Raw genomic sequence first — 72,089 nt, forward strand, 5'->3', positions numbered from 1 at the left:
ACCAGGAACCTTTCCACCAGTTTTACGAGCTGATCCGCAGTTTTGGGGTCTCCATGTCCGACCCACCATTGCAGCTCCGCCGAGAGGGCTCTGAAGTAGTGATCAACCACTTGTCACAACCAGACAGTTGAGAAGCTCTGACAGGAGCTTTCCAGATCCTCCTCTTTGAGTTTCTTTGTTTTGGTTAAGTTCCTCATCTCGTTAGTCTATCTCAGCTGTCATGCAGTTGGACTGATTGCTGCCCTTTAAGTTCCTCCCCAGAATGCAGTAGTGTGCGGCTTAAACAACTTCCTGGAGTGTGTGTGCATGCTGTTCCTAGTTCTCAGTCCACAGTCCCCAGTCGTCTGCAAGATAAGTTCTGTTTATGTATTTATGATTTTCTGTTTTCTGGATCCAGGTGACCCTGACTCCCTCCGTGTCTGTGTAGGGAGCCGGTGGTCGTGTCCCCTATTGTAGGGTCATCAGGTGTAAGATAGTCGAGGTACGTGGATATGCGCCCATCCACCTTTGGGGTGGTCGCATAGGCTGAGCAATAAGGGAGAGCGGCAGGTCTCTTGCAGGGGTCTCCCTTTTGTTCCTTAGTTGTGGATCCAGTGAGTCATTGTTCATATTGTATTGTCTTGTTTCCTGTACACATTCCGTGACATTATAAGCCGCCAAAACCGTCTCAAGCATGGATCCGGTTTCACTTTTGGCTGAGCGCTTCCAGGGTCTTTCATTGGAGGTAGCTGATCTCCGTAAGACTTTTTCTCAGTTTCAAGTGACCGGTTCAGCTTGCGTTCATGGAGTTTGTTCTGAGCCTAAGATCTCGCTCCCGGATACGTTCTCCGGGGGTAGTGAGTATTTTGTGCGTTTTAGAGAGGCTTGCAAACTCCATTTTCGCCTTCTTCCCCATTCCTCTGGTGATGAAGAACGGAGGGTGGGGATCATTATATCGCTGCTCAGGGGTAACGCTCAATCCTGGGCCTTTTCGCTGCCGGAGGGGGCACGGCCCCTCCGTTCAGTGGATGAATTCTTTTTAGCCCTGGGTCAGATATATGATGATCCGGATTGTATTGCTCTGGCTGAGTCTAGACTACGTCTGTTATGCCAGGGTAAACAATCCGCAGAGATATACTGCTCAGAATTTCGGAGATGGGCAGCTGATACTGGTTGGAATGATGCTGCACTCCGAAGTCAATTTTGCCATGGTCTTTCAGAGAGATTGAAAGATGCATTTGCCTTTCATGAGAGACCTACCTCCTTGGATTCTGCTATGTCTCAGGCCGTTCGTATTGACAGGCGTCTTAGAGAGAGAGGAGAGATCTCTCCTTCCTGTCATACTCAGTCCGGGGACAGTGCAGCGGTCTCTTTCTGTGTGCAGGGGTCTCAGTCGCTGTCAGTCCCTTCTGAGCAGGAGCCCATGCAGCTGGGGTTGATTGCCTCTGACAATAGAAGATTCAGCCCGCATGGGAGGGTTTGATTTTGTTGTGGAGGTATAAATCATTTGGCAAATGTTTGTCCCTCTAAGAGATTCAGGCAGTTTTCTGGGAGTAATAAAGAAATAAAAAGGAAAAAATCTTTTAAAAATGTTCCGTCTGTTACTATTGGCAGGGTTGAGGCGGAAATTGAAGGTTTTCCGTTTGCTTGTAGTTCCCGTTTTGTCCTGCCTGCTAGGGTGGCGCTAGAGAGCAAAAGCATTTTTTGTGAGATTTTTGTGGATAGTGGAGCAGCTGTCAATCTCATTGATAATCAATTTGCAATAACTCATGGTTTCCAGGTATGCACTTTGAGAAAGAATATTCCTGTTTTTGCTATTGATTCCGCTCCACTTTCTCAGAAATCATTAAAGGGCATAGTTCACAATATCCGTTTAATTGTGAGTGATGCTCATGTTGAGGATGTGTCATGTTTCGTCCTTAGCGGTTTGCCTACTCCTCTAGTGTTGGGGCTACCCTGGCTCACTAAACATAACCCCACCATTGATTGGCAGGCGAGGCAAACAAATGGATGGAGTGACTTTTGCAGAGAGAATAGCCTCATGACATCTGTTTCTGAGGTTTCTACTAAGACTGTACCACCTTTCCTCTCTGAATTTTCGGATGTCTTCTCTGAGAGTGGAGTTCAGGATTTGCCCCCGCACAGGGAGTACGATTGCCCTATTAATCTCATCCCAGGCGCCAAGCTGCCTAAATCTCGTTTATACAATCTTTCCCAACCTGAGAGGGTCGCTATGCGTGCTTATATCTCTGAGAGTCTGAGAAAAGGACACATACGACCCTCGAAGTCACCTGTTGCCGCTGGTTTTTTCTTTGTTAAGAAAAAAGATGGTTCTTTAAGACCTTGTCTGGATTTCAGGGAGCTGAACAGTATCACTATTCGTGACCCTTATCCGCTTCCTCTGATCCCGGACCTGTTTAACCAGGTTGTTGGGGCTAAAGTCTTTTCCAAATTAGACCTAAGAGGGGCATACAACCTGGTCAGGGTCAGAGAAGGAGACGAATGGAAGACGGCTTTCAATACCCCTGAGGGCCATTTTGAGAATTTGGTTATGCCTTTTGGTTTGATGAATGCCCCAGCCGTTTTTCAGCATTTCGTGAACAGCATTTTTTATCATTTAATGGGAAAATTTGTATTAGTGTATTTGGATGACATTTTGATTTTTTTCTCCTGATTTCAAGACTCATAAGGAACATTTACGTCAGGTCTTGCTCATTCTGCGGGAGAATAAATTATACGCGAAACTGGAAAAATGTGTGTTTGCGGTTCCAGAAATTCAATTTCTGGGGTTTCTTCTCTCCGCTTCTGGTTTTCGCATGGACCCGAGAAGGTCCGCGCTGTGCTTGAGTGGGAGCTTCCTGAGAATCAGAAGGCGCTGATGCGTTTTTTGGGCTTTGCCAATTATTACAGGAAATTTATTTTGAATTATTCCTCTGTTGTTAAACCACTCACTGATATGACCAGAAAGGGGGTAGATTTTTCTTCCTGGTCGGTAGAGGCGCGTAAGGCCTTTTCTAATATCAAGGAGAGTTTTGCTTCCGCTCCCATCCTGGTACAACCTGATATTTCGTTACCCTTCATAGTTGAGGTTGATGCTTCTGAGGTAGGGGTGGGTGCGGTCTTGTCTCAGGGTTCCTCTCCTGCCAAATGGCAACCGTATGCCTTTTTCTCAAAGAAACTCTCCTCCGCAGAGAGAAATTATGATGTGGGAGATAGGGAATTGTTGGCCATCAAGTTGGCTTTTGAAGAATGGCGCCATTGGCTAAAGGGAGCCAGACACCCTATTACTGTGTTTACTGACCATAAAAATCTGGCCTACTTGGAGTCAGCCAAGTGTCTGAACCCGAGACAGGCCAGATGGTCTTTGTTCTTTTCAAGGTTTAATTTTGTTGTCACGTTCCGCCCTGGGGTTAAGAATGTGAAGGCAGATGCCCTGTCACGTTGTTTTCCGGGAGGTGGGAATTTTGAAGACCCGGGTCCCATTTTGGCTGAAGGTGTGGTGGTCTCTGCTCTTTTTCCTGAGATGGAGGCAGAGGTGCAGGCAGCCCAGTCAGAGGCTCCTGATCTTTGTCCTCCTGGGAGGTTGTTTGTGCCTCTCGCTTTGAGACACAAGATTTTTAAGGAACACCACGATACGGTCCTTGCTGGGCACCCGGGGGCAAGAGCCACACTGGATCTCATCGCTCGGAGATTCTGGTGGCCTGCACTTCGGAAGTCGGTTGAGGGTTTTGTGGCAGCTTGCGAGACTTGCGCTCGTGCCAAAGTCCCTCATTCACGGCCATCAGGTCCTCTCCTTCCCTTACCCATTCCTTCCCGTCCTTGGACACATCTGTCCATGGACTTCATAACGGACTTGCCTCGTTCCTCGGGGAAGACTGTGATTCTGGTGGTGGTGGACCGTTTTAGCAAAATGGTGCATTTCATCCCTTTTCCTGGTTTTCCCAATGCTAAGACGCTGGCGCAGGCATTTATTGACCACATTGTCAAATTGCATGGTATTCCATCAGACATAGTCTCTGATAGGGGCACGCAGTTTGTTTCCAGATTCTGGAAGGCTTTCTGTTCTCGCTTGGAGGTTCGGTTGTCATTCTCTTCTGCTTTCCACCCGCAGTCGAATGGCCAGACAGAGCGCGTCAATCAGAATCTGGAGACATATCTGCGCTGTTTTGTGGCGGAGAATCAGGAGGATTGGTGTTCTTTTTTGTCCCTTGCTGAGTTTGCTTTAAATAACCGTCGTCAGGAGTCCTCTGATAAGTCACCATTTTTTTGGTGCATATGGGTTTCATCCGCAGTTTGGGACTTTCTCGGGAGAGGGGTCTTCTGGTTTACCTGATGAGGACAGATTCTCCTCGTCTTTGTCATCTATTTGGCAAAAGATTCAGGATAATCTAAAGAGCATGAGTGAGAGATATAAGCGTGTGGCAGATAAGAGACGTGTGCCTGGTCCGGACCTGAATGTTGGTGATCTGGTGTGGTTGTCCACCAAGAATATCAAATTGAAAGTTCCCTCCTGGAAGTTGGGTCCTAGGTTTATTGGGCCTTACAAGATCCTGTCTGTCATCAATCCTGTTGCCTACCGTCTTGATCTTCCTCAGACTTGGAAGATCCATAATGTTTTTCATAAGTCCTTATTGAAACCTTATGTTCAACCTATTGTACCCTCGCCTTTGCCTCCTCCTCCGATTATGGTTGATGGAAATCTTGAATTTCAGGTCTCTAGGATTGTGGATTCTCGTCTTGTCCGCGGTTCCCTCCAGTACCTCGTTCATTGGGAGGGTTATGGTCCTGAGGAGAGGATGTGGGTCCCAGTGACGGACATTAAGGCCACTCGTCTCATCAGGGCTTTCCATAGGTCCCATCCTGAGAAGGTGGGCCCTGAGTGTCCGGAGTCCACTCGTAGAGGGAGGGGTACTGTCACAACCAGACAGTTGAGAAGCTCTGACAGGAGCTTTCCAGATCCTCCTCTTTGAGTTTCTTTGTTTTGGTTAAGTTCCTCATCTCGTTAGTCTATCTCAGCTGTCATGCAGTTGGACTGATTGCTGCCCTTTAAGTTCCTCCCCAGAATGCTGTAGTGTGTGGCTTATACAACTTCCTGGAGTGTGTGTGCATGCTGTTCCTAGTTCTCAGTCCACAGTCCCCAGTCGTCTGCAAGATAAGTTCTGTTTATGTATTTATGATTTTCTGTTTTCTGAGCAATAAGGGAGAGTGGCAGGTCTCTTGCAGGGGGTCTCCCTTTTGTTCCTTAGTTGTGGATCCAGTGAGTCATTGTTCATATTGTATTGTCTTGTTTCCTGTACACCATCCGTGACACCACTACTTTCTCCACGATCTGGTCCGGTGTAGAAGACTCAAGTTCCAGCCACTTCCGTACAAGATGGAGGAGGTCAAACATCTGGGATCGGGCCGGCTTGTCCATGGTGTAGCTCCACGTGTGGACCCTCCGGGCACGAACAGCCGGTGTAAGACCCAAACGAGCCAGGATCTCCATTTTTTATTTGACATAGTCCCGGACATCCTGCTCCCTGAGGTTATAGTAGGCCTTTTGTGGTTACCCGGACAAAAAGGGCGCAAGGACCTCTGCCCACTCAGCTACTGGCAGCCTTTTTCTCTCCGCCACACTCTCAAATACGGTCAGGTAGGCCTCGATATCATCATCAAGTGTCAGTTTTTGCAAGACCCACTGCACAGCCCTCCTCACATTCAAAGTCTCTGGGGGGGGCTTACCTCCACACGCGGGGTTGGAGCTACAACAGTCTCTCTCAATATAGCAATCTGTTCTAGCAGTAAACTATTGGTTTCCTGCTGCTGTGCCATGGCCTGTTGTTGTTGCGCATTAACCTGCAAAAACATCTTCATCATTTCCTCCATGGTATCCGCTGAACTTTGTAATGCTGCAGCAGCTTTCACCCAGGACATTAAATCACCAACTGTCATGCCGTTGCCCATAGCAACTTGATATTGCCCACATTCTCCACCAGTTGTAAGGGGTTACACTCTCCGGCAGGGCGGCGATGACAGATTCTCTTGCAGACCATTGGGTTAAAGTCCAAACGTTGCTTTATTTTTATAATACTCCGGCAATACAGGCAAACCCAGTTATAAATCACTGGGTAAGGTAAGGGTCCAGATGGTGCCGGGGCGGAGGAGGAGGAGAAGCAAGAAGAGCATGCTTTAAACTTTTCTGGGATCCCTGGTGTTGTCCGTGGCTGGGGGAGGAGACCATGGACGACATTTTCCTGGACGATGAGCAGGAGCCAGGCCACTCCACCGCTTCCAGTTTAGTGCAAATGGGGGCCTTCATGCTACAGTGTTTGAAAAGGGACCCCTGTATAAAAAGCATAAAGGGCAAGGACCAGTACTGGGTGGCAACGTACTTAGACCCCCGGTACAAACACAAAATGGCGAACATGTTACCAGCATCAGAGAGCGCTGTCAGAATGCAGCACTTCCAGGCCTTGCTTTGAGAAATGCTGCATTTTGCTTTTGTGGGCGCTGTCAGAGGAATTTCCACTCACAGAGAAACAGTTGCGGGTACCAATCGAACAGAACATGCAAGAAGAGGGCGGTTTGAAGAAGTGTTGGTCACTTCAGATATGAGATCATTCTTGCAGCCAACCCAGCCGCCCTCCGGATCCAGCCTCAGGGAACGCCTAGACCGACGGGTGTCCGACTACATAGGGTTAACGGCCGATGTGGAGGCTCTGAGATGCGAGGATCCCCTGGACTACTGGGTGTGCAGGCTTGACCTGTGGCCAGAGCTGGCACAATTTTCCATGGAACTCTTGGCTTGCCCCTCGTCCACTGTCCTGTCCGAAAGGAAGTTCAGCGCAGCAGGGGGGATTGTGACCGATAAGCGCACTCCCCTAGCTCACGACATTGTGGACTACCTTACATTTCTAAAAATGAATAAGGCATGGATCTCGGAAGAATTCAACACCTGTCACGACCACGTTTAATTGAATTTCCTCATGCCAGCCCACACATATCCTACAACACCAAGAACAAAGAATAGTCCTTGTCTTATGTAAATATTGAGGCATAAAAGGGCTTTTCTGTGACGACCACGTGTTTCAACTATTATCATTGTGGGTTTTTTTTCAAGAGGGAGGATTTTGTTAGCCATGTTTTTAATCAAATTTAATATTTTTAGTTCTATTAAATTTATGTATTTGACCTGTATTTGTACTGGCCATTAGTACAATTGATATCCATTGACCGTCTAATATTCCTCCAGCCACATAATCACTTGATCTTTTCTGTACGGTGAATGTATAATTTTTGGAGCCTGTAATACACTGGCCTGCAGTAAAATTGATATCCAATGACTGTTTAATCTACCTACAGCCACATGCTTACTTGTTCTTTTCTGTCCACTGAATGCATAATTTTTAGGACCTGTAGTACACTGGCCTGCTGTAAAATTGATATCCAATGGCCGTGTAATCTACCTCCAGCCACATACATACTTGTTCTTTTCTGTCTACTGAATGCATAATTTTTGGGGCCTTTAATACACTGGCCTGCTGTAAAATTGATATCCAATGACTGTGTAATCTACCTCCAGCCACATACTTACCTGTTCTTTTCTTTCTGCTAAATGCATAATTTTTGGGGCCTGTAATACACTGGCCTGCTGTAAAATTGATATCCAATGATCGTGTAATCTACCTCCAGCCACATACTTACTTGTTCTTTTCTGTATGGTGAATGCATAATTTTTGTGGCCTGTAGTCCACTGGGCTCCTGTAAAATTGATATCCAATGACCGTGTAATCTACCTCCAGCCACATACTTACTTGTTCTTTTCTGTATGGTGAATGAATAATTGTTGGGGCCTCAGAGGAATTCAACACCAGTGACGACCACGTGTTATCGAATTTCAACTATTATCATTAGGGTTTTTCTCAAGAGGGGGGGATTTTGTTAGCCATGTTTTTAATCCAATTAAATATTTTTAGTTATTTTAAACATATGTATTTGACCTGTATTTGTACTGGCATGCAGTAAAATTGATATCCATTGACAATGTAATATACTTCCGGCCACATAATCATTAGATTTTTTCTGTCCATATTTTTTGTTGTAATTTTTGTCATTGATCCCCCTCTAGTATGTCACTGTCCATGTTGTGGGACTATTTGTGCACTTCTACTAAGTATTTGGTGGATGCAAATATGAACTGAAGGTTTTTCAGGTTCGCCTGCCATTAAAGTGAATGGGGCCTGCTGCGAACTTGCGGTTCGCAAACATTTGATCGCGTTCGCGAACCGTCCTGGCTGATGTTCGTCCATCACTAATTACCAGTATGAACAGACCCCAGAGGTAGGTGTGTTCAAACACAGGAATACCTAGAGTCCTATCTAGCTCTATAGGACCCTGGTACTAATGGCAGGGACGAGACTACCTGTTCCTCCAAAAGAAAGGACGAATAGGAGTCTCCTTCAAGCCTAATACAAACAATTGGGAAATGCAACACACAGAACCTCAAACAAAATACAATAGGGAAAGGAAAGATGTAACTTCAAAGGGGCTATGGAAGCACCAGGAACTCCGCCGAGATCCACACACCAGCAATCAACAACTTAAACTGAAGTTATAAACCGCACAGCATTGTGGGAGAAGCAACAATAAATAAGGAAGGTTATATGACCACATTAGCAACACTTGAGGGAGGGGGTGTGGCCATTACTAGAAACAACACAGACACCTATTGATCCACAAGGAAAACCTGTCAGATTAAACCACGTATTGCCATTCTCACCGATCTCCTGCCACCTGTCGCAGGAACATCCGTGACAACGCCATTCTGTGCTGGGCTGTGAATGAAGGTGGTTGGGTGTTACAGTGTCTGCCTGGAAAACTATCTGGGGTGTAAGGGAGAGTCAGAAATCAATCAGGGACAGTCAGAAATTAATCAAGCTTATTGCCAGGGAGAGTGAAGGGAAGGGCTAGGATTCCAAAGAAGAATTGTCTGTATGTGTTGTGTAGAATAGGGACAAGCAGGGCAGCTGACAAACTAGGAAAGAGAAGCTCATCCCGCAAAAAATTTATTTCAAAAATGCTATTATTGTGTAAAACTTAAATTAATAAAAAAAGTATAAATATTAGGTATCGTCGCGTCCATAAGAACCTGCAGTATAAAAATATCACATGAACTAACCCCTCAGGTGAACACTGTAAAAAAAAAAAAAAAAACTGTGTAACCTTACATCACAAAAAGTGTAATATCAAGCGAAAAGTAATATGCACCCCAAAACAATACAAATCAAACTGTCATCTCATCCCACAAAAAATTAGACCCTACCTAAGACAATCGCCAAAATAAAAAAGCAAACTATGGCTCTCAGAATATGTTTCAAAAATGCTGTTATTGTGTAAAACTTAAATGAAAAAAATATACATATTAGGTATCGCCGCATCTGTAAGAACCTGCTATATAAAAATATCCCATGACCTAACCCCTCAGGTAGACACCGTAAAAAATAAATATAAAAGCAGTGTCAAAAGCCATTTTTTGTCACCTAACATCACAAAAATTGCAACACCAAGCGATCAAAAAGGTGTATGCCCCCCAAAATAGTACAAATAATTGTCACCTCATCCCACAAAAAATTAGATCCTACCTAAGACAATCAGTCAAAAAATAAAAAAGCTATCACTCTCAGACAATGGAGACACTAAAATGTGATTTTTTTGCTTCAAAACTGCTATTATTGTGCTAAAGTGAAATAAATAAAAAAAGGAGACATATTAGGTATTGCCACGTCTGTAACAACCTGCTCTATAAAAATATCACATGAACTAACCCTTCAGGTGATTACCGTAAGAAAAATAAAATAAAAAGTGTGTCAAAAAAGCCATTTTTTGTCACCTTACATCACAAAAAGTGGAATACCAAGTGATCAAAAAGTCATATGCACCAATCAAACTGTTATCTCATACCGAAAAAATGAGCCCCTACATAAGACAGTCGCCAAAAATTAAAAAAAAAACTATGGCTTTCAGAATATGGAGACACTAAAAAAATATATATTTTTTAAATGCTTTATTCTATAAAACTGAAACTAACAACCAAAAAAAGTAGTCATATTTGGTATTGTCGCATCCGTAACAACCTTCTCTTTAAAAATACCACATGATCTAACCTGTCAGATGAACACTGTAAATAATAAAAATAACAACGGTGCCAAAACAGCTATTTTTTGTTACCTTGCCTCACAAAAAGTGTAATATAGAGGAACTAAAAATCATATGTACCCTAAAATAGTACAAACAAAACTGCCACCTTATCCCATAGTTTCCAAAATGGGATTTTTTTGGGGAGTTTCTACTCTAGGGGTGCATCAGGGGGTCTTCAAATGTGACATGGCAGCTTAAAGTTATCCCAGTGAAATCTCCCTTCCAGAGCAGCCAATCAACAAGCGTTTAACTATGTACCCTTAGAAGCCATCACAGCCATGCCTACTAATGGCATGGCTGTGATTGGCCAGTGCAGCATGTGACCCAGTCTTTATATAAGCTGGAGTCACGTAGCGCTGCACGTCACTCTGCTGTGCTTAGTGTAGGGAGAGGATGCTGCTGCTCTGAGGGAAACAATAGGACAGAAGAACTCCAATTGAACTCAGCGATCTACATTGATTTAGTTGTGTGGGTGCAGTGCGCAATCTTTTTACCCTGTTTACCCAGTGACAGAGAAAAATAACTTTTATCCGTTTGTTAGTTAGGTGGGCGGCGGTGGCGGCAATTTTATGCAAGCTCAGTGCACCAGCACTGCATATGTGCTTTTGTGACATTCAAATCCAAGCTTGAAATACTGCAATAATAATCTGGTTTTTAAAAAAACACCCTTTTTTTTGCAATATCCTACATCTGGTGCCTTTGCAGCATTAGTCAGTGTGCAATTTAAGCTAGAAATGCAGTTATAATTTTCTGGGCGAAATACTAAATTTTACAGCCCTTGCTTCATCTGCACATGTGAAATTCAAGCGTTATATACTGCTGTCATATTCTGTTAGTAAAAAAAAACACCCTTTTTTGGCAAAATACTTAATATTGCAGCCTTTGCTGAATCTGTTATTGTTAAAAACAAGTTTGAAATACTTCAATAATTTTCTTGCTTTGAAAAAACATTACAAAGCGATTACATTCATCTTGGGCCTCTGCCGCATTAGTCAGTGTGCAATTTAAGCTAGAAATACAGCTATAATTTTCTGGGTTTTTAAAAACACCCTTTTTAGGCAAAATACACAATTTTAAAGCCCTTGCTGCATCTGCACAAGTGAAATTCAAGAGTTATATACAGCTGTCATATTATGTCAGTAAAAAAACACCCTTTTTGGGCAAAATACTTAAAGGGATTCTGTCACCAGGTTTTGGGCTATAGAGCTGCGGACATGCACGGCTAGATCGCCGCTAGCATGTCCGCAATATATCTGTCCTATAGGGCTGTGTGCTTTTAATTTCTTTAAAAAAGAATTTTACAGATATGTAAATTAGTCTTGAATGTGTCCAAGGGACTGTACGAACCTTCCTGGAGCCCAGCCGTGCCTAGCCACGCCCGCCTTTGAAGGAGCCCAGCACCGCCTATGTCCTCCAAATCTCTTCCTTTCATCAACTATAGATTGCCGTGTGAGGCTGATGCCAGCACAGGGAAAGAACACTATACCGGCACTGCGCATGCGAGAGCTCGCGCATCGCGAGATTACGGCAATCTATAGTTGATGAAACGAGGAGATTTGGAGGACATAGGCAGTGCTGGGCTCCTTCACAGGCGGGCGTGGCTAGGCACGGCTGGGCTCCAGGAAGGTTCGTACAGCCCCTTGGACACATTCAAGACTAATTTACATATCTATAAAATCCTTTTTTAAAGAAATTAAAAACACACAGCCCTATAGGACAGATATATTGCGGACATGCTAGCGGCGATCTAGCCGTGCATGTCCGCAGCTCTATAGCCCAAAACCTGGTGACAGAATCCCTTTAATTGGAAAAAAGAGGATTGGGCGTCACTCAATATCCGGCATCAATATAGACAAAGTGGAAGACAGTGTCCAATTAATATTATTTAATCGCACTTACAACATGTTGTATAAAATTACAAATAAAAATGGATAAAACCTCTAAAAATACACATATAGCCTAATGGAACCACTATATTGGACTCTATATTCAGTCTCTGATGTCCATATTGTTTCAATGTTCGTAATAGGTCATATGATAATCACCAGGTAGAGCCAATAAAAGTTCGTATTAGTTTGGAGTACTTTGTATTAGTTGTAGATGTACTTTACCACTCCTGTCGGCCGTGCGACTGCTTTGCTGTAAGCTGCAAGGACCTTTGAAGGCGGACTTGCCTATTGGAAATTCCCCGTATTGCTGGATGTTGCTTTACAACCTGCTCTGACCTTCCAGGACCTGGCCGTGGCGTCCCACGTGGTTTGGCCGGATGGTCAGGTGACTTCCTGTTCCAGGCGGGGTTTTCAAACTAGTACAGCATTCAATTGTGGTTATGAATGTCTTCCTTATGTTGTCCCACACTGTCTGTCGACCATACGCGTTTCGGGATAAAGCCCCTTCATCAGTGGTACAGACAGTGGGATTAAGATGTCCTTTTTATATTATCTTTAATTGATGAGATGCATGCTGGGACAGTGGGGGACTTGGAAGACCAGGATGTGGATTTTTAATTGATAGCGGTCCGTTTGTGATCGTTTGGATATATATCCATTCATACAAAAACAACGATTTCCAATATCATATATATGGTTTCAATTCATCCTTTTAAAATCAATGCTATATGAGTGATATTACAATTACATAAAACAATTAACCACCTCAGCCCCCAGTGCTTAAACACCCTGAAAGACCAGGCCACTTTTTACACTTCTGACCTACACTACTTTCACCATTTATTGCTCGGTCATGCAACTTACCACCCAAATGAATTTTACCTCCTTTTCTTCTCACTAATAGAGCTTTCATTTGGTGGTATTTCATTGCTGCTGACATTTTTACTTTTTTTGTTATTAATCGAAATTTAACGATTTTTTTGCAAAAAAATGACATTTTTCACTTTCAGTTGTAAAATTTTGCAAAAAAAATGACATCCATATATAAATTTTGCTCTAAATTTATTGTTCTACATGTCTTTGATAAAAAAAAAAATGTTTGGGTAAAAAAAAAAATGGTTTGGGTAAAAGTTATAGCGTTTACAAACTATGGTACAAAAATGTGAATTTCCGCTTTTTGAAGCAGCTCTGACTTTCTGAGCACCTGTCATGTTTCCTGAGGTTCTACAATGCCCAGACAGTACAAACACCCCACAAATGACCCCATTTCGGAAAGTACACACCCTAAGGTATTCGCTGATGGGCATAGTGAGTTCATAGAACTTTTTATTTTTTGTCACAAGTTAGCGGAAAATGATGATTTTTTTTTTTTTTTTTTTTTCTTACAAAGTCTCATATTCCACTAACTTGTGACAAAAAATAAAAACTTCCATGAACTCACTATGCCCATCACGAAATACCTTGGGGTCTCTTCTTTCCAAAATGGGGTCACTTGTGGGGTAGTTATACTGCCCTGGCATTCTAGGGGCCCAAATGTGTGGTAAGGAGTTTGAAATAAAATTCTGTAAAAACTGACCAGTGAAATCCGAAAGGTGCTCTTTGGAATGTGGGCCCCTTTGCCCACCTAGGCTGCAAAAAAGTGTCACACATCTGGTATCTCCGTATTCAGTAGAAGTTGGGGAATGTGTTTTGGGGTGTCATTTTACATATACCCATGCTGGGTGAGATAAATATCTTGGTCAAATGCCAACTTTGTATAAAAAAATGGGAAAAGTTGTCTTTTGCCAAGATATTTCTCTCACCCAGCATGGGTATATGTAAAAAGACACCCCAAAACACATTCCCCAACTTCTCCTGAATACGGAGATACCAGATGTGTGACACTTTTTTGCAGCCTAGGTGGGCAAAGGGGCCCATATTCCAAAGAGCACCTTTCGGATTTCACTCGTCATTTTTTACAGAATTTGATTTCAAACTCCTTACCACACATTTGGGCCCCTAGAATGCCAGGGCAGTATAACTACCCCACAAGTGACCCCATTTTGGAAAGAAGAGACCCCAAGGTATTCGCTGATGGGCATAGTGAGTTCATGGAAGTTTTTATTTTTTGTCACAAGTTAGTGGAATATGAGACTTTGTATGAAAAAAAAAAAATATTAAAAAAATCATCATTTTCCACTAACTTGTGACAAAAAATAAAAAATTCTAGGAACTCGCCATGCCCCTCACGGAATACCTTGGGGTGTCTTCTTTCCAAAATGGGGTCACTTGTGGGGTAGTTATACTGCCCTGGCATTTTCCAGGGGCCCTAATGTGTGGTAAGTAGGTAAATGACCAGTGAAATCCAAAAGGTGCTCTTTGGAATATGGGCCCCTTTGCCCACCTAGGCTGCAAAAAAGTGCCACACATGTGGTATCTCCGTACTCAGGAGAAGTTGGGGAATGTGTTTTGGGGTGTATTTTTACATATACCCATGCTGGGTGAGAGAAATATCTTGGCAAAAGACAACTTTTCCCATTTTTTTATACAAAGTTGGCATTTGACCAAGATATTTATCTCACCCAGCATGGGTATATGTAAAATGACACCCCAAAACACATTCCCCAACTTCTCCTGAGTACGGAGATACCAGATGTGTGACACTTTTTTGCAGCCTAGGTGGGCAAAGGGGCCCATATTCCAAAGAGCACCTTTCGGATTTCACTCGTCATTTTTTACAGAATTTGATTTCAAACTCCTTACCACACATTTGGGCCCCTAAAATACCAGGGCATTATACCTACCCCACAAGTGACCCCATTTTGGAAAGAATAGACCCCAAGGTATTCGCTGATGGGCATAGTGAGTTCATGGAAGTTTTTATTTTTTGTCACAAGTTAGTGGAATATGAGACTTTGTATGAAAGAAAAAAAAAAAAAAAAATCATCATTTTCCACTAACTTGTGACAAAAAATAAAAAATTCTAGGAACTCGCCATGCCCCTCACGGAATACCTTGGGGTGTCTTCTTTCCAAAATGGGGTCACTTGTGGGGTAGTTATACTGCCCTGGCATTTTCCAGGGGCCCTAATGTGTGGTAAGTAGGTAAATGACCAGTGAAATCCGAAAGGTGCTCTTTGGAATATGGGCCCCTTTGCCCACCTAGGCTGCAAAAAAGTGTCACACATCTGGTATCTCCGTACTCGGGAGAAGTTGGGGAATGTGTTTTGGGGTGTCTTTTTACATATACCCATGCTGGGTGAGAGAAATATCTTGGCAAAAGACAACTTTTCCCATTTTTTTATACAAAGTTGGCATTTGACCAAGATATTTATCTCACCCAGCATGGGTATATGTAAAATGACACCCCAAAACACATTCCCCAACTTCTCCTGAGTACGGCGATACCAGATGTGTGACACTTTTTTGCAGCCTAGATGCGCAAAGGGGCCCAAATTCCTTTTAGGAGGGCATTTTTAGACATTTGGATACCAGACTTCTTCTCACGCTTTGGGGCCCCTAGAATGCCAGGGCAGTATAAATACCCCACATGTGACCCCATTTTGGAAAGAAGACACCCCAAGCTATTCAATGAGGGGCATGGCGAGTTCATAGAAATTTTTTTTTTTTGGCACAAGTTAGCGGAAATTGATATTTTTTATTTTTTTCTCACAAAGTCTCCCGTTCCGCTAACTTGGGACAAAAATTTCAATCTTTCATGGACTCAATATGCCCCTCACGGAATACCTGGGGGTGTCTTCTTTCCGAAATGGGGTCACATGTGGGGTATTTATACTGCCCTGGCATTCTAGGGGCCCTAAAGCGTGAGAAGAAGTCTGGAATATAAATGTCTAAAAAATTTTACGCATTTGGATTCCGTGAGGGGTATGGTGAGTTCATGTGAGATTTAATTTTTTGTCACAAGTTAGTGGAATATGAGACTTTGTAAGAAAAAAAAATAATAATTCCGCTAACTTGGGCCAAAAAAATGTCTGAATGGAGCCTTACAGGGGGGTGATCAATGACAGGGGGGTGATCAATGACAGGGGGGTTGATCAATGACAGGGGGTTGATCAATGACAGGGGGGTGATCAATGACAGGGGGGTGATCAATGACAGGGGGGTGATCAATGACAGGGGGGGTGATCAATGACAGGGGGGGTGATCAATGACAGGGGTGGTGATCAATGACAGGGGGGTGATCAGGGAGTCTATATGGGGTGATAACCACAGTCATTGATCACGCCCGTGTAAGGCTTCATTCAGACGTCCGGATGCGTTTTGCGGATCCGATACATCTATCAGTGGATCCGTAAAAATCATGCGGACGTCTGAATGGAGCTTTACAGGGGGGTGATCAGGGAGTCTATATGGGGTGATCACCACAGTCATTGATCATGCCCCTGTAAGGCTTCATTCAGACGTCCGGATGCGTTTTGCGGATCCGATCCATCTATCAGTGGATCCGTAAAAATCATGCGGACGTCTGAATGGAGCTTTACAGGGGGGTAATCAATGACAGGGGGGTGATCAGGGAGTCTATATGGGGTGATAACCACAGTCATTGATCATGCCCCTGTAAGGCTTCATTCAGACGTCCGGATGCGTTTTGCGGATCCGATCCATCTATCAGTGGATCCGTAAAAATCATGCGGACGTCTGAATGGAGCTTTACAGGGGGGTGATCAATGACAGGGGGGTAATCAATGACAGGGGGGTGATCAGGGAGTCTATATGGGGTGATCACCACAGTCATTGATCATGCCCCTGTAAGGCTTCATTCAGACGTCCGGATGCGTTTTGCGGATCCGATCCATCTATCAGTGGATCCGTAAAAATCATGCGGACGTCTGAATGGAGCTTTACAGGGGGGTAATCAATGACAGGGGGGTGATCAGGGAGTCTATATGGGGTGATAACCACAGTCATTGATCATGCCCCTGTAAGGCTTCATTCAGACGTCCGGATGCGTTTTGCGGATCCGATCCATCTATCAGTGGATCCGTAAAAATCATGCGGACGTCTGAATGGAGCTTTACAGGGGGGTAATCAATGACAGGGGGGTGATCAATGACAGAGGGGTGATCAGGGAGTCTATATGGGGTGATAACCACAGTCATTGATCATGCCCCTGTAAGGCTTCATTCAGACGTCCGGATGCGTTTTGCGGATCCGATCCATCTATCAGTGGATCCGTAAAAATCATGCGGACATCTGAATGGAGCTTTACAGGGGGTTAATCAATGACAGGGGGGTAATCAATGACAGGGGGGTGATCAGGGAGTCTTATTGGGGTGATCAGGGGTGATTAGGGGTGATCAGGGGCTAATAAGGGGTTAATAAGTGACGGGGGGGGGTGTAGTGTAGTGTAGTGGTGCTTGGTGGGACTTTACTGAGCTACCTGTGTCCTCTGGTGGTCGATCCAAACAAATGGGACCACCAGAGGACCAGGTAGCAGGTATATTAGACGCTGTTATCAAAACAGCGTCTAATATACCTGTTAGGGGTTAAAAAAAACACATCTCCAGCCTGCCAGCGAACGATCGCCGCTGGCAGGCTGGAGATCAACTCTCTTACCTTCCGTTCCTGTGAGCGCGCGCGCCTGTGTGCGCGCGTTCACAGGAAATCTCGCGTCTCGCGAGAGGACGCGCCGGCGCGTCCAGGAGGAATGAATCAACCACCTCCAGGACGCGTCTGTGCGTACAGCGGTCCGGAGGTGGTTAAAATGCATAAATTTAATAAATATAATACATATAGAAAACGCATATGCGCACCTGCGATTATGATGCGTCTTCAATGCGCTTTCACCAAAAATGTTAAAAATCATAAAAAAACATTTGTAAAGATAATGGTAGACCAGTGATATTATTTATAAATTGGTTTCATATATTTATCACGCTTTTCTCATCAGAAACATTAATTTCAATTTTGTACATACAGTATTTAGTATATGGAAAACTATTCAATATTGATACATTCATTCTTAATTAAAATAATAAATATTACTAATATTACATTAAAAATCATGTCTATATGATAAAAACTCCCGAATAAAAATGAATTTTGAGTTGAAATTGCTTTCAAGATCTTTTTAGGGAATGTGGTGATTCTACAATTGGAGCAGCGTCCACATCTATGGAAACCTTTAAAGGATAACCAATTCTGTTTCTGTTCCAATTGGTTATCCTTTAAAGGTTTCCATAGATGGACGCTGCTCCAATTGTAGAATCACCACATTCCCTAAAAAGATCTTGAAAGCAATTTCAACTCAAAATTTATTTTTCTTGGATATTATTGAGGGCTTAACATGCGATTCCACTAACGTGATTTATCTGATAGAATGTCCATGCCATAAACAGTACATAGGACGAACAAAACGTACTCTAAAAAAGAGGATATCAGAACACGTAAAAAATATAAAAAAGGGATATGAACTGCACTCTCTATCCAAACACTACAGGGATTATCATAGGAGTGACCCATCTAGTTTGACATATATGGCTATAGAGAAAGTCGAACACCCATGGAGAGGTGGGAATCATATCCTCCGAATGTCTAGAAATGAATCGAAGAGGATCTTTGAGTTCGACTCCCTTATCCCAAGGGGTCTGAACGCAGATCTGGAACTCTTCGCATTCCTATAGAGGGACGTTGGTCTGCCTTGAATGGGACATCTGTTGTCAGGCTGTGTTATCAGCACCCAGATCTCTCCTTCTTGGCAGGCCTGCGTCCTTATAAACAACATATAGCATAATCAAGATTGATCACAAATATGGACATTATGGTTGGATTTTACTATGATGTGCAATACAGGGAATGCATCCCTATATTCCGACCACCACCCCTAATTTATATTGAAGGTTTTTAGTAAAAAACGCACCAAAAACGCACCAAAACCGCAGGTGCGTTTTTGGTATTTTCTGAGTATTCGGGAGTTTTTATCATATAGACATGATTTTTAATGTAATATTAGTAATATTTATTATTTTAATTAAGAATGAATGTATCAATATTGAATAGTTTTCCATATAATAAATACTGCATGTACAAAATTGAAATTAATGTTTCTGATGAGAAAAGCGTGATAAATATATGAAACCAATTTATAAATAATATCACTGGTCTACCATTATCTTTACAAATGTTTTTTTATGATTTTTAACATTTTTGGTGAAAGCGCATTGAAGACGCATCATAATCGCAGGTGCGCATATGCGTTTTCTATATGTATTATATTTATTAAATTTATGCATTTTAATTGTTTTATGTAATTGTAATATCACTCATATAGCATTGATTTTAAAAGGATGAATTGAAACCATATATATGATATTGGAAATCGTTGTTTTTGTATGAATGGATATATATCCAAACGATCACAAACGGACCGCTATCAATTAAAAATCCACATCCTGGTCTTCCAAGTCCCCCACTGTCCCAGCATGCATCTCATCAATTAAAGATAATATAAAAAGGACATCTTAATCCCACTGTCTGTACCACTGAGGAAGGGGCTTTATCCCGAAACGCGTATGGTCGACAGACAGTGTGGGACAACATAAGGAAGACATTCATAACCACAATTGAATGCTGTACTAGTTTGAAAACCCCGCCTGGAACAGAAAGTCACCTGACCATCCGGCCAAACCACGTGGGACGCCACGGCCAGGTCCTGGAAGGTCAGAGCAGGTTGTAAAGTAACATCCAGCAATACGGGGAATTTCTAATAGGCAAGTCCGCCTTCAAAGGTCCTTGCAGCTTACAGCAAAGCAGTCGCACGGCCGACAGGAGTGGTAAAGTACATCTACAACTAATACAAAGTACTCCAAACTAATACGAACTTTTATTAGCTCTACCTGGTGATTATCATATGACCTATTACGAACATTGAAACAATATGGACATCAGAGACTGAATATAGAGTCCAATATAGTGGTTCCATTAGGCTATATGTGTATTTTTAGAGGTTTTATCCATTTTTATTTGTAATTTTATACAACATGTTGTAAGTGCGATTAAATAATATTAATTGGACATTGTCTTCCACTTTGTCTATATTGATGCCGGATATTGAGTGACGCCCAATCCTCTTTTTTCCAATTTGTACTCTCAACAGCAACAGGGAGTGCTGTGCGGCAGTGCACCTATTCCATTGTATTACCAGTGAGTGAGCCACCAAACTTTGATCAATTCCAGAATCCCTTTAATATTGCAGCCCTTGCTGCATCTGTGATTGTTAAAAACAAGTTTAAAAAACTTCAAAAATTTAACTGCTTTGAAAAAACAACCATTTTTGGCAATAACTTTCATCTTGGGCCTCTGCCGCATTAGTCAGTGTGCAATTTAAGCTAGAAATACAGCTATAATTTTCTGGGTTTTAAAAAACACCCTTTTTTAGCAAAATACACAATTTTACAGCCCTTGCTGCAACTGCACGTGTGAAATTCAAATGTTATATACTGCTGTCATATTCTGTTATTAAAAGAACACCCATTTTGTGCATTGCGAGATACACCCTTTACATACTGTTGTTCTATTCTGCTATTAATAAAACACACATTTTGGGCAAAAAACTTAATTTTGCAGCCTTTGCTGCATATGTCATTGTGAGATACACCGTTTAGATACTGTGGTTCTATTCTGCTATTAATAAAACACCTATTTTGGTCAAAAATCTTTAATTGCGGCCTAGTCTGCATCTGTACGTGTGAGATACACCCTTTAGATACAGTGGTTCTATTCTGCTAATAAAAAAACACCCATTTTAGTAAAAAAAAAATTAATTTTGCAGTCCTTGCTGCATATGTCATTGTGAGATACACCCTTTAGAAAATGTGGTACTATTCGGCTACTAAAAAAACAACTATTTAAGTCAAAAAACTAATTTTGCAGCCTTTGCTGCATATGTCATTGTGAGATACACCCTTTAGATACTGTGATTCTTTTCTGCTATTAAAAAAAACAAAATTTTTGGGCAAAATACTTAATATTGCAGCCTTTGCTGCATCTGTCATTGTCAGATACACCCTTTAGATACTGTGGTTCTATCCTACTATTAAAAAAACACAAATTTTGGACAAAAACTTAATTTTGCAGCCTTTGCTGCATATGTCATTATGAGATACACACTTTAGATACTGTGGTTTTATTCTGCTATTGTCACGAGTTGGAGGTCCCAGGAGAGACCACCGTGTCGTCAAGCAATAAACAAACGGAAATCAGGTACAGACACACAAGAGTTTATTGCACAAACAAAAACCAGGGAATACAGCACAGACCAAACATGAGCACTATGTATCGTCAGCACAGTGGGAGAAAACCCCCACTGCGCCACTGTCTAGTAATACTCCAGAGGGGCGTGACTAAGCAACTCCTGGTATTCACTAGGGCCCCAGATGGTAGGGTTAGACTTTGGAGCAGGAAGTTGCCAGGGTCCACTCTGGAGCGTGAACTAGACAGTGACAGCAGGAACGAATGGACAACAGGTACCAGAAGGTACCAACGGCACATAGGCAAACATAACATAGACAGGCAAATACAAAACAGGGCAACTAATAACACAAGCAGGAATACATAGCAAGGAAACAGGAGTGACAATGAGCAGAGAAGGACTTGCTCCACCAGTAGTAAACTGAATGGCCTTGCGCATGGCCTTCTGCTGCAAAGAAAGGGACAGCAAGGACTTGCTGAACAGAGACATGAATACACACAAGGTAACTAAAACATAACTGGCAGAACAGATAACAGAAACACAGGAAAGAGGACATCAAAGAGGACGGGAAAGAGGACGTCAATGAACAAGTAGAGAAACCCACAGAGCACAGACAGACAGACACGGATCCCATGGGTCAGCAGCATGGGAGAGAGAGTACAAACCAGGAGCAGGACAAGACAACACACACAAGGAGAGCTGACACAGAACTGAGGAAACCTCAGCCTTATATACAAGTTCCATGGGTGCAGCAGAGAAGCCACACCCATGGAGCAGACAGAGAGGATTAACTCCTAATAGGCACACAGGGGAGTTAACCCATAAAGAACCACAAATAACACAGGAACAAAACTTCAGCGAGGAGCGCCGAACGAGCAAGGACGGAAGGTCACAGCCAGAGATAGTGGCTGTGACACTCCCACCCCTCAAAGCCCCCGCCCCTCTCCTCCCAAACAGAAAGGGGAAGAAGTGGGGCAACAACCCAAACAGAACCAGGCAAGGGGACAGAAATCAAAGGGGTGACGAGGTACAAGGGCAGGAACACACACGACGACCGCAACCAGCCCAACCCCTGAAAACCAGCCTACACGGAGGGTCTGCAGCCAGTACGCCAGGGGAAGATAGCCAGCCAACACGGCACACACGTCAAGTGAACCGCACCAAGAAGTTACCTCCCCCTCCACTCTCCCTCCGGAGAATGACATGTCTGCCAAGAACTGATTGGCCAGACCTGCAAACACCCCCTTCCGGAGGATTGGGACCAGGAACAGGAACCAGACTGGAATACAAAGAAAATCGGAATCAAAGGGGTACAGAGGTACACAAGCAGAACACATAAGACGACCGCAGCCAGCACGCAGCCCCTAGCAACCAGCCTACACGGTAAACGCAGCCAGTACGCCAAGAGGAATGCAGCCAGCCTACACGGCCACAAAAGTCATGGTGAACTGCAGTGTGCTAACACCACCCCCTCCTCTCTCCCTCCGGAGAATGGCATGTCTGCCAAGAACTGATTGGTCAGACATGCTGACACCCCCTTCCGGAAGCCAGGACCAGAAGCAGATACCTGCGCCGATAAAGGAAAATACGACCGTAGGCAGAACTGCAAGCTAAAAGGCTACACCGGACGTCGCCCCTGGCAACCAGCATACACGGAAAACACCGCAGCCAGTACACCAAGGCAACCAAATCCGATACCTAAAAGCAGCATAAAGAGGGAAATACAGAATGCACACACACCCCAGATAAGCAGAAAACAGAACAAAAAAAACTCTGTGAAAGTTCACTTGTTCATTCTGTCACGAGTTGGAGGTCCCAGGAGAGACCACCGCGTCGTCAAGAAATAAACAAACGGAAATCAGGTACAGACACACAAGAGTTTATTGCACAAACAAAAACCAGGGAAGACAGCACAGACAAAACATGAGCTCTAGGTACCGTAAGCACAGTGGAAGAAAAAAAACCCACTGCGCCACTGTCTAGCAAAACTCCAGAGGGGCGTGACTAAGCAACTCCTGGTATTCACTAGGGCCCCAGATGGTAGGGTTAGACTTTGGAGCAGGAAGTTGCCAGGGTCCACTCTGGAGCGTGAACTAGACAGTGACAGCAGGAACGAATGGACAACAGGTACCAGAAGGTACCGACGGCACATAGGCAAACATAACATAGACAGGCAAATACAAAGCAGGGCAACTAATAACACAAGCAGGAATACATAGCAAGGAAACAGGAGTGACAATGAGCAGAGAAGGACTTGCTCCACCAGTAGTAAACTGAATGGCCTTGCGCATGGCACTCTGCTGCAAAGAAAGGTGCAGCAAGGACTTGCTGAACAGAGACATGAATACACACAAGGTAACTAAAACATAACTGGCAGAACAGATAACAGAAACACAGGAAAGAGGACATCAAAGAGGACAGGAAAGAGGACGTCAATGAACAAGTAGGGAAACCCACAGAGCACAGACAGACACGGATCCCATGGGTCAGCAGCATGGGAGAGAGAGTACAAACCAGGAGCAGGACAAGACAACACACACAAGGAGAGCTGACAAAGAACTGAGGAAACCTCAGTCTTATATACAGGTTCCATGGGTGCAGCAGAGAAGCCACACCCATGGAGCAGACAGAGAGGATTAACTCCTAATAGGCACACAGGGGAGTTAACCCATAAAGAACCACAAATAACACAGGAACGAAACTTCAGCGAGGAGCGCCGAACGAGCAAGGACAGAAGGTCACAGCCAGAGATAGTGGCTGTGACAGCTATTAATAAAACACCCATTTTGGGCAAAAATCATTAATTGCGGCCTAGTCTGCATCTGTAAATGTGAGATACACCCTTTAGATACTGTAGTTCTAGTCTGCTATTAAAAAAAAACACCCATTTTGGGCAAAAAACGCAATATTACAGCGTTTGCTGCATATGTCATTGTGAGATACACACTTTAGATACTGTGGTTCGATTCTGCTATTAATAAAACACCCATTTTAGTCAAAAATCTTTAATTGCGGCCTAGTTTGCATCTGTACATGTGAGATACACCCTTTAGATACTGTGGTTCTATTCTGCTATTAATAAAACACCCATTTTGGGCAAAAATATTTAATTGCTGCCTAGTCTGCATCTGTACATGTGAGATACTCCCTTTACATACTGTGCTTCTATTCTGCTATTAGAAAAACACCCATTTTGGGCAAAAAAAATAATTTTGCAGCCTTTACTGCATATGTTATTGTGAGATACACTCTTAAGATACTGTGGTCTTATTCTGCTATTAATAAAACACCAATTTTGGGCAAAAATCTTTAATTGCGGCCTAGTTTGCATCTGTACATGTGAGATACACCATTTAGATACTGTGGTTCTATTCTGCTATTAAAAAAAAAAAAATTTTGGTCAAAAATGTAATTTTGCAGCCTTTGCTGCATATGTCATTGTGAGATACACACTTTTGATACTGTGGTTCTATTCTGCTATTAATAAAACACCCATTTTGGGCAAAAATATTTAATTGCTGCCTAGTCTGCATCTGTACATGTGAGATACTCCCTTTACATACTGTGCTTCTATTCTGCTATTAGAAAAACACCCATTTTGGGCAAAAAAAATAATTTTGCAGCCTTTACTGCATATGTTATTGTGAGATACACTCTTAAGATTCTGTGGTCTTATTCTGCTATTAATAAAACACCAATTTTGGGCAAAAATCTTTAATTGCGGCCTAGTTTGCATCTGTACGTGTGAGATACACCCTTTAGATACTGTGGTTCTATTCTGCTATTAATAAAACACCCATTTTGGGCAAAAATATTTAATTGCTGCCTAGTCTGCATCTGTACATGTGAGATACTCCCTTTACATACTGTGCTTCTATTCTGCTATTAGAAAAACACCCATTTTGGGCAAAAAAAATAATTTTGCAGCCTTTACTGCATATGTTATTGTGAGATACACTCTTAAGATACTGTGGTCTTAGGCCTCTTTCACACTACAGTATCTTGCGTTCAGTATACTGGACGTTTTTTGAGTTCAGTATACGGAACATATACTGAACCATTCATTTCAATGGTTCAGCAAAAAATACTGAAGTGTCTCCGTGTGCATTCCGTTTCAGTATTTCAGTATTTCCGTGCCGTGAAAAGATAGAACATGTCCTATTCTTGTCCGCAAATCACGGTGCTTGGCTCCATTCAAGTCAATGGGTCTGCAAAAAAAACTGAACACATACGGAAATGCATCCGTATGTCTTCCGTTTCCGTTCCGTTTTTTGCTGAACCATCTATTGAAAATGTTATGCCCAGCCCAATTTTCTCTATGTAATTACTGTATACTGTATATGCCATACGGAAAAACGGAACGGAAAAACTGAACCGAAACGGAGACACAACGGAACCCAAAAACGGGACAACGGATCCGTGAAAAACGGAACGCAAAACACTGAAATGGACATACTGTAGTGTGAAAGAGGCCTTATTCTGCTATTAATAAAACACCCATTTTGGTCAAAAATCTTTAATTGCGGCCTAGTCTGCATCTGTACGTGTGAGATACACCCTTTAGATACTGTGGTTCTATTCTGCTATTAATAAAACACCCATTTTGGGCAAAAATATTTAATTGCTGCCTAGTCTGCATCTGTACATGTGAGATACTCCCTTTACATACTGTGCTTCTATTCTGCTATTAGAAAAACACCCATTTTGGGCAAAAATAATAATTTTGCAGCCTTTACTGCATTTCGAACAAAAATCTTTAAATGTGGCCTAGTTTGCATCTGTACATGTGAGATACACCATTTAGATACTGTGGTTCTATTTTGCTATTAAAAAAAAAAATATATTTTTGGTCAAAAATGTAATTTTGCAGCCTTTGCTGCATACAGTAGGTGTTTGTGAGATTGTGTTTTCAGCACGACAGCGTCGCGCTGATACTCGGCGACGTGGTGCCGAGATCTCGCACTCACTGGGATAGCGACAGCACATCCCAGCAAGCGCGTCATAGAAGCGACGGGAGATCCGACTTGGATTCCCGCCAATTCTACACGTGTGCGGCGTTTGTTATGAATCCTGAGGGGGAAGTCCCCGCCGGATTTTAAATAAAAATCCGGCCTGGGTCCCGCCCTCAGGAGCATACCGGGCCCTTAGGTCTGTTATGGGTTGTAAGGAGAGCCCCCCCTACGCCGAAAAAAACGGCGTAGGGGGTCCCCCTACAATCCATACCAGACCCGTATCCAAAGCACGCTACCCGGCCAGCCAGGAAGGGAGTGGGGACGAGCGAGCGCCCCCCCCCCCCCTCCTGAGCCGTACCAGGCTGCATGCCCTCAACATGGGGGGTTGGGTGCTCTGGGGCAGGGGGCGCACTGCGGCCCCCCCACCTCAGAGCACCCTGTCCCCATGTTGATGAGGACAGGGCCCCTTCCCGACAACCCTGGCCGTTGGTTGTCGGGGTATGCGGGCGGGAGGCTTATCGGAATCTGGGAGCCCCCTTTAATAAGGGGGCCCCCAGATACCGGCCCCCCACCCTAAGTGAATGAGTATGGGGTACATCGTACCCCTACCCATTCACCTGCAAGAAAAGTGGTAAAAACACAAATAAACCACACAGTGTATTAAAATATTTTATTTTTCTGCTCCGGAGGCCGCCCCCTGTCTTCTTTATTAGCTCTTTTACCAGGGGGGGGCTCTTCTTCTTCCGATATCCCGACGGGTCTTCTCCGCTATCCGGGGGGGTCTTCTCAACTCTCCGGGGTTCTCCTTCTGTCTTCTCCTTCTGTCTTCTCCTTCTGTCTTGTTGTCTCGGCGCACCCCGATTCTTCGTCTTCTCTTCTTGTTTTCGCCTCTCTCTGTTGTTGACTCGGCGCACCCCGGTTCTTCGTCTCGCGAGACGAAGAATCGGGGTGCGCCGAGTCTCGCGAGACGAAGAACCGGGGTGCGCCGAGTCAACAACAGAGAGAGGCGAAAACAAGAAGAGAAGACGAAGAATCGGGGTGCGCCGAGACAACAAGACAGAAGGAGAAGACAGAAGGAGAAGACAGAAGGAGAACCCCGGAGAGTTGAGAAGACCCCCCCGGATAGCGGAGAAGACCCGTCGGGATATCGGAAGAAGAAGAGCCCCCCCCGGAGACAGAAGACAGAAGGAGACAACAAGACAGAAGGAGAAGACAGAAGGAGAACCCCGGAGAGTTGAGAAGACCCCCCCGGATAGCGGAGAAGACCCGTCGGGATATCGGAAGAAGAAGAGCCCCCCCCGGAGACAGAAGACAGAAGGAGACAACAAGACAGAAGGAGAAGACAGAAGGAGAACCCCGGAGAGTTGAGAAGACCCCCCCGGATAGCGGAGAAGACCCGTCGGGATATCGGAAGAAGAAGAGCCCCCCCCGGAGACAGAAGACAGAAGGAGACAACAAGACAGAAGGAGAAGACAGAAGGAGAACCCCGGAGAGTTGAGAAGACCCCCCCGGATAGCGGAGAAGACCCGTCGGGATATCGGAAGAAGAAGAGCCCCCCCCTGGTAAAAGAGCTAATAAAGAAGACAGGGGGCGGCCTCCGGAGCAGAAAAATAAAATATTTTAATACACTGTGTGGTTTATTTGTGTTTTTACCACTTTTCTTGCAGGTGAATGGGTAGGGGTACGATGTACCCCATACTCATTCACTTAGGGCGGGGGGCCGGTATCTGGGGGCCCCCTTATTAAAGGGGGCTCCCAGATTCCGATAAGCCTCCCGCCCGCATACCCCGACAACCAACGGCCAGGGTTGTCGGGAAGGGGCCCTGTCCTCATCAACATGGGGACAGGGTGCTCTGAGGTGGGGGGGCCGCAGTGCGCCCCCTGCCCCAGAGCACCCAACCCCCCATGTTGAGGGCATGCAGCCTGGTACGGCTCAGGAGGGGGGGGGGGGGGGCACTCGCTCGTCCCCACTCCCTTCCTGGCTGGCCGGGTAGCGTGCTTTGGATACGGGTCTGGTATGGATTGTAGGGGGACCCCCTACGCCGTTTTTTTCGGCGTAGGGGGGGCTCTCCTTACAACCCATAACAGACCTAAGGGCCCGGTATGCTCCTGAGGGCGGGACCCAGGCCGGATTTTTATTTAAAATCCGGCGGGGACTTCCCCCTCAGGATTCATAACAAACGCCGCACACGTGTAGAATTGGCGGGAATCCAAGTCGGATCTCCCGTCGCTTCTATGACGCGCTTGCTCTCCATCGCGGCAAGCCAGCTCGGCGCTGGCTCCCGCGATGGGGCTCGTATGTGCTCAATCTCGCCGAGAAATACAGCGAGATTGACACAAAATCGGGTTCACCTACTGTATGTCATTGTGAGATACACACTTTTGATACTGTGGTTCTATTCTGCTATTAATAAAACACCCATTTTGGGCAAAAATCTTTAATTGCGGCCTATTCTGCATCTGTACGTGTGAGATACACCCTTTAGATACTGTGGTTCTATTCTACTATTAAAAAAACACAAATTTTAGACAAAAAACTTAATTTTGCAGCCTTTGCTGCATATGTCATTGTGAGATGCACACTTTAGATACTGTGGTTCTATTCTGCTATTAATAAAACACCCATTTCGAACAAAAATCTTTAAATGTGGCCTAGTTTGCATCTGTACGTGTGAGATACACCCTTTAGATACTGTGGTTCTATTCTGCTATTAAAAAAACACCCATTTTGGTCAAAAATCTTAATTTTGCAGCCTTTGCTGCATATGTCATTGTGAGATACACCCTTTAGATACTGTGGTTCTATTCTGCTATTAATAAAACACCAACTTTGGGCAAAAATCTTTAATTGAGGCCTAGTCTGCATCTGTACGTTTGAGATAAACCCTTTAGATACTGTGGTACTATTCTGCTATAAAAAGAAACACCCATTTTGGTAAAAAAAATAGGATTGTAAGTTATGGTGGCTCACTCCACTTGTCACCGTGGTAATGGTGCCCTGCTGCAAGTGATTCACCTACTCTCTTAATTTAAACAAATATAAAATAATCAGCAGGCACTCACCATCTGAATTTCGCATATATAACACATTTAATATAATGATTGATTGAATAAATTATTATGGATAAAATATTATGGATAATACTAAAATATAGCTTAAACTTTACATACAATATATAAAAAATTAATGACCATATAACCAATTACAAATGGATAAAAGTATCAGATGTTATAGAATCGAATAAAAAAATCTGATAAAAAATCTGATAAAAATCGAATGAAACAACACATAGAATTATTTTTTATGGGATTTTTTCGAATGATATTCGAATACAGTTTCAAATGTCCACTAGGTGTACTTGTATATATGTCCTTATTGACAATCCAATACAAAGTTCTTTACAGATAGCGCACGATTGCAATATATAATCAACCAAATTTCGATCGGTCTTTTATCGCAGATATCCTTAATTTATGCACTAAAGTGTCTGTTATTTTCAAAAGGACACTAAGGCTGTGCAGTTATATCAATGGGTGACTTTCGAATTAGTAATACGATTTGTCTTGCATAAGATCAGATAGTCAATTGTTCGTATAAAATTCGATAACGCTTACTGTAGAGGCGTCCCTCTCACAGTTCAGCTACTCACCCAGACCCAGAACTTTTGTCTTTTCTTTTCGTATAGAGTGGTTATCGCGCTCAGCTGTCGGCGTCCCACGTGGTAGTAGATAGATACGTATTAAGAAAAAGACGAAGTTGTCAAGGTTATCTTGAACGATTCCAGCTTTTTCGGATATATACTTCTTAATCCTGCAGGATAATTTATTTGGTAGTTTGGTTCCATTAGTCCGCCAGACGCGTTAGTCCGGCCTAGTCTGCATCTGTACGTGTGTGATACACCCTTTAGATACTGTGGTTCTATTCTGCTATTAAAAAAACACCCATTTTGGTCAAAAAACGTAATTTTGCAGTCCTTGCTGCATATGTCGTTGTGAGATACACCCTTTAGAAACTGTGGTTCTATTCGGCTACTAAAAAACGCCTATTTTGGTCAAAAAACGAATTTTGCAGCCTTTGCTGCATCTGTCATTGTGAGATACACCCTTTAGATACTGTTGTTCTATTCTACTATTAAAAAAACACAATTTTTGGGCAAAATACTTAATATTTCAGCCTTTGCTGCATATGTCATTGTGAGATACACCCTTTAGATACTGTGGTTCTATTCTGCTATTAATAAAACACCTTTTTGGTCAGAAAACTAATTTTGCATCCTTTGCTGCATATGTCATTGTGAGATACACCCTTTAGATACTGTGGTTCTATTCTGCTATTATTAAAACACCCTGGGGGGGGGGGCGTGACCGGATGCCAGGAGGCCGCATAGTGCCTGAGCTCCGTCTGTGGAACCCCGTCCAGGGGCACTAAGCGATTATTATATAAGCGACATTCTCCATACTTACCTGCCCCAGGACAGCCCTTGATCCTGCAGCACTGCCGATGATGACAAGGGGGAGAAAGAAGGGAGCACAGCTTTCAGAAAATGACGGCGTTTTTTCATCCAGCCGCAGGGTCCTCTCAAAATGGCGCCGATTCCCGCCACAGAGCTCCGATCCTCTGCAGGCACATCCGACCAGCGATCTTCTGGGTCTCCCTCTTCAGCAGGCTCCAGCCCTCCGACAGCACAGGAACCTAAAAAACAAAAGAGGGTGAGTGAACAGCTATCTTATAATCCTCCCCTTGATACTTACACTGCATCGCCAGGCAAGGACACTGGTATAACAGTAGCCACAATGTAGGACATGCTTACAGATCTGAAAAGATCTATTCATGGTGATTTTAAAGAGACAATCTCCATTATCCATGCAGACATAGTGGCTATAGGAGAAAGAACTGCACATTTAGAAGAAAAAATTGAAGAATTTGTTACGGCACATAATTCTCTGGTAGATAATCACAATGTGGTTGAAGAAGACCTAGCAGCCATTAAACTTAAAATTGCTGATCTGGAGGATCGCTCCAGAAGAAATAATATCAGATTCAGAAACATCCCTGAAAATGTTCTGGACTCTCAGCTACAAGAATATATTTCAGACCTTATCGTGTCATACCTGCCAGATACCCCTGGATCTGAGTTAATTATTGACCGGGTACATCGGGTTCCTAAACTTAAAGCTCTACCAGCCTCTATTCCCAGGGACATCCTAGCCAGGATACATTTCTATCATCTGAAAGACTCCCTGATGAGAGAAGCTCAAAAAAAGAGGAATGACATCCCTGAAAGATTCTGTAATGTCCTCCTATTCACCGACCTCTCGCCTGCGACATTAAGCAGGAGGCAAAAAATAAACGAACCAGCACCTCCACAATAAGTGAATATAAGAACGCAGGTGCACGCTACCTTGGCTAAAACACACTTGGATACGTAGAACTACAGGTAACAGCACTCTGCTAGTCAATTGCGCAAAGATATAAGCAAACACTAAAAGAATAAATGCTTGGGGGTCATACTTACTGCAAATGCAGCTAGAAGCTTTTTGCGAATATAATTGATCAAAAATATTTCGGGCCCATCTACCGGTCGTCAAGGTCGCTTCTAATCAGATGGGTCCTACTCTGACATGCCTCTCCTGGGCTTACAGCCTACAATCTGGGCAAAGTAGTACCAAGCTGCATCCTACACATGCCTCTCCCAGGTTGTGAGCCTGCAGTATGGGCTGGGTAGAGGCATGTGTAGGATGCAGCTTGGTACTACTTTGCCCAGATTGTAGGCTGTAAGCCCAGGAGAGGCATGTCAGAGTAGGACCCATCTGATTAGAAGCGACCTTGACGACCGGTAGATGGGCCCGAAATATTTTTGATCAATTATATTCGCAAAAAGCTTCTAGCTGCATTTGCAGTAAGTATGACCCCCAAGCATTTATTCTTTTAGTGTTTGCTTATATCTTTGCGCAATTGACTAGCAGAGTGCTGTTACCTGTAGTTCTACGTATCCAATTAAGCAGGAGGCGTGATTTTCAAATCTATACCAAAGCGCTGAGGGATAACAATATTCCCTACAAATGGGGATATCCTGTTAAGCTAATTGTGAGATATCAAAACTCATCATTTGTTCTAGTTTCTCCTCAGGAAGCAGCAGAAACTCTCTCCAAATGGAACACTACTGTGCCACCGGAGGGCGCCAAAGACAAAGTAATGAACTCTCCTACCAACAGATCCTCATCTGATAGAAAACAACTCAACCTAACACCGGGGTGGACCAAAGTAGGAAAAACTCCTCCGTGACCTCCATTCTGGACAGTAACTATAGTCTTATAAAGCTTTTTGCTATGTTATATACAAGTTTTACGGGGTTCCACACCCTTCTGCTCTACCTCTCAGAACATATATTCCATCTAAGTGTTCTTATTCCCTAATCCATTGTTACTTTTACGCCTTCCAAACTAAGTCACATACATCACAATTTAGTGGTCATTGTTAGACCCTTATTATGTTATTGTTATTTATTACTTTCTTTTCTCCTTGTGTTTTAATATATTATTTTGTTGGGTTACACACAAAGAGTTTACCCCTATCTCCTCAAATGTTTGAAAACAAAGGTACAAACTCACGGTCCCCACCATTGTTACAAGGTTACATCTGGGTACTTGATTCTTTAACCCCTTAGTAACCACCCATACGTGTTTTTACGGCGGTCACTAAGGGGCCTTAGGCTGGGCCGCCGCGTTTTTACGGCGGCCCAGTCTAAGCGCTGCACGGCTCCCCCGTGCAGCGGGGAGCGCGGACCTGGCTCTCACATGAGAGCAGGGTCCCTGCTCTAACAGCCCGGACCGGCAGGAGTGCCGATGCGGGCTGTTTAACCATTTACATGCCGGGCGCAATGGCGCCCGCTGCATGTAAAGTGGTGACAGAGGGAGCGGTCTCCCTCTGTCTCCCATCAGCACCCCAAAAATGCGATCGCGGGGTGCTGATGTGTTGGGAAGCTTATGTTGCTTCCGATCAGGGCCCCGAGCCTGTCTTCCGTTACCTCCAGCAGGCTGTGACTCTCTGGCGCAGCCTGCTGGTCAATGTTTGAATAGCATTGCTATTGAAATGCAATGCATTATAGAGATAATGCATTACATTTTAAAAGCAATCAAAATACTGTATATTATAGTCCCCTTGTGGGACTATTAAGTAGTAAAAAAAATAGAAAAAAAATACACATTTATTAAATAAATAAAAATTCCATAAAATAAAAAAATATGCTTTTTTTTTCATTGAAAATACGCTTTTCAATGAAAAAAATTGCAAAAAGAAAATATCCCCCATATGGATGGTATTGCCGCGTCCGTACCGACCGGGACTACATAAATATTACATAAATTATCCCCTATGGTGAACGCCGTAAAAAAAAAGACTGAATTTCGAATTTATTCTTAGTTTCCACCGAAAAAAACGTAATAACAAGCGATCAAAAAGCGGCATTTACTCCAAAATCATACCAATGAAAAATACAAGTCATCTTTTAAAAATAAAGCCCTTACACAATTCCATATAAAAAAAATTAAAAAAAGTTATGGGTCTTGTGAAGTGGCAATGCAAAATCATTTTTTTGGTAATAAAAGGGGTTTTATTGCAAAAAAAGTAGTAAAACGTACACAAAATTATAAGTATTTAGTATCACTGTAATCGTACTGACCCAGAGAATAAAGATATTATGTTATTTGTACCGAAAAATTAACGCTATAAAATTTATAATGTAAAAACGCAGTGGCAGTATTGCTATTTTTCCCCATCTCCCTCCCAGAAAGAGTTAATAAAAGTTAATCAGAAAGTTATGTGTACCCCAAAATGGCGCCATTAAAAACTACAACTTGTCCCGTAAAAAACAAGCCCTCATAAAGCTATATAGACGAAAAAATACAAAAGTTATAGCTCTTGGAACGAGACCATGAAAAAAGGAAGAAAAACGCTTGGTCATAAAGGCCCAAACAGGCTTGGTCACTAAGGGGTTAATGTATGCACTTTTATCTATTTTATTCAGGTTAGAAACACTAGCATGTTGTTTTGATGCTTCATGATAGCCAGTAAAGGTATAAAGATCTCAGCAAATGTTAAGGGTCTTAATAGCCCTTTTAAACGCTCCACATGCTGGAATGAGGTGAGAAGACAGAGGGCTAATATTATTTGCATCCAAGAGTCTCATCTTAATGAGGAAGACTCCCACAGATTCTGCCATCCCTCTTTCCAGCACACTTTCTTCTTTCCAGCTACAAAAAAAAGGAAAGGTGTGAAAGGGCTAGAGGGCTGCAAAAGGCAGCAAAATGTAGTTAAATCCCCTGCAAACAAATGTGGATAGGGAAATGAATTAAAATAAAAATAAAATAAATAAAAATTAACCAATATCAATTGGAGAGAGGTCCCATAGCAGAGAATCTGGCTTCATGTCAGCAGAGAATTAGTCTTCATGTCATAGCAGAGAATCAGGCTTCACGTCACCCAAAACTGGAACAGTCCATTGTCAGATATTTAGGCCCCGGCACCCAGGCAGAGGAGAGAGGTCCTATAACAGAGATTCAGGCTTCATGTCATAGCAGAGAATCATGCTTCACGTCACCCAACATTGGAACAGTCCATTGTCATATATTTTAGGCCCCGGCACCCAGACAGAGGAGAGAGGTCCCATAACATAGAATCTGGCTTCATGTCAGCACAGAATCAGTCTTCATGTCATAGCAGAGAATCATGCTTCACGTCACCCTCCACTGGAACAGTCCATTGTCAGATATTTAGGCCCCGGCACCCAGAGAGAGGTCCCATAGCAGAGGATCTGGCTTCATGTCAGCAGAGAATCAGTCTTCATGTCATAGCAGAGAATCATGCTTCACGTCACCCACCACTGGAACAGTCCATTGTCAGATATTTAGGCCCAGGCACCCAGGCAGAGGAGAGAGGTCCCATAGCAGAGAATCTGGCTTCATGTCAGCAGAGAATCAGTCTTCATGTCATAGCAGAGAATCAGGCTTCACGTCACCCACCACTGCAACAGTCCATTGTCAGATATTTAGGCCCCGGCACCCAGGCAGAGGAAAGAGGTCCCATAACAGAGATTCAGGCTTCAAGTCAGCAGAGAATCAGTCTTCATGTCATAGCAGAGAATCAGGCTTCACGTCACCCAAAATTGGAACAGTCCATTGTCATATAATTTAGGCCCCGGCACCCAGACAGAGGAGAGAGGTCTCATAACATAGAATCTGGCTTCATGTCAGCAGAGAATCAGTCTTCATGTCATAGCAGAGAATCATGCCTCACGTCACCCACCACTGGAACAGTCCATTGTCAGATATTTAGGCCCAAGGACCCAGGCAGAGGAGAGAGGTCCCATAGCAGAGAATCTGGCTTCATGTCAGCAGAGAATCAGTCTTCATGTCATAGCAGAGAATCATGCTTCACATCAACCAACATTGGAACAGTCCATTGTCATATAATTTAGGCCCCGGCACCCAGACAGAGGAGAGAGGTCCCATAGCAGAGATTCAGGCTTCATGTCATAGCAGAGAATCAGGCTTCATGTCACCCACCACTGGAACAGGCCACTGTCAGATATTTTTAGGCCCCGGCACCCAGACAGAGGAGAGGTTCATTCAACTTTGGGTTTCCCCGCAATAAAATGGTAAAATGAAAATAAAAATAGGATTGAATGAGGAAGTGCCCTGGAGTACAATAATATATGGTTAAGGGGAGGTAGTTAATGTCTAATCTGCACAAGGGATGGACACGTCCTGTGGGATCCATGCCTGGTTCATTTTTATGAACGTCAGCTTGTCCACATTGACTGTAGACAGGCGGCTGCGTTTGTCTGTAATGACGCCCCCTGCCGTGCTGAATACACGTTCAGACAAAATGCTGACCGCCGGGCAGGCCAGCACCTCCAAGGCATAAAAGGCTAGCTCTGGCCACGTGGACAATTTGGAGACCCAGAAGTTGAATGGGGCCGAACCATCAGTCAGTACGTGGAGGGGTGTGCACAGGTACTGTTCCACCATGTTAGTGAAATGTTGCCTCCTACTAACACGTTCCGTATCAGGTGGTGGTGCAGTTAGCTGTGGCGTGGTGACAAAACTTTTCCACATCTCTGCCATGCTAACCCTGCCCTCAGAGGAGCTGGCCGTGACACAGCTGCGTTGGCGACCTCTTGCTCCTCCTCTGCCTTCGCCTTGGGCTTCCACTTGTTCCCCTGTGACATTTGGGAATGCTCTCAGTAGCGCGTCTACCAACGCGCGCTTGTACTCGCGCATCTTTCTATCACACTCCAGTGCAGGAAGTAAGGTGGGCACATTGTCTTTGTACCGTGGATCCAGCAGGGTGGCAACCCAGTAGTCCGCACACGTTAAAATGTGGGCAACTCTGCTGTCGTTGCGCAGGCACTGCAGCCTGTAGTCGCTCATGTGTGCCAGGCTGCCCAGAGGTAAGGACAAGCTGTCCTCTGTGGGAGGCGTATCGTCATCGTCCTGCGTTTCCCCCCAGCCATGCACCAGTGATGGGCCCGAGCTGCGTTGGGTGCCACCCCGCTGTGAACATGCTTCATCCTCATCCTCCTCCACCTCATCCTCGTCCTCCTCGTCCTCCAGTAGTGGGCCCTGTCTGGCCACATTTGTACCTGGCCTCTGCTGTTGCAAAAAACCTTCCTCTGAGTCACTTCAAAGAGACTGGCCTGAAAGTGCTAAAAATGACCCCTCTTCCTCCTCCTCGTCCTCCTCCTGGGCCACCTCCTCTTCCATCATCGCCCTAAGTGTTTTCTCAAGGAGACATAGAAGTGGTATTGTAACGCTGATAACGGCGTCATCGCCACTGGTCATGTTGGTGGAGTACTCGAAACAGCGCAACAGGGCACACAGGTCTCGCATGGAGGCTCAGTCATTGGTGATGAAGTGGTGCTGTTCCGCAGTGCGACTGACCCGTGCATGCTGCAGCTGAAACTCCACTATTGCCTGCTGCTGCTCGCACAGTCTGTCCAGCAAGTGCAAGGTGGAGTTCCACCTTGTGGGCACGTCGCATTTGAGGCGGTGAGCGGGAAGGCCGAAGTTACGCTGTAGCGCAAAAAGGCGAGCAGCCGCAGGATGTAAACGCCAGAAGCGCGAACAGACGGCCCGCACTTTATGCAGCAGCTCTGACATGTCGGGGTAGTTGTGAATGAACTTCTGCACCACCAAATTCAGCACATGCGCCAGGCAAGGGATGTGCGTCAAACCGGCTAGTCCCAGAGCTGCAACGAGATTTCGCCCATTATCACACACCACCAGGCCAGGCTTGAGGCTCACCGGCAGCAACCACTCGTCGGTCTGTTGTTCTATACCCCGCCACAACTCCTGTGCGGTGTGGGGCCTGTCCCCCAAACATATGAGTTTCAGAATGGCCTGCTAACGTTTACCCCGGGCTGTGCTGAAGTTGGTGGTGAAGGTGTGTGGCTGACTGGATGAGCAGGTGGAAGAAGAGGAGGAGGAAGCTGAGTAGGAGGAGGAGGAGACAGGAGGCAAAGAATGTTGCCCTGCGATCCTTGGTGGCGGAAGGACGTGCGCCAAACAGCTCTCCGCCTGGGACCCAGCCGCCACTACATTTACCCAGTGTGCAGTTAGGGAGATATAGCGTCCCTGGCCGTGCTTACTGGTCCACGTATCTGTGGTTAGGTGGACCATGCCACAGATGGCATTGCGCAGTGCACACTTGATTTTATCTGATACTTGGTTGTGCAGGGAAGGCACGGCGGTCTCTTGGAGAAGTAGTGGCGGCTGGGAACAACATACTGTGGGACAGCAAGCGACATGAGCTGTTTGAAGCTGTCTATGTCCACCAGCCTAAATGACAGCATTTCATAGGCCAGTAGTTTAGAAATGCTGGCATTCAGGGCCAGGGATCGAGGGTGGCTAGGTGGGAATTTACGCTTTCTCTCAAATGTTTGTGAGATGGAGAGCTGAACGCTCCCGTGTGACATGGTTGAGATGCTTGGTGACGCAGGTGGTGGTGGTTGGTGCTGGGCGGCAGGTGCCAACGTTCCTCCAGAGGCGGAGGAAGAGGCCGAGGCGGCAGCAGCAGAAGAGGTAGCAGGGGGAACCTGAGTGACTTCCTTGTTTTTAAGGTGTTTACTCCACTGCAGTTCATGCTTTGCATGCAGGTGCCTGGTCATGCAGGTTGTGCTAAGGTTCAGAACGTTAATGCCTCGCTTCAGGCTTTAATGGCACAGCGTGCAAACCACTCGGGTCTTGTCGTCAGCACATTGTTTGAAGAAGTGCCATGCCAGGGAACTCCTTGAAGCTGCCTTTGGGGTGCTCGGTCCCAGATGGCGGCGGTCAGTAGCAGACGGAGTCTCTTGGCGGCGGGTGTTCTGCTTTTGCCCACTGCTCCCTCTTTTGCTAAGCTGTTGGCTCGGTCTCACCACTGCCTCTTCCTCCGAACTGTGAAAGTCAGTGGCACGACCTTCATTCCATGTGGGGTCTAGGACCTCATCGTCCCCTGCATCGTCTTCCACCCAGTCTTGATCCCTGACCTCCTGTTCAGTCTGCACACTGCAGAAAGACGCAGCAGTTGGCACCTGTGTTTTGTCATCATCAAAGACGTGCTGAGGTGGTATTCCCATGTCCTCATCATCAGGAAACATAAGTGGTTGTGCGTCAGTGCATTCTATGTCTTCCACCGCTGGGGAAGGGCTAGGTGGATGCCTTTGGGAAACCCTGCCAGCAGAGTCTTCAAACAACATAAGAGACTGCTGCATAACTTGAGGCTCAGACAGTTTCCCTGGTATGCATGGGGGTGATGTGACAGACTGATGGGCTTGGTTTTCAGTAGCCATCTGTGCGCTTTCTGCAAAAGACTGGGTGGGAGATAATGTGAACGTGCTGGATCCACTGTCGGCCACCCAATTGACTAATGCCTGTACCTGCTCAGGCCTTACCATCCTTAGAACGGCATTGGGCCCCACCAAATATCGCTGTAAATTCTGGCGGCTACTGTGACCTGAGATAGTTGGTACACTAGGACGTGTGGCTGTGGCAGAACGGCCACGTCCTCTCCCAGCACCAGAGGGTCCACTAACACCACCACGACCATGTCCGCGTCCCTTACTAGATGTTTTTCTCATTGTTACCGTTCACCACAATAAGAAAAATATTATTTGGCCCAATGTATTGAATTCAAATTCAGGCCTTTTTTTACAGACACCTAACACTATCTGGCTATCTATTTAGGTACCATATTACACTAATACAGGCGCAGCAGTAATGACAGATTTAGCTGAATATAAATTTGAGGCCTATTATTTAGGCGCTGGGTGACAGGTATACGTTTACGGACAGAATTAGACTTGGATATGCACAGTAGCGTGTGTGTGAAGTTATTGAGAATGACCCTATCAGCACCTTGAATCTAATATACCCTTTTAGGGATAGATTTAAAGTAGGCCTGATACAGCAGAAACCACTAATTTAGGAAATTGTTAAGTTGGGAATTGTATTTCAACCCAGAACAAAAACTGTGCTTTGACGGACACAAAATAACTTGACCAGCTACAGCAATAACCACAGATTTAGCTGAATATAAATTTGAGGCCTATTATTTAGGCGCTGGGTGAAAGGTATACGTTTACGGACAGAATTAGACTTGGATATGCACAGTAGCGTGTGTGTGAAGTTATTGAGAATGACCCTATCAGCACCTTGAATCTAATATAACCTTTTAGGGATAGATTTAAAGTAGGCCTGATACAGCAGAAACCACTAATTTAGGAAATTGCTAGGTTGGGAATTGTATTTCAACCCAGAACAAAAACTGTGATTTGACGGACACAAAATAACTTGACCAGCTACAGCAATAACCACAGATTTAGCTGAATATAAATTTGAGGCCTATTATTTAGGCGCTGGGTGACAGGTATACGTTTATGGACAGAATTAGACTTGGATATGCACAGTAGCGTGTGTGTGAAGTTATTGAGAATGACCCTATCAGCACCTTGAATCTAATATACCCTTTTAGGGATAGATTTAAAGTAGGCCTGATACAGCAGAAACCACTAATTTAGGAAATTGCTAAGTTGGGAATTGTATTTCAACCGAGAACAAAAACTGTGCTTTGACGGACACAAAATAACTTGACCAGCTTCAGCAATAACCACAGATTTAGCTGAATATAAATTTGAGGCCTATTATTTAGGCGCTGGGTGACAGGTATACGTTTACGGACAGAATTAGACTTGGATATGCACAGTAGCGTGTGTGTGAAGTTATTGAGAATGACCCTATCAGCACCTTGAATCTAATATACCCTTTTAGGGATAGATTTAAAGTAGGCCTGATACAGCAGAAACCACTAATTTAGGAAATTGCTAGGTTGGGAATTGGTATTTCAACCCAGAACAAAAACTGTTCTTTGACGGACACAAAATAACTTGACCAGCTACAGCAATAACCACAGATTTAGCTGAATATAAATTTGAGGCCTAATATTTAGGCACTGGGTGACAGGTATACGTTTACGGACAGAATTAGACTTGGATATGCACAGTAGCGTGTGTGTAAAGTTATTGAGAATGACCCTATCAGCACCTTGAATCTAATATACCCTTTTAGGGATAGATTTAAAGTAGGCCTGATACAGCAGAAACCACTAATTTAGGAAATTGCTAAGTTGGAAATTGTATTTCAACCCAGAACAAAAACTGTGCTTTGACGGACACAAAATAACTTGACCAGCTACAGCAATAACCACAGATTTAGCTGAATATAAATTTGAGGCCTATTATTTAGGCGCTGGGTGACAGGTATACGTTTATGGACAGAATTAGACTTGGATATGCACAGTAGCGTGTGTGTGAAGTTATTGAGAATGACCCTATCAGCACATTGAAACTAATATACCCTTTTAATGAATAGATTTTAGAGTAGCCCTGATATAGCAGAAACCACTAATTTAGGAAATTGCTAAGTTGGGAATTGTATTTCAACCCAGAACAAAAATATATCCTTTGCCAGACAGCAGACAGTTGGCTGGCCACAGCTGAAACACCAGATTTAGGGTACTGCTATTTTGGCAATTGTATTTCACCCCTCAATAAAATAGCAATACTATTGATGGTTAAATGGCAATACTATTGATGGTTAAATGGACTTGGTGACAGCTTGCCCCTGATGTAGGATATAGCCAAAAAATAACCACACTATTGATGGTTAAATGGACTTGGTGGCAGCTTGCCCCTGATGTAGGATATAGCAAAACAATAACCACACTATTGATGGTTAAATGAACTTGGTGGCAGCTTGCCCCTGATGTAGGATATAGCCAGAAAATAACCACACTATTGATGGTTAAATGGACTTGGTAACAGCTTGCCCCTGATGTAGGATATAGCAAAAAAATAACCACACTATTGATGGTTAAATGGACTTGGTGGCAGCTTGCCCCTGATGTAGGATATAGCCAAAAAATAACCACACTATTGATGGTTAAATGGACTTGGTGACAGCTTGCCCCTGATGTAGGATATAGCAAAAAAAATAACACACTATTGATGGTTAAATGGACTTGGTGACAGCTTGCCCCTGATGTAGGATATAGCAAAAAAATAACCACACTATTGATGGTTAAATGGAATTGGTGGCAGCTTGCCCCTGATGTAGGATATAGCCAAAAAATAACCACACTATTGATGGTTAAATGGACTTGGTGACAGCTTGCCCCTGATGTAGGATATAGCCAAAAAATAACCACACTATTGATGGTTAAATGGACTTGGTGGCAGCTTGCCCCTGATGTAGGATATAGCAAAAAAATAACCACACTATTGATGGTTAAATGGACTTGGTGGCAGCTTGCCCCTGATGTAGGATATAGCCAAAAAATAACCACACTATTGATGGTTAAATGGACTTGGTGGCAGCTTGTTCCTGATGTAGGATATAGCAAAAAAATAACCACACTATTGATGGTTAAATGGACTTGGTGGCAGCTTGCCCCTGATGTAGGATATAGCAAAAAAATAACCACACTATTGATGGTTAAATGGACTTGGTGGCAGCTTGCCCCTGATGTAGGATATAGCCAAAAAATAACCACACTATTGATGGTTAAATGGACTTGGTGGCAGCTTGTTCCTGATGTAGGATATAGCAAAAAAATAACCACACTATTGATGGTTAAATGGACTTTGTGACAGCTTGCCCCTGATGTAGGATATAGCAAAAAAATAACCACACTATTGATGGTTAAATGGACTTGGTGGCAGCTTGTGCTGGCGCACTACAAGACACAAAATGGCCGCCGATCACCCCAGAAAAAAGTGACTGAAAAACGCTCTGGGCAGCCTAAAAACAGTGAGCAATTGAATAGCAGCAGTTCAATGATCCACAGCTGTAAATCGATCACTGACTTAAGTGTTTTGGAGGAGTTAATCACTGCCTAATCTCGCCCTAACAACAGTCGCAGCTGCAACCTCTCCCTACACTAAGCACAGCAGAGTGACGTGCGGCGCTACGTGACTCCAGCTTAAATAGAGGCTGGGTCACATGCTGCACTGGCCAATCACAGCCATGCCAATAGTAGGCATGGCTGTGATGGCCTCATGGGGCAAGTAGTATGACGCTTGTTGATTGGCTGCTTTGCAGCCTTTCAAAAAGCGCCAAGAAAACGACGAACACCGAACCCGAACCCGGACCTTTACTAAAATGTTCGGGTTCGGTTGTGCAGATGCTGGTTCACACGGTTATGAAGTTCCTGGGTTGTGAAGACTACATATTGCATACCGCATTTGCACTGAATGAGATAAATTATGTACCCTGTTTTACAAATAAGATGAAATTTAATGTCAAAGGATGTGTTTTGGGTGACAGCTGAAATTGGTTGTGTTATGGACAATAATTTGGCAGCAAAGACACCTGGTCCCAGTGTCGGACTGGGGTGCCTAGGGCCCACCAGTGGGAGTCATTCTAGGGGCCCACCCTACAGCTGCCATAAACGGAAATATTACTTGTTCATTTTTTGGGCTTACATACATGAATCTTTGCAGTTTAGTACATAATACAGTTTGCAAAACAGAATGGTATTGTGCACTGCACGATATCAAAGTGTTTATCATTAGGCAACTCATTGTAGTTGATAATGTATCTGTTATTTACAGTCAGTAGTAGTTTGGATAGCACTCACACATGGAAATTCCTTATCCTTGATGAACCACCCTTTCCCTCATCCTAAACAATATCCAAAGTAAAGTAAGGCCTCTTTCACACTTGCGTTGTCCGGATCCGTCGTGTACTCCATTTGCCGGAAGTGCCCGCCGGATCCGTAACACGGCAAGTGAACTGAAAGCATTTGAAGACTGATCCGTCTTCAAAATGTGTTCAGTGTTACTATGGCAGCCAGGACGCTATTAAAGTCCTGGTTGCCATAATAGTAGTGGGGAGCGGGGGAGCAGTATACTTACCGTCCGTGCGGCTCCCGGGGCGCTCCAGAATGACGTCAGAGCGCCCCATGCGCATGGATGACGTGATCCATGCGATCACGTCATCCATGCGCGTGGGGCGCTCTGACGTCACTCTGAAGCGCCCCTGGAGCCTCACGGACGGTAAGTATACTGCTCCCCCGCTCCCCACTACACTTTACCATGGCAAACAGGACTTTAGCGTCCTGGCAGCCATGGTAACCATTCAGAAAAAGCTAAACGTCAGATCCGGTAATGCGCCGAAACGACGTTTAGCTTAAGGCCGGATCCGGATTAATGCCTTTCAATGGGCATTAATTCTGGATCCGGCCTTGCGGCAAGTGTTCAGGATTTTTGACCGGAGCAAAAAAGCGCAGCATGCTGCAGTATTTTCTCCGGCCAAATAACGTTCCGGTCCGGACCTGAAGACATCCTGATGCATCCTGAAGGGATTTCTCTCCATTCAGAATGCATGGGGATAATCCTGATCAGGATTCTTCCGGCATAGAGCCCCGACGACGGAACTCTATGCCGGAACAGAACAACGCAAGTGTGAAAGAGCCCTAAGTGTTTGTCGGCATCTTCAAATAGAAAAGTGTACTGGAGTGAATAGGCCACCATGTAACCATCCCTATAGGGTCTTTCTCAAGTGTCTTGACCACTTGAGTAAGACCCTATAGTAGTCGATAAGTGGTGGCGAACGCCATATTCACTCCAGTAAATTTTTTCATTTGAAGATGCCGACAAACATTTACTTTACTTTAGGCTGACAGTTATTTTTTTTTTGTCTTTGCTATCGTGGTGGTATCCATGTATGATGCAGATCCAAAATAGAGTCATGTGCATGAACATCCGTACACAAACCATTCATTTGTGAAACAAAAAAAATCATGTTTTAGTGTCTCCATAGTCTGAGAGCCATAGTTTTTTCAGTTTTTGGGCGATTGTCTTAGGTAAGGTATAATTTTTGTGGAATGAGATGACGGTTTGATTGGCACTTTTTTGGGGGGCATACGACTTTTTGATCGCTTGCTATTACACTTTTTGTAATGTAAGGTGACAAAAAATGGCTTTTTTGACACCGTTTTTTTTCTTCTTTTTTTACGGTCTTCACCTCAGGGTTTAGGTCATGTGGTATTTTTATAGAGCAGATTCTTATGGACGCGGCGATACCTAATATGTCTACTTTTTTTATTTTTTTTACATTTAACATAAAAAAGCATTTTTGAAACAAAAAAATCATGTTTTAGTCTGAGAGTAATAGTTTTTTTATTTTTTGGGCCATTGTCTCATGTAGGGGCTCATTTTCTGCGGGATGAGGTGACGGTTTTATTGGTACTATTTTGGCGTACATAGGACTTTTTTGATTACTTTTATTACCTTTTTTGGGAAGTTAGGTGGGCAAAATTTCAATTTCATCATAGTTTTTATTTTTATTTTTTATGGCGTTCACCGTGCAGGGAAAGTAACATGACCGTTTTATAGATCAGGTCATTACGGGTGCGGTGATATCAAATATGTGTTGGGAATTTTTAGAATTTTTTTTTTAATCAGTGATAAATGTTTTTTTTTTTTTTTTACTTTTTTTTTTTACTTTTTTTTGACCCAGACCCACTTGATTCTTGAAGATCCAGTGGGTCTGATGTCTGTATAATACAGTACAGTACACTATATTGTGTACTGTACTGTATTTTTTACTTTACAAAGTCTAATTAGACTTCTGCCTTTTGCAGAAGTCTAATCGGCACTATGGACAGCCTCTGATCAGCACCATGGTGCTGACACTCTGCAAACCACTCGGCCATCCTGAGAGAGGGGGCGGGCGGATGATCGCACGGCCCTCCCGCCCGCACCCCCAACCCCGCTGCGCCCGCCAGCACATAACACAGAGGGGTGCAGGGGGGAAGGTTAAACATAAAATAAAGGCATTTTGAAGTTTCTGATCACTGTGGTCACAGGGATCAGAAACCTCCCGAAAGCGCTGCAAACCGCAGGTCTGAACTGACCTGCGGTTTGCAGCGATCGCTGATATGGGGGGGGGGTCACAGGACCCCCTGGTCATTGACCCTGGGTGCCTGCTGATTGATTTCAGCAGGCACCAGGTTCCGATCACCGCCCGCCGAGCAGCGGTGATCGGAAATACATAGGACGTACCGGTACGTCCTGTATCCTTAAGGACCGGGACATCAGGGCGTACCGGTACGCCCTATGTCCTAAACAGGTTAAGGGTGGGTTCACACTTGCGTTCTGGCATTCTGCTATAGGTTCTGATTATAATGGAACGCACAGACGGAATGCAAAACGGAAACCTTTAAGAGGCATTCTGTTTTGATCCGTCATAGTAGAAGTCTATGGGCAACCATAATGGATCCTGGCGACAGTACTTTGTTTTCCGTCTTGCATAACGGAAACCAGACCAGACGGATCCGTTATACTTGCTCATAGACTTCTATTGTGACGTATCAAAATGGAATGCCTCTTAAAGGTTTCCGTTTTTCATTCTGTCTGAGTATTCAGTTATAAATGGAGCCTATAACGGAAAGCCAGAATGCAAGTGTAAACCCACCCTTATTTGCTTTTATACAGTAATTTTGGTACTGGCAATTGATGGTGCGGGCAGCGGGTGAGAATGCAAGACCTGTGCCCGCATCATAATTGCAACATAAAATGACAGCAAGTTGCAGAAAGGAAAACTACAACTCCCAGCAGGTCCTGAAGGTTTGCATCTGACAAGGCATGCTGGGAGTTGTACTTTTCAAGGGGAAAAGGCTATAAAATGTGAATAATATTTTTTTAATAGTATTTTATTACTGGAATTTATTGTATTACCTTTCCGGACTGCCTGGACTAGCCTGAGACAGAGAGCGTGACGTCCACTGCCTCGGCTCTATCTGTCTTGCTCACAGGCAGGAGGCAACTAACTGCTGGGCACCCGCTGCACACTATAAACCCGCCGCTGCGCTCTGCTCTGCAGACTCCAGGGCACAGCGGGGAACCTTACTGGCTGCGTGCCTGCGCTGCGTAGGGATGCTCTGTACGGAGAGCGCAGCGCAGGCACGTCATGTATGAGGAGGCGGGGCCCACGAGCAGCGCTGTGTGGGGCGGTCTGGAGAGGAGGCGCTGGGCACTGGTGGGCGGCGGCTATGGCAAGTGAAGTGGCGAGGTGAATGATCATGGCCTGGATCAGTCATCTCGCCACTTATATGACAAGTCTGACTCTGGAGACGTCACTGTCAGTGCTCATTGAAGTGGCAGACAGCGGTGCTGTCCAGCGGGAAGCTGGAGAGCTGACTGCCGCACTAATCATTATGAATGAAAATGCCAGGGGCCCACCGAGGGTTTGCCCGGTTCCCCGGTGGGTCAGTCCGAGCCTGCCTGGTCCCCCCACACTAATAATTACCCAAGTCCACTGCCCTTAATGTTTTGACCTTGTTCAAGGACTTATGCTGTTTAAGCCAGCTAAGGGCTAAGATGTTTTGATGTGGGAGCCCTCCTGAAAGTGATACCAGGGTGTTTCAGGAGTATTTTGCTGAAATAGGGGTCCTGAAGAAAAATGTGCCAGTGTTTGCTTAAAATTTGCTTTATCTTATAATGTGAACTGGGAAATGTGGTGATAAAATTATTCTGTTTAGGAGACAGCTACCTCAGGCCTATACCCAGAATGAAACCTTCTTCTACCAGGGAGGAGACTGGAGAAGCAAGCTTACTGATTTGCCTGCATTGTTTTGCCCTTTAGTTCCTTCAGTAAAGAAGCACACTGGTTTACTGTAGACCCTGACTCTCTGGACCTATTTCCCATTGGTGTGCACCACACCTTACCATCCCTTCTGGAGAGCAGCAATGTGGTGACACTTCAACCTTGTCTCAGGTCCACCCCAAACCTGGCCACTGCATGTAGGGCAGGGACCAGCAACCTTTGACACTCGAGCTGCTGTGAAACTACAATTCCCAGCATGCACACTTACTCAGCTGTTCTAATCTCTATAGAAGTGAAAGGAGGATTCCGGGAGTTGTAGTTTTAAAACAGTTGGCATGCCAGAGGTTGCTGATCCTTGGTATAGGGAGGGTACAGGGATATAATTAGATAGATTTACGTTTTTGTCAGGGAAAGCATAGGAAATGAGGGACTAGTTACTCAAAGTTGTGTGCTTCATACTACTGGAAAGTTCTGCATTCCAAAATCCTGCAAAAATCAATTTTTTCTCTGTAAACTTTAAGTTTCTACTGTTTATAGACATTGCCAGCATCTCAAGCATCAATTGCACACATTCTGCTGCAGACACTGCGCAACCGCTCCCTTTTTTTTCTAAAAAAACAAAAACATTTTCTATTTATTTACTGTGTAATTGGGAATTTAGGTGCTTTAATATACGTGTTTCATTGACTGCATTGTATTACGTGCAGTTTCAGCGAGTGCATTTTACTGTAATAACTGCATTAGTATACCCCTTCCACATTATGACTAAGGATAAAAAAGATGAGATTGTGGACTGGGTGGCTACCTCCTACTCTCAGTCACAGCAGGATCTTGTTGGGGGTCATCTCTGACTTTAACACTGTTTCTTTAAGCCACAGCATTTCTCCTTCTCCTCCTTGTGGCCCCATAAAAGCCTTTCAGTTGCATCATCGTATTCATTGACCCCTCCTAGTGGGGTGCCTTCTTTTATCCTGAGAAGAGACAACAAAATCCCATATGCTATGGATAATACTCAAGAAAGTCTCCCTGTTGAGGAGTTTTGGGAGAAATGTCAATGTTTTGACTGCCATGAGGAGAAGGTTCGGCGGGATTTGGGGGACCCCATGCATAGCTGTTTTGTGGTAGTGGTAGTAGTAATGGCACTTGTAGCCACAGTGCTGGTTGTAGTGGTAGCAACAGTGGAACTGGGAGCTCAAGCAGCCCAGGATGACATGTCACAGTCTGATAAAAGTGATGAAGATGATGATTGTTTATTGGAGAGGACCTGAGAACTGGATCAAGGTGCTGAGGGGGAGGAGCTATCAAAGGAGAATGGTAGTGGCCACAGTGGCAATAAAAAGCAGAGGCAACTTGTAGCCAAAATCTCAAAAAGAACTGGCAGGGCCAGATCTGCTTCTATTGTGATCAGAAATAAAACAAGTTTACTGGCACTCTTACTTAAAAATGTTGTGCGTATGCTGCAAGGAAGGTCAGTGCCGCAATGACAATTAGAAGAAGTAAAAGAAGAATTCCTGCACTTACTCTCTGACTGCCCTAAGTACTAGTGACTAGAAGCAGGGCTCTACCACGTCTGCTGTCCTAAAAAGTTGTAATAAGTATCTATATGTGACACCGTCATGTCTACCTGAACTTGTAGAGGAGAGTCCATGATGTTGATGTGTAGTGGTGAATACTTGATAGTTGTCCCGATCCTCCAGTCCGGTAGAAGCAGTCAGGCTGTGTAGTTGAAAAACATGCCACAGCCGGCAGCACGTTTCCTATTCAAAAAAGCTTGTGCTCCTAATCAGAGCCCCGGTGACGTCACGCTAGCTTACAGCTACAGAAGCTGTTGTGGACCAAAAATCTGACGTGTTTCAAAAGGATTGCCTGTTTTCCTCAGGGATAGAGTCCTCTTGCCTGTGCTTCTCCTTAACACAGGTAGGCGTGATGGTGTCACATATAGATACTTATTACAACTTATAGGACAGCAGACGTGGTAGAACCCTGCTTCTAGTCACTGATACTTAGGTGCAGTCAGAGAGTAAGCGCAGGAATTCTTCTTTAACTTCTATTGTGATCAGCCCAGGAACTGGTGAAGCTGCTAGTACTGTGGGCACAGGCTCAAAATGTGCCAGTTATAGGACAAGCTTGTGCCAGACATATGGCCATAACGCTGGCACAAAAAACCTTAGCCATGTGCAAGATCTGCAGGATTAAAATAATTTGTTGGAATTTAAACAGAAACATAGGTATCTAGCCTCTATTGTAGCACATGAGGCAGCATCACCAGAGCCTGTAGGAAAATTGAACTGGTGCAAAATCCTTCTCCGGAATAGTGGAACACTGCAAAGTACAAAGGAAAGTTTGTGGTCATGAGAAAACTATTCACAGCCAGCAATTAGCTTGTGTGCAAGCTGCACCCCACCTCTCCAAGTTCCTGGTTGTGCAGTTGCTACTGTACCACTTAGTTATGGTACAGTGGCATGCAAACGTTTGGGCATACCTGGTTAAAATTACTCCACAATTTCAAAAGGTGCAAGCTGAAGGTTTTACCATGGCCCTCACAGTACCCTGATCTGAACATAATTGAAAATCTGTGGATAGACCTCAACAGAGCAGTGCATGCAAGATGGCCATGAATCTCACAGGACTGGAAGACTTTTGCAAGGAAGAATGGATGAAAATCCTTCAAACAAGAGTTAAAAGAGTCTCTTGACTGGCTACAAACTGTGATACTTTCCAAAGTGAGTGCTACTACTTTCCTCTTCTGTTATTTTGAAAATGTATAAGATGAAATTAAAAACTTGCTTTTGCTTAAAATACAAAGGGAATGTGTCACTTTTAAAGGGATTCTGTCACCAAGTTTTTGGCTATAGAGATGCGGACATGAACGGCTAGATCGCCGCTAGCATGTCCGCAATATACCTGTCCTATAGGGCTGTGTGCTTTTATTTTCTTTAAAAAAGGATTTTAGAGATATGTAAATTAGTCTTGTAGCTGCCCAAGGGGCTGTACGAACCTTCCTGGTGCCCAGCCACGCCCGCCTGTGAAGGAGCCCAGCACCGCCTATGTCCTCCGAATCTCCTCCTTTCATTACCGATAGATTGCCGTAATCTCGCGATGCGCGAGCTCGCGCATGCGCAGTTCTTTCCCTGAGGCTGATGCCAGCACAGGGAAGGAACACTATACCGACACTGCGCATGCGCGAGCTCGTGATGAAAGGAGGAGATTCAGAGGACAGGCGGGCATGGCTGGGCACCAGGAAGGTTCGTACAGCCCCTTGGGCAGCTACAAGACTAATTCAGATATCTCTAAAATCCTTTTTTAAAGAAAATAAAAGCACACAGCCCTATAGGACAGGTATATTGTGGACATGCTAGCGGCGATCTAGCCGTGCATGTCCGCAGCTCTATAGCCCAAAACTTGGTGACAGAATCCCTTTAACGTCATTCCTTTTGGAGATCATTTCATCTTTCAACTTGTTTAACTGTTCACAGTAACAGTAAATTTGACCAGGGATGTCCCCATTTTTGCATGTCACTGTAAATGTGGTGCAGTTCTGCTCCTTTACCCAAATGTAATTGTTCTATATAGTATTGCTGCTTCTGGTCAGCTGTCCATAAAAATTGTCTCATTTTTAAAATCATGCAGTTTCTTGCACATGATACTGCATAATCAGATCCAATGGGGAAATAAAACTGTCCACCAATCAGTACAAGTCTGTCCTCCTTCTTCCGGTCAGGCCACATCCACAATTCATAAGTTACTTGTTCTCCTACTCAAACTCCTCCTCCTTCTACTTGGATTGTGTGGCCAGAAAACAAAAGAACGTGGTCAGCTTGTTAAGAGCAAGCTGAACTCTCACCTGGCCAAGCTACTGGTGGTGCAATTCCTGCTCTACCACCTAGTTGTGTTAACTGTGGCAGAGTTTGGCATCTTTAACAAAATCGAATGCTCTCGTCTCAAATGTATATGTTAAACGTAGGGCAAAAATGATGATTCCAGCCTCACCCTACCCTCTCCACATCCATTCTGTACTACTGCTGCTCCCAATTAAGAGGGAGAGTCTTTCAAGGCTCGTTTAGAACAAGTTACTGTTTCTTCTGACACACTAACACTTGAGTGTGTATAAACAGTGGCAGACGTCTGCCGACATTAAGACATCATTATTTTAGTTGTTGAGATCAAGACACTGTTTTTTTCCAATAACACTGCATGCTTAAAAAATAAGGGTTACAGTGTTTGGTCCAATTTGGCTTCAGCGGAAAGGGGATAAATGTGGTGAGTGACTTTTGTATGGATGTGTCAGATTTAATGTTTATTTTGTAGGAATGGAGCTTTCTGACATTTGTTTACTGCACTTGATAAATTAACACTTTTGCTTATGCCACTTAAAGAAGTTGTCTAGCTGTTTTGACTTATTTAACTGTCAATCCTATCCCACAGTACCTGTTGAAAAAAAGTCATTCTCACCAGTACCCTGCTGAATGTTCCAGTTCCTTGTTCCTCTTGCAACCTTCAGTGATATTTTGGTCCTGTAAACTTCTGGATGGACAGGGTCACATGCCACTGCAGTCAATGACTGGCTTCAGCAGTAGTGCCGCTTGGGACACGACAGTGCTGAGGCCAGTTTCTGACCCTGTCCGTCTACAAGATTACAGGATGGGGACTGTCGGATTGCCGCCACTAGTGTGGTACTAGCTTTATAACTTATTCACACAGTCAGGGTTCAGTCAGTGATTTCCATCAGTGACTTTGAGCCAAAACAAGGTGTGGGTCTAAAGACAGAACCGGTGGAGATCTTTACCTTATACCTTATATCTGTGGAGCTTAAATCCTGGTTCACAATCACTGATGGAAATCACTGAAGAAAACACTGAAAACAAGTAAAACGAGCTTTACTCAGGGAGCAAAAATGGAGTGGCTGAGAGCAAGTGAGTATGAATTTTTCAACAGGAGCAGCAGGCTGGAGTGGAACACTGCAAAGTGCAAAGGAAAGAGTTTGTGGTTATGAGATAACTATTCACAATCAACAATTAGCTGGACAACCAATTTAATGGCTTGAGCACCATACACCAATATTTTACTTGCAAATTGAGATTAGCAAATTGAAGTTGACAAATTGGAATTCGATCCGAATTTTAGAAAAAATTGAATTCGCACCGAAGCCGAATTTCCTCACACTTCGTGGTAACAAGTCGCATTTTTTCCTAAAATGTCTGCTGCACGTGTTAGTACATGGAGCAAAGAACTCTGGGAATGAGGGATCACCCACAATGCCATGCATGCAGCCAATCAGCATCCAGCCAGCCCTGTGATGTCACATCCCTATAAATATCCTCAGCCATTTTGGATTCTGCGATTGCAGGGAGAGACATCAGCAGGCGTTAGGGACACTGCTAGGAAAGACTTCATTGTGCTGAAAAAACTATTTACAAGTTAAGGAAAAGATTATTCAAGGTGTAGGGAAAGGATAGGGAGGCATCATCTTCGCTATAAAAGGAGAACAGGGTGCAACAGGAGATTGTACAGCCTGGGTAATAGGAGCGACTCTATTACACCTTGCTGCACTAATTGGGGGATACAAATTTCAGTTATACTGCAGTTATACTGCTTATACAGCGCCGATGTGTGGAGCTGTAACTACAGTCAAGGACAATATATGTCCTTTACGGCCCACTGGGTAAATGTGGTTCCTGCCCAGCCACACCAGCAACTTGGCCAGGTGATGCCGTTTCAGCCTCCACGTTCTCATGCCTTTGGTCCTCGACAATGTCCGCCTCTGCCTTCTCATCCTCCACTGTGTCCTCAGCCTCAACTGCAGGGACAATTCACAGTGCTCCTCCAGCATACCACATGTGCAGGGCATGGTGGTGTCATGCTGTTCTGCACCTAGTTTGCCTGGGCGAACGGAGTCACATAGAAGAATTACTGCTCCGTGTCCTTCATCAAGAAATCGTATCCTGGATTTCTCCTCAACAACTCAAAATCGGAACCATGGTGACCGACAACGGGAAGAACATGGTGTTGGTGCTGCGTCAAGGAGGGCTGAGTCATGCGCCCTCATAACGCATGTGTTCAACCTGGTTGTAAAGCGGTTCCTGAAGTCTTCACCCCACCTGCAAGACATCCTGAAAATGGCCAGGAAACTTTGCATGCACTTCAGCCACTCGTCCACTGCAAAGCACACCCTCCTTGAGCTGCAGCGGCAGAACGGGCTCCCCCAACATAGGCTGATATGCGAGGTTTCCACCCTTTGGAATTACACCCTCCATATGTTGGACCGATTACATGAACAGAGAAAGGCCATAAATGATTTTTTGATGATACAGGAGGACTGAGGTACTTCCCAGTGCAACTTCGATATTAGCCAGTGGCAGCTCATGCGTGACACCTGCCATTTGACAGGACTATGGGATGAACAACGTCATTCCTCTGATTCATGTCCTGGAACAAATGCTGCTAAATCTGGCTGGACATGGGACAGGAAACGTGGCGACTATATCTCATGGCCACATGAGCAGGAGCAGCCAGAGCAGGAGCAGCCAGAGGAGCTACAGTGTAGCTAGCCAGCTAAGACCTGTCCTAGGTTGCTAATATAGCTTATATGTGTATACAGTTCCTATGTTTATGTGTTAAAGACAAAAGCAGAGTTATTTACAGTGAAATCATGTTTTGGATGTCATATAACTGTTATATTTTGTGTTCAAGATAATATGCCTTTAAGATTCATTTATAGTGTAAGGTAAGCTCAGTGACACAGCAGAAACAACAGAAAGCTTGGTCTTAATCTGTTGTTGCTGGGCAGAAGTCTAGACCAATCACAGCCAGCTTCTCACACAGCAAGAGTTTTCACCAATCACAGCCAGCCTCACACACAGTCTGTCTGGGAATTCCCCTAGCAGGAGCTGCTAGAATCATTTTTCACCAGAGACAGGAGCTGAAGCAACATTCACTTCACTGAGAGCTCTGTTTTTATGGAAGTAGGAAAAGCCAAAATAGGTATTTAAAACAGTTATATAATGTTCCTGTTGTTAGTATTGTGTTTGGAACTGTATACTGAACCAGTTATATGTGTGTTTACTTACAGTTCCACCAATTGCAAAGTACAAATACAAATTGCAAGCTACAGTTGCAAACTGTGAACTACTACAAATACCATACAAACAGATTGCAATCCAAATTGCATGCAACCATACCAGATCGTACTCAACCAATCTGCAAATAGTTACTGCTAACTGCATACCGCCATTTTGTGATATCTTTTCAACACGTGTTTTGTACATGGACTATCTGCTGCGGAGAGACAACAGTGTTATATATGAAGAAAAGTTGAAGTCAATAAAGAAGTTATTTCCAAGCATTTGGTGTGCTCTTTAAACCTACTGTTTCCATAGAATGGCACTAGAGGAATTACAGAGTAACAGACAGTCTGGTTAGACTAAAAGTGAGAGATATCAAAATTCTTCTAATGCCACAGCGCAAAAGGCACTTGATAGTGCTGTGCCTGCAACAGTGGAACTATTACCCTCAGAGGGCAAAGTGATAGCGCTCCTCAACTTGCACAGTAAAGAGCGCATTAGAGCAGCGGAGCGCCAGCATATACCACTGCGCAGCAACTGTTCTGAGTGAGCAAGCAAAGACACCTCAGCGGAGCTACCATATATGCCATAGAATGTGTGCATTAGTCAAACTGCAGCCAACTCTTAAAGTGGCAGAACGGCAAAGGCAAGATAGTCAGAGAAAGTGTCACGACTGTGACTGATCCAGACAGGTCTGGGAGGAGAAGGTCGCAGCGACTTGCTACTTGCGATAGCTTGTGAGTTTGCTCCATGGTTCAGGGTATGTCATCCAGGTTTTGCCTTGTGAACCTTTTTGTCCTGACTGGGAGTTTGTAGGCATTCTTCTCAGGTGAGTCCTGTCTGCCACTCCCAGATACTATATTAGTTTCAGTTTCACTTGCAGTCATTGCCAGATATAGTCCTTACTTCCAGTGCCACTCTGACCTTTGAGGGAGATCGTTTGATGGTGTTGCTGTGGAGCTCTTGTCCGGCGTGGACTGTCGTGTTTGGGATCGCCTTCTCTGCTCGTGACTGGATAAGTCTATCTCTGCTGTTGTTTGTTTGTTGCTGTCTTCCCCTGTTGTTTTCCTAGACGTGAGTGATGGTGACTAGCGCTCCCATCGGCCTTTCCCCAGTCCAGTCTTGTTAGGGCGACTGAGGGTTTAGGTATCCTGCTCGCCGCACGGGTTCACACCCCGTCTAGGGTATCAGGGCAGACAGGTGCCAGCTTAGGGTTAGTCAGGGGTGGCCATTCTATTTCCCATCCGTAGATAAGGGTCCCCCTTCCCCTCCATCTGGTGCGACACGACTGCTGCTGGGATAGCGGTCGTGACAGTATATCTGGCCTTTTTAAAAAAAAAAAAAAAGGGACATTTCTTTTTTTTTTTCCTTGCTGTTTTGCTTTGTATTTTGTCTGTTCCACTATGGATCCGGTTTCAGTTTTGGCGAAACAATTACAGGGGTTATCCCTTGAAGTGGCAGGATTAAAAGCAACAGTGCTGCAGCAACAATCCTTGGGTTCCACCGTTGCTACGGGAAACCAAGGTACTCCTGAGCCAAAAGTGGCTTTACCTGATAGGTTCTCAGGAGGGAGAGACCAATTTGTAACCTTCAGAGAAGCTTGCAAATTGTTCTTCAGGTTACGCCCTAGATCCTCCGGCGGTGAGGAACATCGGGTGGGCATTGTAATTTCTCTCCTGCAAGGAGATCCGCAGGCTTGGGCTTTCTCCCTACCATCAGACTCTCCGGCCTTACAATCTGTGGAGGAGTTTTTTGAAGCCCTGGGTCTCGTATATGATGACCCGGACAGGGTCTCACTGGCTGAGTCTAAGCTACGTAGACTTTGGCAAGAGAACCGGTCTGCTGAACTATATTGTTCCGAATTCCGTAGGTGGGCTACTGATACGTTATGGAACGACTCGGCCCTTAGGAGTCAGTTCTGCCAGGGGTTGTCTGAAAAATTAAAAGACGCGCTGGCGGTATACGAGGTCCCTGGGTCTCTTGAGGCTGCTATGTCTCTGTCCATAAGAATCGACAGACGACTCAGGGAGAGACTATTAAATTTTACGGAGGCCTCTATAGGGCAGGGATCGGTCTGTTATGGTCCAGTCGAACCAATGCAAATAGGGGGCGCCACTAGATTGGTGAATCCTCCTAAGTTCCGCCGTAGGTCAGAGGTTTGTTTTCGTTGTGGGGGGAGGGGTCATTTTATAAAGGTTTGTCCCTCAGAACCCAAGAGACCACAAACAAAGGAGCCGCCGGAAAACTAGAGTCCCCAGATTGTGCGGAGGAGAACAGTCTGGGCGTATTTGTTTCCTCCATACGCATGTCTCAGTTTTTGTTGTCCATAACCGTTAAGGCGGGCAATAAAACTGAGATCTGTTCCGTCTTTTTGGACAGTGGGGCGGGGGTCAACTTGGTGGATTCACGGTTTGCTCAGGCTCTGGGTTTTACTCCGGAACCGGTATGCAGAACTATTCCTGTTTTTGCCATCGACTCCTCCCCTCTTACTCAGAGAGAGTTAACTCAGATCGTCCATAATATCCATCTGCAGGTAGGGGACCTCCATAAAGAGCATATCTCTTGTTATGTCCTGGACGGTCTTCCGGCTCCTATGGTATTGGGGCTTCCCTGGCTGGTGACTCACAATCCCGTGGTGGATTGGCAGGCCGGGGAGATTGTGGAGTGGAGTGAACATTGTAAGGACAACTGCTTGAGTAGTAGGTGCTCTACACTCTCTGTAACATCTTTACCTGCCTTTCTGTCAGATTTTATGGATGTGTTCTCTGAGAAGGGTTGTCAGGGGTTACCACCTCATCGTCCATATGATTGCCCGATTAATCTATTACCTGAGGCAAAACTACCTAAAACCCGGTTATACAATCTTTCCGGCCCGGAGAGGAAGGCTATGCAAGATTATATTTCGGAGAGTTTGGCTAAAGGACACATCAGACCCTCTTCTTCACCCGTGGCTGCAGGGTTCTTTTTCGTTAAAAAGAAAGATGGGGGCCTGCGTCCTTGCCTGGATTTCCGGGAATTAAACCGGATAACTATCCGAGATCCCTATCCTCTTCCTCTCATTCCCGACCTCTTTAATCAGGTTGCTGGTGCTAAATGGTTCTCCAAAATGGATCTCAGAGGAGCCTATAACCTGATTCGCATCAAAGAGGGGGATGAGTGGAAAACGGCTTTTAATACTCCGGAAGGGCATTATGAAAATCTGGTCATGCCATTTTGTCTTACTAATGCGCCTGCGGTGTTCCAACATTTTGTCAACGATATTTTTAGTCACCTTATCGGGAGATTTGTTGTGATATATCTTGATGACATCCTGGTCTATTCCCCGGATCTGGATACACATAAGATCCATGTGAGACAAGTGCTGCAGATATTAAGGGCCAACAAATTGTTTGATAAATTAGAGAAATGTGTGTTCGCCGTAAAAGAACTGCCATTTCTGGGGTATGTATTGTCAGATTCAGGTTTCCGCATGGATCCAGAGAAAGTCCGGGCGATTATGGACTGGGATCTGCCTGAGAACCTGAAGGCATTGCAACGCTTCCTGGGGTTTGCCAATTTTTATAGAAAGTTTATTAAGAACTATTCCTTGGTGGTCAAACCACTGACGGACATGACCCGAAAGGGATCCGATTTTTCCAAATGGTCACATGCAGCCAAAACTGACTTTACATCTCTGAAGGAGAGATTCATCTCGGCCCCTATTCTCGTACAGCCAGATGTCTCGCTTCCTTTTATTGTAGAGGTTGACGCATCAGAGGTGGGGGTGGGAGCGGTACTATCTCAGGGCCCGTCCCCTGGTGAATGGCGTCCGTGTGCTTTCTTTTCGAAGAAGTTGTCTACTGCAGAAAGGAACTATGATATTGGCAACAGGGAACTTTTGGCTATTAAGTTAGCCTTTGAGGAGTGGCGTCATTTTTTGGAGGGGGCGGTTCATCCCGTCACGGTGATTACTGATCACAAAAACTTATTATATCTGGAGTCTGCTAAACGTCTCACCCCTAGACAGGCTCGGTGGTCGTTATTTTTTACTAGGTTTAATTTTGTAATAACCTATCGCCCGGGGGCAAAAAATACTAAGGCGGATGCATTGTCCCGAAGTTTTCCTGGAGGGGGTGATGTTGATGTACCAGAGCCCATTTTGCAAAAGGGGGTGGTGGTCTCTGCATTACACTCAGGTTTGGAGGGGAGGGTGTTGGAGGCTCAGGGGGACTCCCCGGCCTCCTGCCCCTCGGGTAAACTGTTTGTGCCAGAAAATTTACGACTGGAGATACTAAAAGAACACCATAACTCCACACTGGCAGGACACCCAGGTAGTAGGGCAAACTCTGAGTTAGTGTCTCGTCGGTTCTGGTGGCCTAAATGGCGCCAGGAGGTGTTGAATTTTGTGTCTGCATGTGCTACCTGTGCTCGTTCTAAGGTAGATCATACTCGTCCGGCAGGGCGTCTTTTACCTCTGGCCATCCCCAACAGGCCTTGGACGCACCTATCAATGGATTTCATTACGGATTTACCAGTATCAGCGGGGAAGACTGTTATTCTTGTAGTTGTTGACAGATTCAGTAAAATGGTGCACTTTATTGCTCTTGCCGCATTGCCTAATGCTAACACACTGGCTCAGGTTTTTATTGACCACATCGTGAAGCTTCACGGGGTCCCTTCCGATATTGTTTCGGATCGTGGTACCCAATTTGTTTCAAAATTTTGGAAAGCTTTTTGTTCTCGTTTAGGGGTTCATCTGTCGTTTTCTTCATCTTTCCATCCACAGTCCAACGGTCAGACTGAACGTACCAATCAAAACCTAGAGACATATTTGAGATGCTTTGTTTCCGAAAATCAGGAGGAATGGTCATCTTATTTACCGTTAGCCGAGTTTGCCATTAATAATCATCGTCAAGAATCTACCGATAAGTCACCATTTTTTGCTGCGTATGGTTTCCATCCTCAGTTTTGTACGTTTAGTGAGGGGGGGGCCATCTGGGATTCCCGAGGAGGAACGATTTGCGTCTTCACTTTCTTCAGTGTGGCAGAGTGTGCAAGAAAGTTTGAAGAGAATGGGTGGTAGATACAAACATGTGGCTGATAGGAAGCGCTCTGAAGGTCTGGACCTTGGGGTGAATGACTTGGTGTGGTTGTCTACCAGAAATATCAAGTTGAAGGTTCCCTCGTGGAAATTAGGTCCGAGATTTATTGGTCCTTATAGGGTAATTAAGATCATTAACCCGGTGGCTTTTCGTCTGGAGCTACCTCAGACTCTAAGGATCCATAATGTCTTCCACAGGTCTCTGCTTAAGAGATATGTAGAACCTCCTGAACCATTGCCGCTACCGCCTCCACCGGTGGTTGTTGATGGCAGTCTTGAGTTTTAAGGTAGAAAATATTGTTGATTCACGATATGTTCGCCGCTCTCTTCAGTACCTGGTGCACTGGAAAGGTTATGGTTCTGAAGAGAGAATGTGGGTTCCAGCATCAGAGATAAAAGCGGACAGACTCATTCGGGCTTTTCATAGCTCCCATCCGGAGAGGCCTGGTCTTGAGGGTCCGGGGGCCCCTCGTAGAAAGGGGGGTACTGTCACGACTGTGACTGATCCAGACAGGTCTGGGAGGAGAAGGTCGCAGCGACTTGCTACTCGCGATAGCTTGTGAGTTTGCTCCATGGTTCAGGGTATGTCATCCAGGTTTTGCCTTGTGAACCTTTTTGTCCTGACTGGGAGTTTGTAGGCATCCTTCTCAGGTGAGTCCTGTCTGCCACTCCCAGATACTATATTAGTTTCAGTTTCACTTGCAGTCATTGCCAGATATAGTCCTTACTTCCAGTGCTACTCTGACCTTTGAGGGAGATCGTTTGATGGTGTTGCTGTGGAGCTCTTGTCCGGCGTGGACTATCGTGTTTGGGATCGCCTTCTCTGCTCGTGACTGGATAAGTCTATCTCTGCTGTTGTTTGTTTGTTGCTGTCTTCCTCTGTTGTTTTCCTAGACGTGAGTGATGGTGACTAGCGCTCCCATCGGCCTTTCCCCAGTCCAGTCTTGTTAGGGCGACTGAGGGTTTAGGCATCCTGCTCACCGCACGGGTTCACACCCCGTCTAGGGTATCAGGGCAGACAGGTGCCAGCTTAGGGTTAGTCAGGGGTGGCCATTCTATTTCCCATCCGTAGATAAGGGTCCCCCTTCCCCTCCATCTGGTGCGACACGACTGCTGCTGGGATAACGGTCGTGACAGAAAGAGAGCCGACCCTCCTGCGATCCCTAGAGAGAGAAAGAGACGCATGGTGGGAGGCCAAAGTCCAGAGCTAGAGTGCCTGCACCGCTATCCACGGAGAGACCACGTATAAGCCTACAGCAGCATATGCAAGCCAGCGCATCGCAAGTCATCACAAAGCATTGCAAGTCTGCACAGAGCATCGCAACTCAGCGCAGAGCCTCGCAAGTCTGCAAAGAGCATCACAAGTCAGCACAGAGCATCGCATCACATCAAGAAAAGACAAGTCTCCTTTAAGACAGACATTTGTTCTAGCAACCTTCAGATCACAGTAACCTGCTCTTCAGAATAAGGTCAGAGGTTTCCTTTTATTACTTATTATTGCATATACAGTTGCAATAAAAAGTATGTGAACCCTTTGGAATGATATGGATTTCTGCACAAATTGGTCATAAAATGGGATCTGATCTTCATCGAAGTCACAATAGACAATCACAGTCTGCTTAAACTAATAACACACAAAGAATTAAATATTACCATGTTTTTATCTAACACACCATGTAAACATTCACAGTGCAGGTGGAAAAAGTATGTGAACCCTTGGATTTAATAACTGGTTGAACCTCCTTTGGCAGCAATAACTTCAAACAAACGTTTCCTGTAGTTGCAGATCAGACGTGCACAACAGTCAGGAGTAATTCTTGACCATTCCTCTTTACAGAACTGTTTCAGTTCAGCAATATTCTTGGGATGTCTGGTGTGAATCGCTTTCTTGAGGTCATACCACAGCATCTCAATCGGGTTGAGGTCAGGACTCTGACTGGGCCATTCCAGAAGGCGTATTTTCTTCTGTTTAAGCCATTCTGTTGTTGATTTACTTCTATGCTTTGGGTCGTTGTCCTGTTGCAACACCCATCTTTTGTTGAGCTTCAGCTGGTGGACAGATGGCCTTAAGTTCTCATGCAAAATGTCTTGATAAACTTGGGAATTCATTTTTTCCTTTGATGATAGCAATCCGTCCAGGCCCTGATGCAGCAAAGCAGCCCCAAACCATGATGCCCCACCACCATACTTCACAGTTGGTATGAGGTTTTGATGTTGGTGTGCTGTGCCTCTTTTTCTCCACACATAGTTTTGTGTGTTTCTTCCAAACAACTCAACTTTGGTTTCATTTGTCCACAGAATATTTTGCCAGTACTGCTGTGGAACATCCAGGTGCTCTTGTGCAAACTGTAAACGTGCAGCAATGTTTTTTTTGGACAGCAGTGGCTTCCTCTGTGGTATCCTCCCATGAAATCCATTCTTGTTTATTGTTTTACGCATTGTAGATTCGCTAACAGGGATGTTAGCATATGCCAGAGACTTTTGTAAGTCTTTAGCTGACACTCTAGGATTCTTCTTCACCTCATTGAGCAGTCTGCGCTGTGCTCTTGCAGTCATCTTTACAGGATGGCCACTCCTAGGGAGAGTAGCAGCAGTGCTAAAATTTCTCCATTTATAGACAATTTGTCTTACCGTGGACTGATGAACAGCAAGGCTTTTGGAGATACTTTTATAACCCTTTCCAGCAAGTCAACAATTATTAATCGTAGGTCTTCTGAGAGCTCTTTTCTGCGAGGCATCATTCACATCAGGCAATGCTTCTTGTGAAAAGCAAACCCAGAACTGGTGTGTGTTTTTTATAGGGCAGGGCAGCTGTAACCAACAACTCCAATCTCATCTCATTGATTGGACTCCAGTTGGCTGACACATCACTCCAATTAGCTCTTGGAAATCTCATTAGTCTTGGGGTTAACATACTTTTTCCACCTGCACTGTGAATGTTTACATGGTGTGTTCAATAAAAACATGGTAACATTTAATTATTTGTATGCTATTAGTTTAAGCAGACTGTGATTGTCTATTGTTGTGACTTAGATGAAGATCAGATCACATTTTATGACCAATTTGTGCAGAAATCCATATCATTCCAAAGGGTTCACATACTTTTTCTTGCAACTGTAGGCGTTAGCATAAAGAGACATTTTTGTGTTCAGATAAAGACTTTAAAGTAAAACAAAGGACAGTTTGTATTACACGGACTCTATTGCATTTAAAGTGAAAGTCATTTATTGCCTGCATTTATCGCTGTTACATTTAAAGAGAAAGTCATTTATTTCTGCATTTGTGAATATTGCTTTTAAAGTGAAAGGACTCTTAATATTTTTATTGATTGTGAAAGGAATCTTAATATTTATATTGATTGTTATAGCATTTAAAGTAAAATGTCTGAACTTAGTATTACCATGCCACTGTTAGAGGATACAAAGATAGATAGATAGAGTAGAAGTTGAAAAGCAAGTGAACCTGTCTGAGGTGGAAGAGTCTGATGCAGCATCAGTCTTGCCTCAAACAAATATAGCCCAAACAGATGAACTAAGACGTTAATCATGTGCCAGAAAACCAACCTCAAAGATGCAGAAAAATTTGGAGCAAGAAGCAGCATTAAAGGAGAAAAAGTTTGCCCAGATGTATGATAGGTGGAAATCATACATTAAAGACATTCATAGAAAGCTAAAGCAAGAAATTATAAAAAGGAACTTGAGTGATATGGTAGAGATGGTAGAAGAAGCAGAATCGGAGCTTATGGCAGCATATGCCAACCTGTGGTCGTTTACGACACCTTCCCAGGGCATTGTAAGCGAACATGGACACATGTACTTTGGTCACTAAAGATTTGGTAAAGTTTATAGGGTTGAGTGAACCCGAACTGTAAAGTTCGGGTTCGTACCGAACTTTAGGATTTTTGGACCCAGGACCCGAACCCGAACATTTCAGTAAAAGTTCGGGTTCAGGTTCGGTGTTCGGCGCTTTCTTGGAACCTTTTGAAAGGCTGCAGAGCAGCCAATCAACAAGCGGTTAAATGTCTGACCTTAGAAGCCATCTCAGCCATGCCTACTAATGGCATGGCTCTGATTGGCCAGTGTAGCATGTGACCCAGCCTCTATATATGTTGGAGTCACGTAGCGCTGCACGTCACTCTGCTGTGCTTAGTGTAGGGAGAGGATGCTGCTGGAGATTTCAGGGAGAGAATAGGACTCTATCTTTGCTCAAAATCTGAATCTAACTCAGCGATCTACATACATTGTGTTTTGTGGGTGCAGGGCACAATTTTTTTATCCTGCCCTGAGCCCAGTGACCGAAAAAAAATAACTTTAATAAGTCAGTTAGGTGGGCGGCGGCCTTTTTATGCAAACCAATTTTTTGGTTAATTTACAACATCTGGTGCATTTGCAGACTAAGGGTCCATTCACACGTCCGTTTTTTCTTTCCTGATCTGTTCCGTTTTTTCAGGAACAGATCTGGACCAGATCTGGACCCATTCATTTTCAATGGGTCCTGGAAAAAATCTGACATTGAGCTGTCCGTTTTTTTCCAGGACCCATTGAAAATGAATGGGTCCAGATCTGGTCCAGATCTGTTCCTGAAAAAACGGAACAGATCAGGAAAGAAAAAACGGACGTGTGAATAGACCCTTAGTCAGTGTGCAATTTAAGCTAGAAATACAGCCATCATTTTCTAAGTTTTTAAAAACACACTTTTTGTGCCAAAAAACACTATTTTCCAGATCTGCAAGTGTTAACTTCAAGTTTAATATATACAGCTTTCATATTCTGTTACCAAAAAAACACTTTTATGGCAATATATAACATCTGGATTAGTCAGTGTGCAATTTAAGCTAGAAATACAGCCATCATTTTCTGGGTTTTTAAAAACACGCTTTTTTGTCAAAAAACACTATTTTTCTGATCTGCAAGTGTTAAATTCAAGTTTAATATGTACAGCTTTCATATTCTGTTACCAAAAAAAACACATTTTTGTCAATATACAACATCTGGATTAGTCAGTGTGCAATTTAAGCTAGAAATACAGCCATCGTTTTCTAGGTTTTTAAAAACACATTTTTTTGCCAGATTCCACAATTTTTCAGGCCTTGCAGCAACAGCACGTGTGAAATTCCAGGGTTATATACTGCTGTCAAATTCAGTTATTAAACAAACACCTGTTTGGGTAAAAAAAAATTAGTTGGCAGCCTTCGCTGATGATGTCATTTTAAGTTACCGCCTTTACATACTGTCTTTCTATTCAGTTATTTGAAATAAAGCCATTTTGGGCACAATTCTTTAAAAGCGTCCGAGTGTGGATCAGGGCGTGTGAGATAGACCCTTTAAATACAGGGGTTCTATTCAGGTATTTGAAATACAGCCATTTTTGGCCAACGAATTTAATTGCGGCCTAGTGTGGATCAGGGCGTGTGAGATACACCCTGTATATACAGGGGTTATAATCAGGTATTTGAAATACCGCCATTTGGTGCACAAATCTTTAATTGAGGCCTACTGTGGGTCAGGCCGTGTCAGATACATCCTGTATATACCGGGCTTATATTCTTCTATTAATAAAACACCCTTTTTTGGTGCAAAATACACAATATTTCAGGCCTTGCAGCATCTTGACGTTAAAAATTCCAGGGTTATATACTGCTGCCAAATTCAGTTATTAAACAAACACCCGTTTGGGCAAAAAATTATTTGGCAGCCTTTGCTGCTTATGTCATTGTGAGATACACCCTTTATACATTTAGGTTATATTCAGATATTTGAAATACCGACATTTGGTGCACAAATCTGTAATTCAGACCAACTGTGGGTCAGGCCGTGTGAGATACACCATTTAAATACAGGGGTTTGATTCAGGTGTTTGAAATACAGCCATTTTGGCCAAACAAATCTTTAATTGAGGCCTAGTCTGGTTCAGGCCGTGTGAGATACACCCTTTACATACAGGGGTTTGATTCAGGTATTTGCAATACAGCCATTTTGGGCAAACAAATCTTTAATTGAGGCCTAGTCTGGTTCAGGCCGTGTGAGATACACTCTTTACATACAGGGGTTTGATTCAGGTATTTGAAATACAGCCATTTTGGGCAAACAAATCTTTAATTGAGGCCTAGTCTGGTTCAGGTCATGTTAGATACACCCTTTACATACAGGGGTTTGATTCAGGTATTTGTAATACAGCCATTTTGGGCAAACAAATCATTAATTGAGGCCTAGTCTGGTTCAGGCCGTGTGAGATACACCCTTTACATACAGGGGTTTGATTCAGGTATTTGAAATACAACCATTTTGGGCAAACAGATCTTTAATTGAGGCCTAGTCTAGTTCAGGCCATGTTAGATACACCCTTTACATACAGGGGTTTGATTCAGGTATTTGAAATACAGCCATTTGGGCAAACAAATCTTTAATTGAGGTCTAGTCTGGTTCAGGCTGTGTGAGATACACCATTTACATACAGAGGTTTGATTCAGGTATTTGAAATACAAACTAAGAAGACAGGTTGGCATTCGCAGGAGGTGCTCAAACCCACATGCAGTTGTGCATATATAGGGGAGCAAATCCTGCACTTGTGGCCCGTTGCTAATGGCAATCCCCAGCAAAATGCATACGGTGGAGGATGCCCGCGGCGAACCACAAGTACCACAATAGACATCCTACACAAGGTAACAAGTGCGGATGTGATAATTAATATAACAATATAACAAAATAACAAAGATAGGTGCACTCTGCAGTCTCACTAAACCCTCAAACTGATTTTAAAATTGAGAGATGTGGATTCCTCCCTCCAGACTCCTCCCTCCTCCCATTGCAAGCATGGCTACATGCTGGAGGTAACTAGGTGAGCTGTTTGTGAGTTGGCCTGATGCTCCTGTAATTTGCCCACTGGCTCCTGGTATTGCCCAAATGGCTCAGGTAGGAGAGTGTTAGGTCCCGGGCTACTTGAGAAACCTTGGCGTGGTGCCCGGGCTTAGACATGTTCTACACCGTAGGACATGTTGACTAATCTCTCAATTTTAAAATCAGTTTGAGGGTTTAGTGAGACTGCAGATTGCACCTATCTTTGTTATTTTGTTATATAGGTATTTGAAATACAGTCATTTTGGCCAAACAAATCTTTAATTGAGGCCTAGTCTGGTTCAGGCCGTGTAAGATACACCATTTACATACAGGGGTTTAATTCAGGTATTTGAAATACAGCCAATTTGGGCAAACAAATCTTTAATTGAGGCCTAGTCTGGTTCAGGCCATGTTAGATACACCCTTACTTACAGGGGTTTGATTCAGGTATTTGAAATACAGCCATTTTGGGCAAACAAATCTTTAATTGAGGCCTAGTCTGGTTCAGGCCATGTTAGATACACTATTTACATACAGGGGTTTGATTCAGGTATTTGAAATACAGCCATTTGGGCAAACAAATCTTTAATTGAGGTCTAGTCTGGTTCAGGCTGTGTGAGATACACCCTTTACATACAGGGGTTTGATTCAGGTATTTGAAATACAGCCATTTTGGGCAAACAAATCTTTAATTGAGGCCTAGTCTTGTTCAGGCCATGTGAGATACACCCTTTAAATACAGAGGTTTGATTCAGGTATTTAAATACAGCCATTTTGGGCAAACAAATTTTTCATTGAGGCCTAGTCTGGTTCAGGCCGTGTGAGATACACCCTTTACATACAAGGGTTTGATTCAGGTATTTGAAAAACAGCCATTTTGGGCAAACACATTTTTAATTGAGGTCTAGTCTGGTTCAGGTTGTGTGAGATACACCCTTTACATACAAGGGTTTGATTGAGGTATTTGAAATACAGCCATTTTGGGCAAACAAATCTTTAATTGAGGCCTAGTCTGGTTCAGGGGAAGTGAGATACACCCTTTACATACAGGGGTTTGATTCAGGTAATTGAAATACAGCCATTTTGGGCAAACAAATCTTTAATTGAGGCCTAGTGTGGTTCAGGCCGTGTCAGATACACCTTTTACATACAGGGGTTTGATTCAGGTATTTGAAATACAGCCATTTTGGGCAAACAAATCTTTAATTGAGGCCTAGTCTGGTTCAGGCCATGTGAGATACACCCTTTAAATACAGGGGTTTGATTCAGGTATTTGAAATACAGACATTTTGGGCAAACAAATCTTTAATTGAGGCCTAGTCTGGTTCAGGCCATGTCAGATACACCCTTTACATACAGGGGTTTGATTCAGGTATTTGAAATACAACCATTTTGGGCAAACAAATTTTTAATTGAGGACTAGTTTGGTTCAGGCCGTGTGAGATACACCCTTTACATACAGGGGTTTGATTCAGGTATTTGAAATACAACCATTTTGGGCAAACAGATCTTTAATTGAGGCCTAGTCTGGTTCAGGCCATGTTAGATACACCGTTTACATATAGGGGTTTGATTCAGGTATTTGAAATACAGCCATTTGGGCAAACAAATCTTTAATTGAGGTCTAGTCTGGTTCAGGCTGTGTGAGATACACCATTTACATACAGAGGTTTGATTCAGGTATTTGAAATACAAACTAAGAAGACAGGTTGGCATTTGCAGGAGGTGCTCAAACCCACATGCAGTTGTGCATATATATAGGGGAGCAAATCCTGCACTTGTGGCCCGTTGCTAATGGCAATCCCCAGCAAAATGCATACGGTGGAGGATGCCCACGGCAAACCACAAGTACCACAATAGACATCCTACACAAGGTAACAATTGCGGATGTGATAATTAATATAACAATATAACAAAATAACAAAGATAGGTGCACTCTGCAGTCTCACTAAACCCTCAACTGATTTTAAAATTGAGAGATTAGTCAACATGTCCTACGGTGTAGAACATGTCTAAGCCCGGGCACCACGCCAAGGTTTCTCAAGTAGCCCGGGACCTAACACTCTCCTACCTGAGCCGTTTGGGCAATACCAGAAGCCAGTGGGCAAATTACAGGAGCATCAGGCCAACTCACAAACAGCTCACCTAGTTACCTCCAGCATGTAGCCATGCTTGCAATGGGAGGAGGGAGGAGTCTGCAAGTCCCACTCAAGACTGGCTAATATGTCCCAGGCTTTACAGGTGCACCTAGATGTGGCCTGTAAATGAAAAACAGGCACATTTAAATTGGAGTTTATACACCTACAGGATTCTATATATACAAACTAAGAAGACAGGTTGGCATTCGCAGGAGGTGCTCAAACCCACATGCAGTTGTGCATATATATAGGGGAGCAAATCCTGCACTTGTGGCCCTTTGCTAATGGCAATCCCCAGCAAAATGCATACGGTGGAGGATGCCCGCGGCGAACCACAAGTACCACAATAGACATCCTACACAAGGTAACAAGTGCGGATGTGATAATTAATATAACAATATAACAAAATAACAAAGATAGGTGCACTCTGCAGTCTCACTAAACCCTCAAACTGATTTTAAAATTGAGAGATGTGGATTCCTCCCTCCAGACTCCTCCCTCCTCCCATTGCAAGCATGGCTACATGCTGGAGGTAACTAGGTGAGCTGTTTGTGAGTTGGCCTGATGCTCCTGTAATTTGCCCACTGGCTCCTAGTATTGCCCAAATGGCTCAGGTAGGAGAGTGTTAGGTCCCGGGCTACTTGAGAAACCTTGGCGTGGTGCCCGGGCTTAGACATGTTCTACACCGTAGGACATGTTGACTAATCTCTCAATTTTAAAATCAGTTTGAGGGTTTAGTGAGACTGCAGAGTGCACCTATCTTTGTTATTTTGTTATATAGGTATTTGAAATACAGTCATTTTGGCCAAACAAATCTTTAATTGAGGCCTAGTCTGGTTCAGGCCGTGTAAGATACACCCTTTACATACAGGGGTTTAATTCAGGTATTTGAAATACAGCTATTTTGGGCAAACAAATCTTTAATTGAGGCCTAGTCTGGTTCAGGCCATGTTAGATACACCCTTACTTACAGGGGTTTGATTCAGGTATTTGAAATGCAGCCATTTTGGGCAAACAAATCTTTAATTGAGGCCTAGTCTGGTTCAGGCCATGTTAGATACACCCTTTACATACAGGGGTTTGATTCAGGTATTTGAAATACAGCCATTTGGGCAAACAAATCTTTAATTGAGGCCTAGTCTGGTTCAGGCCGTGTGAGATACACCCTTTAAATACAGGGGTTTGATTCAGGTATTTGAAATACAGCCATTTTGGGCAAACAAATCTTTAATTGAGGCCTAGTCTTGTTCAGGCCATGTGAGATACACCCTTTAAATACAGAGGTTTGATTCAGGTATTTGTAATATAGCCATTTTGGGCAAACAAATCTTTAATTGAAGCCTAGTCTGGTTCAGGGGAAGTGAGATACACCCTTTACATACAGGGGTTTGATTCAGGTATTTGAAAAACAGCCATTTTGGGCAAACACATTTTTAATTGAGGTCTAGTCTGGTTCAGGTCGTGTGAGATACACCCTTTACATACAAGGGTTTGATTGAGGTATTTGAAATACAGCCATTTTGGGCAAACAAATCTTTAATTGAGGCCTAGTCTGGTTCAGGGGAAGTGAGATACACCCTTTACATACAGGGGTTTGATTCAGGTATTTGAAATACAGCCATTTTGGGCAAACAAATCTTTAATTGAGGCCTAGTCTGGTTCAGGCCGTGTCAGATACACCTTTTACATACAGGGGTTTTATTCAGGTATTTGAAATACAGCCATTTTGGGCAAACAAATCTTTAATTGAGGCCTAGTCTGGTTCAGGCCATGTGAGATACACCCTTTAAATACAGGGGTTTGATTCAGGTATTTGAAATACAGACATTTGGGCAAACAAATGTTTAATTGAGGCCTAGTCTGGTTCAGGTCGTGTGAGATACACCCTTTACATACAGGGGTTTGATTCAGGTATTTGAAATACAGCCATTTTAGGCAAACAAATCTTTAATTGAGGCCTAGTCTGGTTCAGGCCGTGTCAGATACACCCTTTACATACAGGGGTTTGATTTAGGTATTTGAAATACAACCATTTTGGGCAAACAAATTTTTAATTGAGGCCTAGTTTGGTTCAGGCCGTGTGAGATACACCCTTTACAAACAGGGGTTTGATTCAGTTATTTAAAATACAGCCATTTTGGGCAAACAAATCTTTAATTGAGGCCTAGTCTTGTTTAGGCCGTGTGAGATACACCCTTTAAATACAGAGGTTTGATTCAGGTATTTGAAATACAGCCATTTTGGGCTAACAAATCTTTAATTGAGGCCTAGTCTGGTTCAGGCCGTGTGAGATACACCCATTAAATACAGGGTTTTGATTCAGGTATTTAAAATACAGCCATTTTGGGCAAACAAATCTTTAATTGATGCCTAGTCTGGCTCATGCCGTATGAGATACACCCTTTACATACTGTTGTTCTATTTTACTATTAATTAAACACCCATTTAGGGCAAGATCCTAAATTTGAAAAATATGAGGAGAGCGTCAAATAAGGGACGTGGCCTAGGTCGTGGTGCTGCTGGTGGAGCTTCTTTTTCAGGGACAGGACGTGGTCGATCTGTGCCAGTTACACGCACAAGTGAAAACCCTTCCTCAGGTGCGAGTAGGCGGTAGAACCTGCAGCGGTATTTGGTAGTGCCTAATGCGGCTCTACGAATGGTAAGGCCTGAACAAGTACAGGCGATAGTAGATTGGGTTTATGACAGTGGATCCAGTTTCTTCACATTGTCTCCTGCTGAAATACCACAGTTGGCACCTGCAGCCAATGTCTATCAGTCTTTCACCTCACACCCTTGCAAATCAGCCAAGCAGTCTGAGCCCCAAGTCATGCAGCCAGGCTCTTCTGCTTTTTTATTACTCTGTTAGCAGGGTTTCCCAGGGCCATCCACCTAGCCCTGCCCCAGAAGTGGAAAAGATTGAGTGCACCGATGCCCAACCACTTATCTTTCAAGATGAGTACATGGGAGGACCATCGCAGCACGTCTCGGATGATGACGAAACACAGGTGCCAACTGATGGGGCTTTCGAAAGTGTGCAGACCGACAAGGAAGGCAGGGGTGAAGACTGGGTGGAAGATGATGTGGAGGACGAAGAGGTCCTCGACCCCACATGGGATCAAGGTCATGCGAGTGACCTATGTAGTTCGGAGGAAGAGGCGGTGGTCGCACAGAGCCACCAGCACAGCAGAAGAGGGAGCGGGTTGCAAAAGCGGAGCGGTCATCCTCTAGACAGTTCGCCTGCTACTGCCCACCGCAGCAAGGGACCGAGCACACCAAAACCAGCTCCAAGGAGTTCCCTGGCGTTGCAGTTTTTCAGACAATGTGCTGACAACAAGACACGAGTGGTTTGCATGCTGTGCAATCAGAGCCTGAAGCGAGGCGTAAACGTTCTCAACCTGAGCACAACCTGCATGACCAGGCATTTAAGTGCTAAGCCCGAGCTGCAGTGGAGTAGACACCTCAAAAACCAAGAAAGGTCTCTGGCTCCTCCTGCTTCCTCTTATGCTGTAGTCTCGGCCTCTTCATCCACCTCTGGAGTGACAGTGCCACCTGCCACCCCGCAAACAGAGGATCTGCCAGTACCACCAACACCTGGGTCACCAAGCATCTCCACACTGTCCCACGGAAGCGTTCAGCTCTCCA

The sequence above is a fragment of the Bufo bufo genome, chromosome 10 (genome assembly GCF_905171765.1).
Source record: "Bufo bufo chromosome 10, aBufBuf1.1, whole genome shotgun sequence".
NCBI lineage: Eukaryota > Metazoa > Chordata > Amphibia > Anura > Bufonidae > Bufo > Bufo bufo.